Source organism: Ranitomeya imitator, chromosome 5, assembly GCF_032444005.1.
Source record: "Ranitomeya imitator isolate aRanImi1 chromosome 5, aRanImi1.pri, whole genome shotgun sequence".
Lineage (NCBI taxonomy): Eukaryota > Metazoa > Chordata > Amphibia > Anura > Dendrobatidae > Ranitomeya > Ranitomeya imitator.
The window spans coordinates 229,822,145-229,894,233 of record NC_091286.1 but is presented as its reverse complement, the minus strand read 5'-3'; the positions used below and the strand labels follow the sequence as shown (position 1 = coordinate 229,894,233).

Below are 72,089 nucleotides of genomic sequence, written 5' to 3'. Positions count from 1 at the left end.
CAAAGACCTTTCTGATGATCTTTTTAATCATAGACCTGAGACAGGGACAAGGGGGCATCCTCTACGTCTGGAGGAAAGAAGGTTTAGGCATAATAACAGACGCGGATTCTTTACTGTAAGAGCAGTGAGACTATGGAACTCTCTGCCGTATGATGTTGTAATGAGTGATTCCCTACTAAAATTTAAGAGGGGATTGGATGCCTTTCTTGAAAAGTATAATATTACAGGGTATATACACTAGATTCCTTGGTCCAGGGAACTAGTCTGATTGCCGTATGTGGAGTCGGGAAGGAATTTTTTTTCCCCAAGGTGGAGCTTACTCTTTGCCACATGGGGTTTTTTTTTTGCCTTTCTCTGGATCAACATGTTAGGGCATGTTAGGTTAGGCTATGGGTTGAACTAGATGGACTTAAAGTCTTCCTTCAACCTTAATAACTATGTTACTATGTAAGTCGTTCAATTATTCATACTAACCACAAAAACAATTAGCAGAATACTTAGTTGCCCGAGAAGAAAATCAACACAATTGTGGGATAACCAGCAGACCCCAACATATATACACACTGTATACATGGTGTTGTCACCTAGGAGCCCACTTCAGTCTGGAACTAGCTCTGGAGATATATATATATATATATATATATATATATATATATATATATATATATATATATATAATCAAATAAAAGGTATAGTTCAAGAATCTGTATCCAAATGAGACCCACAGTCATATATAACTCTTGCTAATGATTATGGGATAAATAAGGTAACAATTTACGTTGCTTCAATATTATATTAATTTTATAAATAGTCTTATAAAAATGCCACATTCTTAGGTGTCAAAGTGGGGTTTGCATTTTACATGACACAGTGAATTGTATAATTTGTTAATTATACATTTCTTATCCTTTACATGTGGTTGTATGTGCGGAACCGGTTTTTCCTGAGTTTCCTAATGAGGTGGAGCAACCTGAGCCTTCTTACAAGGAGTTGTCACAACAATAGTAATACACAAGTCATCACTGCTCATAGACACAAAATAATCACAATACTTGTACAATATAGTAACTTTTTTTTTGCAACACGATGATATAAAAAGACCATGTAATAAAGCTCTTAGAGGGCAAAATAAATGCTGTTTCAATAGGCTAAAATTATTGTTTTTTACAAATTTGATTTGGTCTTTATGTATTAGAGAATGTAGCCGTACCACTAGATACATGATAAATAAGAAATTCTGCCAAAAATATACATAGACGCGACAGCGCCTTCCAATAGATACCATGTGTATGAAATGTAATTCTAAGTAAGTATTGGTGATGTGATTTTTTGTTTTAAATTAAAGAAGTGGTCTAGGAAGAACATTTTATTCTCAAATTTTGGAAATGAGTTACAGGGCAAAGAAAAGGCTATCCTCACCTCACCGATTCCTCTTCGCTCCCGTGCTGACACTATCCAGTCCCCCACTACCCTTCTCTTCTAGCTGCAGCAATATTCATGGACGTGCATATTACAGGGACCTTTACAAAGTGAGGCCAAGTTCGCATGAAAGTATTTTTGTGTCCTGTCTGTGAAAAAAACGGACCGCACTAGGACAAATGTTATTCATTGGGGTAGTGCAGATGAGCTAAGTTTTTCACTGACCAAATTTTTTTTTAATGTTCTCGTAAATTTAGGCTTATAGGGATCGGTATCAACTGCAGTCAGTAACTTAGTAGCAGATCACCGCTGCATTTAGTGATTGGCTGCAGTGGTAGGTACTGTAGTAGATTCACTTTAAATTATTTGGCATAGCACATGACTTGTATACATAATTTTGAAAACACTCTTTCTAATTATTGAGTTTATGTCTTTCAGTCACACCCATTTTATACAGATAAAATCAAGCACACAGCCAGGAAATCTCTAGAAATAAAAATTGGTGGCAGGTTGTACTGAAAAGCTAAGTCACTTTAAAGCGCCACTCCAGTGGATTTTTTTTTATGCCATCTCTAAAGTGGTGCCAATAATCTAAACTCAGTGCCCCCAGTGTTATACTCATTAGCCACCATCTTTAGCTGTTCTTGGTGCCGCTCCTGTCGTCTTCTGCAAGTTGTGATCTGAAGGATCTCTACAGCGTTTGTTCGGCAGACTGGAAGTCACAACTCAATGTAGGTGTATGAGTGCCAGAACAAAACCAGAGCAAGGTTCCCATAGAGTTACATTAAGAGCTTGTGATCGTTAGCTCTGAGCTCTGGTCAGTCAGAAGTTGCAGTCATGTGTAAAGCTCACCATTCTCAATGGCATGTGTAAAGCTCACCATGCTTAAAGTCACATATAAAGCTCACCATGTTTGATGTCAAGTGTAAAGATCACCATGCCCAATATCATGTGTAAAGCTCACCATGCCGGATATCACGTGTAAAGCTTACCATGCCCGATGTCATGTGTAAACCTCATCATGCCCAATGTCAGTTGTAAAACTCACCATGTTCTATGTCATGGGTAAAGCTCACCATGCCCGATGTCACATCTAAAGCTCACCATGCCTGATGTCACGTGTAAAGCTCACCATTCTCGATGTCATGCGTAAAGCTCACCATGTCCGATGTCATGTGTAAAGCTCACTATGTCCGATGCCACGTGTAAGGCTCAACATGCCCGATGTCACGTGTAAAGCTCACCATGCTCTATGTCATGTGTAAAGCTCACCACGCTCGATGTTACGTGTAAAGCTCACCATGCCCGATGCCACGTGTAAGACTCACCATGCTCGATGTCATGTGTAAAGCTCACCATGCCCGTTGCCGCATGTAAGGCTCACCATGCCCGATGTCACGTGTAAAGCTCACCACGCTCGATGTCATGTGTAAAGCTCACCATGTCCGATGTCATTTGTAAAGCTCACCATGCCCGATGCCGCATGTAAGGCTCACCATGCCCGATGTCACGTGTAAAGCTCACCACGCTCGATGTCATGTGTAAAGCTCACCATGTCCAATGTCATTTGTAAAGCTCACCTTGCCCGATGGCACATGTAAAGCTCACCATTCTCGATGTCACATGTAAAGCTCAGCATGCCCAATGCCATGTGTAAGGCTCACCATGCTCTATGTCATGTGTAAAGCTCACCATGCTCGATGTCACGTGTAAAGCTCACCATGCCCGATGCCACGTGTAAGGCTCACCATGCTCTATGTCATGTGTAAAGCTCACCATGCTCGCTGTCACGTATCAAGCTCACCATGCTTGATGTCACGAATAAATCTCACCACGCTCGATGTCATGTGTAAAGCACACCATGCTCTATGTCATGTGTAAAGCTCACCATGCCCGATGCGACGTGTAAAGCTCACAACGCTCGATGTCATGTGTAAAGCTCACCATGTCCGATGTCATTTGTAAAGCTCACCTTGCCCAATGCCACGTGTAAGGCTCACCATGCCCGATGGCATGTGTAAAGCTCACCATGCTTGGTGTAATGTGTAAAGCTCACCATGTCCGATGTCACGTGTAAAGCTCACCTTGCCCGATTCCACGTGTAAGGCTCACCATGCTCGATGGCACGTGTAAGGCTCACCATGCCCGATGGCACGTGTAAGGCTCACCATGCCCGATGGCACGTGTAAGGCTCACCATGCTCGATGTCATGTGTAAAGCTCACCATCCTCGATGTCATGTGTGAAGCTCATCATCCCGATGTTATGTGTAAAGCTCATCATCACCACTAGACTGTAGTGCTCAGTATCTAGCAATTTAATGGCAAATCTTGGTTTGGCAGTTTATCCCAATTTCCCTTTTTGGGGGCTCTAATTCCTCACCATTTCTAATGTCTAAATTGACATCTCATTTAACAACCTAACACAAGAAATACAAATGTCAGTTGAAAATTGAGATTAGATTTACCGTAAAGACATGTGAAATGTAGTTGTAACGCTCTGAGCACCCAGTTAGTCACTGCATGCCTCACCCTGCTACTAATGACAAGTGCGGATTTAAGTCAATACTGAAACCTGCCACCACGCCCTGTAACAAGTGAGCGATTCTCCCAAATATTGCTGCTCTTCTGTCTTGGACACACCTTGCTACAAACCTAAATCTGAGCTTCTCATATTGGGCGCACAATGCTAGCATACATGAAGTTGGTACAGACAGTTGTTCTTACAAATGTGCATCCATAGACGTTACAGAGAAAAGATTAGTAAACTATATATAAAAAACTATTCTGACAATGTAAGTATTGTGTCACAGTTGGGGAGATGTATCAGTGGGTCATAGGAGGGTCCTAAATATTTTTGTTGATGTCTTGCCCAATGTCATAAACAGCGCCGGTTTTAGACAAAGTGGGGCCCTAGGCAAAAGTTTAAAGTGGGACCCAAATGCCAACATTGTAAAAACACGCAAACATATAGGTTACAATACATGAGCAGGATGCGGATACAGTTGGTGGAGGGGCCTGGAGCCAGTGCTTGCACTGTGGCCCCCATATTTAGGGGCCTTATATCGGCTAACGAATATGCCACTATTAGCTATGCACCGATGCGTTGCTAGGGTCAGAAAAGATGGGGGGCCCAAGCCCCAAGAAAGAGTTGCCCCTCAACCCCCTCTTAATTTTTTTTTTTTTAGCACTGCAGATAACACAGTGATAACTCTCTGAGAACAGATAATGTAGTAGATGTCACCTGCAGTCCTATGTAACACAACAGATAGACATAGCGTTTCAGAGTAAGACTATGTTCACATGCAGCATTTTTTTCAGTAGCCAAAACCTGTTCTATTGGCAGTGAAAACGTTGCGTTCAAAACACCTGTTTGTCAGCTTGTTGAGTATTTGGTCAGTATTTCACATCAGTATGTGTAAGCCAAAACCAGGAGGGTGAGAAATCCAGAAGTGGTGATGACGTGTTTCTCATTGTCCCACTGCTGTTTCTGCATTACAAATACTGACCAAATACTGAACATGTGAACGAGACCTAAAGTTTAATTCACCAAAACCACTTAAAAAATTGCAGCAAAAAATGCCGTTGCAATATCTGCAGCTTTTTTTTAATTCTTTCATTGTTTTCTACGGGTGAAAACACACTGAAAAAAGTGACACGCTAGAGATTTAAAAAGCGCTACAGTTCTGAAATTCAGTCAGAAAAAAAACAAGCACATGCAGGCGATTTCGGAAATCTCATGCTTTGCCAACACTTTAAAAAGCAGCTTTTCGCCATTTTCATATGAAGAATTTTTGCAGCTTTTTCTTCTGCAAATAAGAAGTTTACAGCATTTTACAGCACAAGCAAAAACTGAGATTTTCAGAAACCTTCTGCACACCCTTTTATTTTCTCCTGACTGAATTTCACAACCGCAGCGTTTTATAAATCTGCAGCGTGTCACTTCTTTCTGCAATTTTTTTCACCCGTAGAAAGCAATGAAAAAGTTTTAGGCTATGTGCATACGTTGTGGATTTTGCTTCGGATCCACAGCGGATCTGCAGCTGCGGGTCCGCAGCAGTTTTCCATGAGTTTACAGTACCATGTAAACCTATGGAAAACAGAAACCGCTGTGCACATGCTGCGGAAAAAACAGCGCGGAAACGCAGCGATTTACGTTCCACAGCATGTCAATTCTTTGTGCGGATTCCGCAGCGGTTTACACCTGCTCCATAATAGGAATCCACTGGTGTAAAACCGCAGGTGAAATCCGCACAAAATCCGCATATAATCTGCGGTAAATCCGCAGGTAAAACGCAGTGCCTTTTACCTGCAGATTTCTCAAATCCGCTGCGAAAAAATCCGCAGACCTCAAGAATACGTGTGCACATAGCCTTAAAAAAGCTGAAAATGTCGCAACATTGCTTTTCGCTGTGTTTTTGGTGAATAAAACTAACTTTATTAAACATGTACTGTAGACAAAATGCAAACTGTAAAAAAAAAAACAAAAAACAAACAGCAGAAGCTCTAAAGGTATGTGTCCACAATCAGTAAAACGCTGCGGGTCGGCTGCTGTGTACTTGTGCAGCATCCAACCCGCAGCGGCCAGATGCTACAGCATAGTGGATGGGATTTCAAGAAATTCCATCAATACCAGTAGCGTAGCTACCGGGGAGGCAGAGGGTGCGGGCGCCCCGGTCCGGGTGCTCTGAGGGGGCCCACCTGGAGCTACGCTACTGTAACTGTATCAGCGTGCACAGGACTTAGTATACTTCGCTACTTTTCTGCTTGGGTGTTTCTATGCGGACATTTTTTGTACTAATAGGGCTCTGTTACCTCAAGTTTGTTATAGTACATTTTGACATCATTATTATATACTTGTGAGAGGGGTAGAGCTGTCTATGTAGGCATGGTGGTATTAGCCACCTTTGTCCATGAGAGTATTTAGGATTAATTGTTTAGTCCTGTGTGTGGGTTGTAGCCTTATTATGGGCCTTTTGTATAAAGTATATGTTTTTAAATGTTTTTAACTGTCTGTATTTTTGCTACTTGTATATTGTGTCTTAATAAAGTTGTGTCTTTACTAGTGCCTTATCCATATGTGTGGTGATCCCCTTTTATGAGACCGTTTCTGTTTTTCTTGCTTTATATGATTGGCTCGCATGTAGGTCTCGGTGTGATCCCACTGACCGTGGTGCCCCCTCATAGCTTTTTTCAACAATGATGAGGGAAGGAGCGCAGCGCTCCTTCTCTCATCATTCCCTGTCAGCGTCTGACGCCGCAGACGCCGACACTGACAGCGGGCGCAGTGACGTCACCGCCCGCCGCCCGCTGTCAGGACAAGAGAGGGAGCAGGGAGCACCCCTGGAACAAGGAGGAAAAGAGGAGAGAATTTATTTATTGTGTTTTTTAATGGGGGTGCCTTATACATTACAGGATCTGTCTGGGGGGGGAGTGCTGCCTTATACATTACAGGATCTGCCTGGGGGGAGTGCTTCCATATACATTACAGTATCTGCCTATGGGGGGTGCTGCCTTATACTACAGAATATGCCTATGGAGGGTGCTGCCTTATAGATTACGGGATCTGCCTGGGGGGGAGTGCTGCCTTATACATTACAGGATCTGCCTGGGGGGAGTGCTTCCTTATACATTACAGCATCTGCCTATGGGGAGGTGCTGCCTTATACTACAGGATCTGCCTATGGAGGGTGCTGCCTTATAGATTACGGGATCTGCCTGGGGGGAGTGCTGCCTTATAGATTACGGGATCTGCCTGGGGGGGAGTGGTGCCTTATCGATTACGGGATCTGTCTGGGGGCGAGTGCTGCCTTATGCACTACAGGATCTGCCTGGGGGGGAGTGCTGCCTTATGCATTACAGGATCTTTCTGGGGGGAGTGCTGCCTTATACATTAGAGTATCTGCCTATGGGGGTGGTGCCTTATACTACAGGATCTGCGTATGGGGAGGTGGTGCCTTATACTACAGGATCTGCCTATGGCGGGGTGCCTCCTTATACTACAGGATCTGCCTATGGGGGGTGCTGCCTTATCCTACAGGATCTGTCTATGGGGAGTGTGCTGCCTTATACTACAGGATCTGTCTATGGGGGGTGCTGCCTTATACTACAGGGTCTACATATAGGGGAACTGTCTTGTACTATATGGAGGACTATCTGGCACATTATACTATTTAGAGGTTATCTATGGAGGCCATTGTACAGTGTGGGGATTACAGTGAAAGGGCCATCATACAGTGTTGGAACCATCAAACAGTTTGAAGTCTACTAAGGGGTCAGTATACCGTGTGGGTTGTACTATACAGTGAGGGGGCATCATACTGTGTAGAGAGGAGCTGTACAGCGGGAGACTCGGGACATTATTAAATGTAAAGTGGGCACTTATTTTTATAGGGGAACTCTGGTTACTGTGACTATCAAAGGGGCACACAGGGCATTATTACTTTCTAGGGAGCAAAATATGGGCACTGTTTTCTAGGGCACTTGCACCCGGAATTACTATATTATAGAGGGGTGCTTTAGAATTTACACAGCAGGTGCAGTAATAGGGACACATACGGCAGCAGCGGCTCAGTAATAGGGACACATATGGCAGCAGCGGCTCAGTATTGGGGCATCAGGGGCAGTAATAGGGACACATGCAGCAGCAGCGGCTCAGTATTGGGGTATCAGGTGCAGTAATAGGGTCACATACGGCAGCAGCGGCTCAGTATTTTAGTATATAAAGCCAATTACAAAAGTATATAAAGCTTAAAAATACATATTTATAAAAGGAATAAATGTGCCCTTAACTATTATACCTAGTGCAAGCTACAGTTGAAACCAGAAGTTTACATACAGTACAGACCGAAAGTTTGGACACACTTTCTCACTTAAAGATTTTTCTGTATTTTCATGACTGTAAAAATTGTACATTCACACTGAAGGCATCAAAACTATGAATTAAGGAAAGGAAGACCAAGAGTCACCTCTGCTTCTGAGGATAAGTTTATCCGAGTCACCAGCCTCAGAAATCGCAGGTTAACAGCAGCTCAGATTAGAGACCAGGTCAAGTTCTAGCAGCAGACACATCTCTACAACAACTGTTAAGAGGAGACTTTGTTTGGGGTGAGCTGGACCGCAGAGTGAAGGCAAAAGGGTCAACAAGTGCTAAGCATCTCTGGGAACTCCTTCAAGATTGTTCGAAGACCATTCCCAGTGACTACCTCTTGAAGCTCATCAAGAGAATGCCAAGAGTGTGCAAAGCAGTCATCATTGCGAAAGGTGGCTACTTTGAAGAACCTAGAATAAAAGACATAATTTCAGTTGTTTCACACTTTTTTGTTAAGTATATAATTCCACATGTGTTAAGTCATAGTTTTGATGCCTTCAGTGTGAATGTACAATTTTCATAGTCATGAAAATACAGAAAAATATTTAAATGAGAAGGTGTATCCAAACTTTTGGTCTGTACTGTACACAAGTGTATCTCACTTAATTAGAATATAATCAAAAAGTTAATTTATTTCAGTTCTTCAATACAAAAAGTGAAACTCATATATTACCTATGTAAAGTCATTACAAACAGAGTGATCTATTTCAAGTGTTTATTTCTATTAATGTTGATGATTATGGCTTACAGCCCATGAAAACCCAAAAGTCATTTATCTCAGTAAATTAGAATAATTAACAAAAACACCAGCAAGACTTCCTAAGCATTTAAAAAGGTCCCTTAGTCTGTTTCAGTAGGCTCCACAATCACAGGGAAGATTGCTGACTTGACAGAGCTCCAGAAGGCAGTCATTGACACACTCCACAAGGAGTGTAAGCCACAAAAGGTCATTGCTAAAGATGCTGGCTGTTCACAGAGTGCTGTATCCAAGCATATAATGGGAAGTTCAATGGAAGGAAAAAATGTGGTAGAAAAAGGTGCACAAGCAACCGGGATAACAGCAGTCTTGAAAGGATTAAGAAAAGGACATTCAAAATTTTTGGGGAGATTCACAAGGAGTGGACTGCTGCTGGAGTCATTGCTTCAAGAGCCACCACACTCAGACTTATCCATAGGGCCTGACTGGGACTAAAATTCAGCCCTGACATTTGAAGTTACACAGGCCCACATGTCACATGGTGACTGTATAATATCTTTGTACACTTGCAGGTTACAAGAAGTTAGGGGAGTGTAACACGACTGTATAACATATAATCACAGCGGTATCCAGCATTACAGCTCAGTCCTATTTATGGCTTTTAGTTGCAGTACCAAGAAACGCCGCTACTTTACTTACATAACTGGATCTTGTAGATAATGAAGGGATTGAGATGACCAAAGGCTATGGAACCTCATTCTGATGCTCCATAAACGTTGCCTACAGCCACTTTTGGTTCCTCTGCGCAGCACGAGACCCGGTGACTCTGAAGAGCGGTGACATCAGTAACGTCACCGCTCTTCAGATATTCCGGGTCTTGCGCTGAGCTCGGCGACTGTGAAGAGCGGTATTGTTACAACCGACACCGCTCTTCAGAGTCACTGGATCTCACCAGGTCTTGGCTAGTAGTGGGGGTGTCTGATTGACACCTCTCCATTACTTACATCAGGGATTGATAGCAGCTGACATTACGCAGCTGACATCAACCCTAAAAATCATTACACATACCAGAATTAAATGCTTTGGTGGCTGGGAAAAGCAGTAGAATTAGCGCTATTCCCAGGCGCCGGGTGCTAACTGCAACTGTCATCCTTGCCTGGTCTCCCTGCGAAGCATTTCTGTTGCATTTACATGCGCTGATCTCAGGCCACTAAACGAATGTGATGACAATACTGAAGTTGTTCGCTTGTTTCCCGGCCTCTTTACACCAACTGAGAAAGAATGAAGGGAACAGAACAATCACAATTAGATCAATCTGTCCCCATACAGCATCATGTTATCAGCAGCACATCTACAGCTTACACCGGCGATGTGCTTCTGAGAACAAGGATTTCTGTTCCCACATAAACAATCCAATCACTCGATGAATAGGCAGCATTTTGCTTGTTTAGTATAATACACCCCATAGTCCTCCATATATTATAATGTGCACCTCAGTCCTCCATATAGTATAATACACTCCTCAGTCCTCCATATAGTATAATACACTCCCCATAGTCCTCCATATAGTATAATACACTCCTCATAGTCCCTCATACATAAAAATACACTCTAATTCCTCCATATAGTATAATACACTCCTCAGTCCTCCATATAGTATAATGTACTGCCACGGTCCTCCATATAGTATAATACATTCCTCATAGTGCTCCATATAGTATAATGCCCCGCCATTGTCATCCATGTAGTACAATTCACTTCCCATACTATAATGCACCCGATAGTTCTTCATATAGTATAATGTATTCCCCATAGTTCTCGATACAGTATAATGCAGCCCACATATAGTATAATGATGCCATCCCAGAGTATAATGCAGCCACCCCACAGAATATATTGTAGCCCTCTGAGTATAATGTAACCCCCCAGAGAATATAATGCAGTCCCCTCATATAATATAATGCAGCCTCTGCATATATAATATATGGTAGCCCCTCATAGAGCATAATGCAGCCCCCCATAGAATATAATGTAGCCCCTCCATAGAATATAATACAGCACCCCATAGAATGTAATACAGCCCACCTCCCCATAAAATATAATACAGCCCCCATAGAATATAAGGTAGCCCCCATAGAATGTAATACAGCCCCCCATAGAATGTAACAAAGAAAGTAAGGCCCGCACCTAATACCAAAGTAAAGGCTGGTGCAGAAAGTACAAGGTAAGTGCCAAAACCAACAGAAACTCATATAATGAAAGAAGCACTAATCAACACCCAATAAAAAATACCAAATTTTATTAAATCCATTAAAAGTAGTTGAACAGAAAAGTAAACACAAAGGGATGTGACAAGGTAAGCCAGACAAGAGTGGCACCGCAGACAGAAACAGGTGCATCCAGGTATATGGATACAGTGAGACACTAATGCTCTAAGTAACTATCACATAATATAATCAAGTGAGGCACAGTTGTGCCAAATGTATAAGGAAAGCAATGTGCCACCCTTAAAAGTAGAGCAAGAGAAGGTCCAAAGGTACGACCTAATAAAATGAATAAGTTACCTGGATGCACACTGGGACTCTGAGGTGCCACCGTCCCCAACGCGCGTTTCGGCGCTAAAAGAAGGCTAAAAGAAGGCCGAAACGCGCGTTGGGGACGGTGGCACCTCAGAGTCCCAGTGTGCATCCAGGTAACTTATTCATTTTATTAGGTCGTACCTTTGGACCTTCTCTTGCTCTACTTTTAAGGGTAGCACATTGCTTTCCTTATACATTTGGCACAACTGTGCCTCACTTGATTATATTATGTGATAGTTACTTAGAGCATTAGTGTCTCACTGTATCCATATACCTGGATGCACCTGTTTCTGTCTGCGGTGCCACTCTTGTCTGGCTTACCTTGTCACATCCCTTTGTGTTTACTTTTCTGTTCAACTACTTTTAATGGATTTAATAAAATTTGGTATTTTTTATTGGGTGTTGATTAGTGCTTCTTTCTTTATATGAGTTTCTCCCCATAGAATGTAATACAGTCCTTCCCCATAGAATGCAATACAGCCCTCCCCCATAGAATGTAATGCAGCCAGCCCCCCAAAGAATGTAATGCAGCCAGCCACCCATAGAATATAATGCAGCCAGCCATCCATAGAATGTAATGCAGCCAGCCCCCCAAAGAATGTTATGCAGCCAGCCCCCATAGAATGTAATACAGCACAGCCCCCTTAGAATGTAATAAAGCACAGCACCCCATAGAATGTAATAAATCCCCCCATAGAATGTAATACAGCCCCCCAATCCAGTTATCATTCATTGATATATTTAAAAAACAAAGCAAAAAAAAACACTCTCCTCCTCACCTCTCCTCGTGCCCTGTGCTGCTCCAGGCTCCGGACTCGGCAGCTGCAGTCTGCCCCCCCGACACACAGCAGGTGCGCGATGATATGACGTCATCGTGAACCCGCAGTGTCAGAGGCAGAGTGGGGAATGATGGGAGAGGGAGCGACAGCAGACGCTCTCTCCTCCATCATTGCATTCAACTGTATCGGCGTATGACCCGGTATAGTTGAATGCGGCGGTGCTGGCAGGGGGGTGAGTCGGCGGCGGGGAGTCGGTGCTGGCGAGCGGCCCACAACTGCCACTGGCCCTTCTGGCATTTGCCAGAAATGCCCAATGGCCAGTCCGGCCCTGCCTATCCAGGACATGGGCTACAAGTGTTGCATTCCTTCTGTCAAGCCACTCATGACCAATAGACAATACCAGAAGCATCTTACCTGGGCTAAGGAGAAAAAGAACTGGACTGTTGCTCGGTAGTCCAAGGTGTAGTTTTCAGATGAAAGTAAATTTTGCATTTCATTTGGAAATCAAGGTCCCAGAGTCTGGAGGAACAGTGGAGAGGCAGACAATCCAAGCTGCTTGAGGCCTAATGTGAAGTTTCCACAATCAGTGATGGTTTGGGAAGCCATATCATCTGCTGGTGTAGGTCCACTGTGTTTTATCAAGACCAAAGTCAGCACAGCCGTCTACCAGAAAATTTTAGAGCACTTCATGCTTCCCTCTGCCGACAAGCGTTTTCGAGATGGAAATTTCTTTCTACAGCAGGACTTGGCACCTGTCCACACTGCCAAAAGTACCAATACCTGGTTTAAAAACAGTATCACTGTGCTTGATTGGCCAGCAAACTCGCAACTTGCCTGACCGTAACCCCATAGAGGATTTATGGGTTATTGTCAAGAGGAAGATGAGAGACACCAAACCCAACAATGCAGATGAGCTGAAGGCTGCTATCAAAGTAACCTGGTTTTCCATAACACCTCAGCAGTGCCACAGGCTGATCGCCTCCATGCCACGCCGCGTTGATGCAAAAGGAGCCCCGACCAAGAATTGAGTGTATTTACTGAACATACATTTCAGTAGGCCAACATTGCGAATTATAAAATCATTTTCCAAGCTGGTGTGTTGTGAATTCCGCTCTTGGGCTCCCTCCGGTGGTTGTAAGTGGCACTTTTGTGAGTTCTGCTCTTGGGCTCCCTCCGGTGGTTTTAAGTGGTATGGCTGCTCCTTGGATTTAGCAGTCTGCAGCTGCTTCCACTGATTGTCTTTCTGCTCGGCTATTTATGCCTGGCTCTTTCCTTCAGCCAGTGCCACTTGTCAATGGTTCCTGGTTGGATTCACATCTCTCTTGGATTTCCCGGATATCCTGACCAGTTCAGCAAAGTTAAGTCCTTGCTTGCTCTTTTCTGTCCACGGGTTGTGGACTTATTCGTTCTGTGCTTTCTATGTTTTGTCCAGCTTGTCAGTATGGATTAATTCAGTTAAGCTGGAAGCTCTGGGAAGCAGATTTACTATCCACACCTTTAGTCAGGTGTGGAGACTTTTGTAAACTCTGTGTGGATTTTTGTAGTTTTTTATACTGACCGCACAGTATTCTATCCTGTCCTATCTATCTAGCTAGACTGGCCTCCTGTGCTGCATCCTGGTTTCATTCTGTGTATGTCTTTTCCCTCTCCACTCACAGTCATTACTTGTGGGGGGCTATCTATCCTTTGGGGATTTTCTCTGAGGCAAGATAGTTTTCCTGTTTCTATCTTTAGGGGTAGTTAGTTCTCAGGCTGTGACGAGGTGCCTAGGGAGTGACAGGAGCATCCCACGGCTACTTCTAGTGTTGTGTTGAGCTTAGGGACTGCGGTCAGTACAGGTACCACCTCCTTCAGAGCTCGTCCCATGTTGCTCCTAAACCACAAGTTCATAACACTGGTGTATTCTAATTTACTGAGATAATGACTTTTGGGTTTTCATTGGCTGTAAACCATAATCATCAACATTAAAGGGAACCTGTCCCCAACCCCCCCCCCCGGCATTTTTAACTGAAAGGGACACCTTGTGCAGCACTAATGCTGCATTTTTTGGGGTCCCTTCCAACGCTGCAATATTCATTTCTTTAATTTGCCCGCCATACCTTTAGTCTGTCCGAGGGGCATGTCTTTCCCTCCGGACACAAACACCTCCCACCCATCACTCGTCAGGCACCGCCTCTGTCTTCATTAACGTCCCCGGCACCTGCACCTGCACTGTAAGTTCCCATCATGTGATGTGAGTCAAAGGACAGCGCAAACTGCACATGCCCGAAAAAGGAACTTACAGTGATCTGACAGGCACAGCAGGGAGGCTTCCCTGCGCCTGCTCTGAGCAGGCGCTTGGAAGCCTTCTCCCTGCAGGACCCGGAAGGTCCCCCACGGCCATTTTGGATCTGGGCCTGCAGGGAGGAGGAGGTAGGAGACCCTCGGAGCAAGTGCGATGCTTCCCTACGCCGCCGGAACGCTGCGATCATGTTTGATTGCAGTGTGCCGGGAGTTAATGTGCCAGGAGCGGTCTGTGACATAGTGCCGCATGTCAGCTGCGATAGTCCCATGAGCGCGGCTGATCGGTGATGACGTACTATCCCGTCTGTGGTCATACGGGCTCATACCACCTCGACGGGATAGTATGTCCTATGTCAGAAAGGGGCTAATGAAGGCACAGGAGGAGGCGCCCGGCGCACGGAGGGGCAAAGTGATGGCTAGGAGGCTACAGGTATGGCGGGCAAATTAAAAAAAACTGATATTGCAGCGTTGGAAGGGACTTCAAATAAAAGAGCCACCTTGACAGAATGCAGCATTAGTGCTGCACAAGGTGGCTCTTTTAGTTACAAACGCTGGGGTGGGGGGTGACAGTTTCCCTTTTACAGAAATTAACACTTGAAATACATCACTCTGCTTGTAATGACTGTCAGTTCTTATCTATGCTCTACTCCTAGCACTTTGTAATAACACGACTCTGCAGTGAGATCAAGGCGATCTACCATTGCATGTCTCACACAGGAGAAAGGCTGCTCTAAGCTATCATGGAGGTGTCTTGTTTTTCTCCCCTGTATGTCGCTACCTGCTTATGATTGCTCAACATCACATACTGGGAGAAGTACACGCCCCCCAGAGAAAATCTCTGGTATCACTCCTTTTTAGTTTGTAATTTAAGTTAATATCTACGCAATGGAGAGGTGAAACTAAAAAAATAAAACTATTGTAAGGTGGCTGTCAGACCCCTAGTGATTGGGAGATAAATTTGAAGTAATGCTTTAGTACATATAGGAAAATGCTCCAGCACACAAGTGCTGAGAGGGGTTAATTAGCCATGACAGATTGATTGTGAGCAGCTGAGTAGTTGAGAGAGACTGCTACTCACCATATCTCCACCTCTGGGTGTGGTTCACTTCGTAAAATTGAGAGCTGTTTGTCTCACAGGGTCTGTATATATGGAGGTTGCAGATGTCCTGGATTGAATGCCTTTGCTAAAAGGACTAACGAGCTGGTTGGACTATAAGCCAGGTGGGCTAACCAGCACTATTGTATGGCCTTGTTACTTTGTTTTACCTTGTGCCTGACAAAGGGCTGTATTTACCTTTTCTGGTGATGTGGTTCCTTTGGACTGCAATAAAGCAGGTGGGCTTTAAATAGGAACGGTTCCTGTGTCTACCTTTTAAGAAGCCGAGTGATTCGACCTACCACACCATATTTTATTGACCGCTGCAGCCACTATTCTATGATGTGGCTGGTTTAACCAGCTCAAACTGCCGAAAGGTCCTCTTTAGAGCTCAGGCAGAGAACTTTAGGCAGAGTTGAGTCTAATCTGGCTGCCACCCATGGCCAGCTGACAAGTCTCTTCCATAGGTCTCTTCTGGAGGCTGCAATCAAGGACAGGTTCCCTTTAATACTCCCACACTCTTCAATATTTAATCAATATTTTGGTATCCGTTTCTATTAGAGAACATTGGAAAGTTTGGGTGAGCTCTTCCTACATATTTGAAGTAGAGAGCGATAGCTGTCAGCCAAAAGATAGTATGATCGATAACTCTTTAATACATATCGCCCACTTTACTTGGTTGACAGGTTTAGCTATGGGGTGAAAAAATATATTTTTAGACTTCTCAAGCACTACTCATCCAGATGGGTGGGGGTTGTACAAGTCTTTATATAGATCAGCAGGATCTTTTAATTGCATCTGCAGTCTATGGATGGACCCCTTCTTAACAACAGGTTCTCAATGTTATAGTCCAAAGAACATTTCTAATATTCCCAGAACTTTTGCTTTAAAGGGAACCTGTCACCTCCCAAAATGGAAATTGAGCTAAGCCCACCGGCATCAAGGGCTTATCTACAGCATTCTGGAATGCAGCACCAATAGTAAAAACTTGGTCACACAGGGTTAATAGCCGCGTAACCGGAGTGCGTAACACCGCGCTCCGGTAACGCTGGCATTAACCCTGTGTGAGGGCTGACTGGATGACTGGAGGGGAGTATGGAGCGGGCACTGACCGCGGGGAGGAAAGAGCGGCCATATTGCCGCCGGACTGTGGCCGTCGCTGATTGGTCGTAGACATTTTGCCACGACCAATCAGCGACTTGGATTCCATGACAGACAGAGGCCGCGACCAATGAATATCCATGACAGAAAGACAGACGGAAGTGACCCTTAGACAATTATATAGCAAGATAGCCACGTAACAAGCAGGGTAGGGTCTCTCGCATGACGTTCAAGCATCCACGATATTCGACTGAGTAACGAGCACGTTCACTCATCACTATTTCTAATCCATAGAGCGGCTAGGTGCAGAGCACAACTGGTGGAGTCATGCAGTCATGGCATCATTGTTATAATAACCCGGAGGAGAGACCAAGCTTTAGATTCATGTTCATGAATAATTTACAGGCTTGGGGTGGACAGACGTGACTAATATGAATAGAGTCCTTCTGATGGGTGGCTCAGTTTTGACATTCAGTGCAGTATACTCAGCATATGTCTCAGTTTATTGCATTGATGAAAACTCATCAGCCTCGCCCTTACATACAGTCACGGGCAAGTGAAGCTTGTCAAAGGGATTCTCACCGTCTTCATCACATGAAAACCCTTAATAACTTTATAAACAAAAAAAAAAACATTTTTTAGGGTATTGCATTTTCATGTGTTTTTGCCTACCAGAAAAGTTAATGAGATTTCTGAAATCTCATCGACATGCTTATTATTCCCTGCAGATTTGAAGCCGTTTCAAATCTTATTAAACATTGTCTGAGTCAGTAGTAAAAAAAATGTATGTGAAAAAAAATGCTCATCTATTAAAAAAATAAATGTATTTAACAAACCCTGATTTAAACAATAGGTAATTTTCTTTTGGCACATTCCCTTTAATAATAAACTGTATTTTGTTCCATTAAATACACATTAAAATATGATAAGGACATATTACCTTGCACTGAGTAAGGTACCTTCACACTCAGCGACGCTGCAGCAATACCGACGATGTCGATCGCTGCAGCGTCGCTGTTTGGTCGCTGGAGAGCTGTCACGCAGACAGCTCTCCAGCGACCAACGATCCCGAGGTCCCCGGGTAACCAGGGTAAACATCGGGTTACTAAGCGCAGGGCCGCGCTTAGTAACCCGATGTTTACCCTGGTTACCAGCGTAAAAGTGAAAAAAACAAACAGTACATACTTACCTACCGCTGTCTGTCCCCGGCGCTCTGCTTCTCTGCACTCCTCCTGCACTGGCTGAGCACAGCGGCCGGAAAGCAGAGCGGTGACGTCACCGCTCTGCTTTCCGGCTGACCGACGCTCACAGCCAGTACAGGAGGAGTGCAGAGCACAGCACCGGGGACAGACAGCGGTAGGTAAGTATGTAGTGTTTGTTTTTTTTACTTTTACGCTGGTAACCAGGGTAAACATCGGGTTACTAAGCGCGGCCCTGCGCTTAGTAACCCGATGTTTACCCTGGTTACCAGTGAAGACATCGCTGGATCGGTGTCACACACGCCGATCCAGCGATGTCTGCAGGGAGTCCAGCGACGAAATAAAGTTCTGGACTTTCCTCAGCGACCAACGATCTCCCAGCAGGGGCCTGATCGTTGGTCGCTGTCACACAGAACGATTTCGGTAACGATATCGTTGCTACGTCACAAAAAGCAACGATATCGTTAACGATATCGTTAACGATATCGTTATGTGTGAAGGTACCTTAAGTCTTGAGTGATGAACAGCCCCACTTACTCAATCTCTAGGTGTAAATATCAAGCACAAGTAATCTGTTGAATTCCTCCCGGTAATCAAGAACTAATAATAGGGAAATACAATACCATATTATATATGAATTTTATCGGTCAACCATTTTGTTTGCAGGTGTCTGGCAGCGGCTTACCCCACTTTCCCCACTGTAAACACATACAGGCTTGCAGGGATAACTGTGTTTTTGTATAATAATATATTCAATTGTGAGATCTCAAGACAGATCTGATGACCAGGGCTAGACTGGCTATCTGGAAAGGTTGGCAAATGCCAGGTGGGCCCCTTTGGCAATGTACAGGATAGCTCGCAACATTTTTAACCATATAAGTATTCTTGAGATGCAGATGTTATTAAATACTTTGGCAGAACAGAGATCCATCAGCTCCCTGCCCCGCTACCGACTCCATCATACCACAAGAGGCTGCACACGGAGAAGTCACTGCACGTTTCGAGGGTAATACTGCACGTGTCGAAGGTAATACTGCAGTGAGGATAAGCGCATCACTCAGAGGGCATTTGTATTTTTATAAGGCACTGCAAGGAGGCACACGGGTTCACTATTAATATTATTAGGCAGCACTTTTCTGGTCTAGGACACTATGTATTTTGTGTAGAGGTAGGGAAAATGCGAGGAAAGTGTTGGAAGTGATATGGCCTTTTAGCACCAGTACAGAGCTAATATCTACCATCAAACAGTATTTATAGAATTGTATTATCAGTCTTAGCACAATAGGTTGGGGTAATAACTTTGGTGGCATTTTCACTACCCCGGAAGAAGCGAGAGGCAAAACGGCATCGGGGTGGTGACACAGATCCTGGGACCTTTCAGGTGGCACATTAATTTAGGTAATATACCCTTTATGGGTTGCTTTTATGTATGCTACCTTAAGACAACGCTATATATGAGACCATTGTTCAATTAGCCTTCCGGGTGCGATAATTCTACCCTTCTAATAATATAGCACTTGCACTTTGGCAATCAATACCCTTGGCTCCTTTAGGTCTATGATCTATATATTGCACCTTATAGGATATTCTGTGTGTCTCTATGGGGGTTTATTTTCCCTGTCTTCATATACTGCGACAGATATTTATTTTGCCGCAGGTTATTTTGTTGTTTGTTAATGAAGTGTCTACCATTGTATTTAATTATTGGGACTATTGTGATTGAGTACGCGGTTATGGTCTGACGGTACTGATGACACATTATTTGTCTGGCCCTGGTGATGACATGTTGAGAGTAGTCTGATGGTATACATTCGCCCAGGTTCAGATGGGGGCGTATTTCTTGGTCCATATACAATGCCTAGAGTGACAGAGTCTCCCAACCTGGAGTGGTCAGTCAGACCATTACAGTCTGCATGTGGACTGTGAAATATGCCCGTCTTACTTTAGTAAGTGGGAAGTAAATACAAAAAGTGTCACTTTAATATTGGAGTTAAAAACAATAAAAAACATTATTCTGGACACCTGCTTTAAATTTTGAGGGCTTACAGTGGCCTTTCTACATTTACTGTAACTAACTTTAGGCTATTCGGGGGGGAAAACAAGCACTTCTGAGGACAAGGTGGGGCTGAAATACCAGTACTTAGTGCTTGTTAACATGGTAAAATATACCGCTGTCTTATGCCGAGGTGTCTCTCTTCAAATTATTGTCTTGCCAGACTTCTGGAATTCTTTAAACTCTTAGCCATTGTAGTGTTTGAACTCACGGATAAACTAAAGCCATATAAAAACCCTTGTAGCGCGATCTTAGAAGGTTCAAACGCATCCAACATTAAAAAGGGAATCGTAGTTGTGAACAGACTTCAAACAAAGCCTGCTCTTCGGTCGTGCTTTTTTTCCATCATCCATAATTTGTACTCCAGTACATTTGGTTTGCCAGTATAAACTGATAAGACTGAAGATAGGCAATATTGCTGCAGGATTAGAATGCACGAGGTCCGTTTGTAGTGTTACCATGTAGACAAAAGTATCTGCATAGGAGCTGTGGACATAAATCAAGTTTTGTTTGTTTTTTTAATCAGTATTATTTTCAAAGTTGCTTCATCTTTCATTTTAGATGCAGCTGGGAAAAAAAGGGTATGAAGATGCACATAGCCTTTAAAAGGAATCTGTCAGGAGGAACAACCCTCCTAAGCCATCTATATGGGCACACAAGTCTTAGGAAGCTGAAAAATGGATACCTCGATATCTGTCATTTGATGTCTTAGTCCGGAAAAATCCACATTTTTTTAATATGTAAATGAGTTGTTCAGGAGTATGGACCGGACACTGATCTGCATGAGAATCTGCCTCCAGAGATTATTTTATACGAAGGGGCAGTTACCAGTGTGAGACATGTACCTAACACAGAACAGGAAAACTTAGATTTGTCTTCTTTCAAAACACATTTGCTGCAGCTCTCACAGATCTGCTGTATTGCAACAATATTACAACCCTGTCTGCCTGTGAGAGGAACCTGCAGATGTGTCAAGTTATAATCACATACTTAAGGGAGATCATGAGCGGCCATTACATGTCTCACACTGGTAACTCCGCAGCTTTATGTAAAATAATCTCTGGAGGCAGAATCTCATACAGATCAGTGTCTGGCCCACAGTCCCGAACAGCTCATTTACATGAGAAAAACATGGCTATCTCTGAAACAAGATATCAGATCACAAATATCAAGGTATCATTTTATTCAGCTTACTATGACCTACATGCCCATTAGGCTTGATCCTACTCAGATTCCCTTATATAACAGAGCTTTAAAAGGCAGAGACCCCATCTATCTACATAATTGTCTAAGGGGTACTTCCGTCTGTTTGTCTGTAACAGAAATCCCGCGTTGCTGATTGGTCGCGGCCGGCTGCGACCAATCAGCGACAGGCTTAGTCCGGCTGCGAATTGGCCCCTCCCTACTCCCCTCCAGTCAGTGCCAGTGTGCCGCCCCATCCCGGACCAACTTTTTACTATTGATGCTGACTATGCAGCATCAATAGTAAAAAGATATGTTAAAAATAATTTTAAAAAATTGTGCTATTCTCACCTTCCGCTGTCCACCGATGCGCGCGATGCTGCCACCAGCTTCCGTTCCCAGTGATGCATTGCGAAATTACCCAGATGACTTACCGGTCCACTAAGTCATCTGGGTAATTTCGTAATGCATCACTGGGAACGGAAGCTGGAGGCAGCATCGCGCGCATCGGGACAGCTTCGGTGGATGCCGGAGGGTGAGTATATAACAATTTTTTATTGTTATTTTTAACAGGGATATGGTGCCCACATTGCTATATACTACATGGGCTGTTATATACTGCATGGCCTGTGTTATATACTACGTGGGCTGTGCTATATGTTATGAGGGCTGTTATATACTGCCTGGCTGCTATATACTACGTGGCCTGTGTTATATACTGCGTGGCCTGTGTTATATACTACGTGGGCTGTGCTATATGTTATGAGGGCTGCTATATACTGCCTGTCAGATATATATTACATGGCCTGTTATATACTACGTGGGCTGTGTTACATACTGCGTGGCCTGTGTTATATACTACGTGGGCTGTGCTATATGTTATGAGGGCTGTTATATACTGCCTGGCTGCTATATACTACGTGGCCTGTGTTATATACTATGTGGCTGTCTGTTATATACTATGTGGCTGCTATATACTATGTGGCCTGTGTTATATACTACGTGGGCTGTGTTACATACTACGTGGCCTGTGTTATATACTGCGTGGGTTGTGCAACATATTATGTGGGCTGTGTTATATACTACGTGGCTGCTATATACTACGTGGGCAGTGTTATATACTGCGTGGGCTGTTATATACTGCGTGGGCTGTTATATACTATGTGGCCTGTGCTATATATTACGTGGGCTGTGCTATATACTACGTGGCTGTCTGTGTTACGTGGGCTGTGCTATATACTATGTGGCTGCAATATACTATGTGGCTGCTACATACTACGTGGCTGTGATATATACTACATGGCTGTCTGTTATATACTATGTGGCTGCATATAGTACGTGGCCTGTGGTATATACTACGTGGGCAGTGTTATATACTGCGTGGGCTGTTATATACTACGTGGCCTGTGTTATATACTGCCTGGGCTGTGCTATATATTACGTGGGCTGTGTTATATAGTACGTGCGCTGTGCTATATACTATGTGGCTGCTATATACTACGTGGCTGTGCTATAAACTACGTGGTTGTGCTAAGCGCGACGTACATACATACATATTCTAGAATACCCGATGCGTTAGAATCGGGCCACCATCTAGTACTATTATAACTGAAGAAGACATTGTTCAATTTTATATTTTCACTTTATTAAAAATGCAAGCCAGAAAAATAGGGCATGGAAACCAAATGTTACATACAAATAATTTGGGACTTTTCATATGTTATACACTTTGAATGTAAATACTATTTACAGAGAAATAATATGCTAAAAAGGTACAATAACAGTGCCAACCTGACGCCAATAGATTAGTCTTTCATCACATTCCTTCTGGGTTGTTTACTCTCTCCTTTAGGCCGGATTGATAGGAGCATATCAAAAATTGTCCAATTTTCAACAAGAAAAAGACTATTTTCTATCTGTACGCAAAACACAAGTCAAGGTGCTATCTGATTTCATCAAGAATGGCATACCTACTGTAAGAACAATGCTCTCAACTGAACAAGCCCTAAGGCTGTGTTCAGACGTTACTGATTTTTCGTGTTTTTTTTTCGCTATAAAAATGCAAAAAAACAGCATACATTATGCATCCCATCATTTAGAATGAATTCTGCAATTTTTGTGCACATGATGCGTTTTTTTTCCGCGAAAAAAAAACGCATTGCGGTAAAAAACGCAGCATGTTCATTAATTTTGCGGATTTTTTGCGGATTTCCCACTATATAATGCATTGGGAAATGTCCGGTAAAATCCGCAAAAAAACGCGCAAAAAACGCATGCAAATTTCTTGCAGAAAATTTAATTTTTTTCTCAGGAAATTTCTGCAAGAAATCCTGAACGTGTGCACATAGCCTCAAACATAGAAAGCACTATTGGCGGTGTACAGCATTTGTAGATAAACACCAAACAATTGAATTACTACCTTGTATATATATGTACACTACGTAAGATTCAGTGAAGGCATATGGTAAGGCTTCAATTCCCTGAAATTTTAAGAGATATCTTCTGTTAAGAAACAATATCCCCCTATTATTGCTGTGCACCTATAATTATTGGTCAATGCTCTATAATCATACAGCTGTGGGGTAATACAAAACATCTATTAAAATATTGAATATTTGACATTTTTCCTTATGCACTTTTTACTTAACTTAATAAAACTACAGTAAAGCTATTTTTTTATGCTTATCTTGCTTTAATCCCGATCACCCTAGAAACAAACATAGCACAAACAAAAACAAGCAACTAATAAACTAGCAGTACACTATGAAACCTCAGTAGCAGTATATTCTAAAGTGGATTTCTGGGTAAAATTTGTAGATTTACGCTGAAAAGTAGGGATATGCAACCTGAACCAGCGCCTTTCCACCTACTTTGCGGCATTCACTAGCTTTCATTAGATTAATTCCAGCAGCATAAGCCGAGTGCTTTGCCCCCCCCCCCCCCATCCATCTACTCTACTAATAATTATCAGCTTTCTCCCTATGTTATGTATAGGGCAGAAACTGTCAATTAAAGGGAATCTGTCTAAAGGGTTTTTGCTATGTAATCTGGCAGCAATTAGGGACCGAGACCCTGATTCCAGCGATGTCTCACTTATTTTACTTACGATATAAGCAGTATTCTCTGCAGATCTGACATGCTGAGCCGTGTATAATCCCACCCACATCACAGCTTTCAGTGCTGCCAATAAGTTCTGGGGGTGTGGTTGGACTAGGAGGCACGAGGCCAGTTGTCCTGTGGTGATAATCTCCTGATGATAAAACACTGACTGTAATTAAACAGCAAAACATAGCCCAATAAGTGACTCATCCCTAGAATCGGGGTCTCTACTTCCACATCATGGTGCTCTCAAATTACATAGCAAAAACCTGGGGACAGATTCCCTTCAAAGAACTGGGAAATGAGGTGGTTCATGCTAGAATCAGTCTGTAACTACTAGGATAGATCAACATCTAAATGGTGACATTTCTTTTAAGCTTGTGGAAACACCTGGAAGAACGAAGTTGCCCCCTACACCAGTGCTGTAAACCTCTATATGTTAATGTAGCATGACAAGGGGATATGATAAGAAGGCCATTAATGGAAATATTTACTCCCAAATACCTTAAGTAATGCAGAGAAGAGAATCCATTAAAGAGTAACTACACATTTTGTTTGGAGTTTTTTTTAAATAATTTTTTCCTGCATGAAAAAAAAACAAAAAACAAAAAAAAAAACATGAAACTTTGCAAGTCTTCATTCCTGTACAAAAATTACTTTTACGTGGTTTCCAAAACCCTAGTTTTCCCCAGTGTACCTGTCTAACTGTATTGATATCAGAGCGTACTCATTTGGAGAACAGAAGATGGCAGTGAAAGGGTGAGTTCAACAGCTGTGTCTCACTAAGGGTACCGTCACACTATAACATTTCGATCGCTACGACGGTACGATTCGTGACGTTCCAGCGATATCGTTACGATATCGCTGTGTCTGACACGCATCAGGGATCCTGCTGAGAATCGTACGTCATAGCAGATCGTATGGAACTTTCTTTCAACGCTGGATCTCCCGCTGTCATCGCTAGATCGGTGTGTGTGACACCGATCTAGCGATGCGATCCAGCGATGCGTTCGCTTGTAACCAGGGTAAACATCGGGTAACTAAGTGCAGGACCGCGCTTAGTTACCCGATGTTTACCCTGGTTACAAGCGTAAAACTAAAAAAAAACAAACAGCACATACTTACATTCTGGTGTCCGTCAGGTCCCTTGCCGTCTGCTTCCAGCACTGTGACTGCCGGCCGTAAAGTGAAAGCAGAGCACAGCGGCTGTGCTTTCACTTTCACTTTACGGCCGGCAGTCACTGAGTGCGGGAAGCAGACTGCAAGGGACCTGACGGACACCAGAATGTAAGTATGTGCTGTTTGTTTTTTTTTAGTTTAACGCTTGTAACCAGGGTAAACATCGGGTAACTAAGCGCGGTCCTGCGCTTAGTTACCCGATGTTTACCCTGGTTACCCAGGGACCTCGGCATCGTTGGTCGCTGGAGAGCTGTCTGTGTGACAGCTCCCCAGCGACCACACTACGATTTACCTACGATCACGGCCAGGTCATATCGCTGGTCGTGATCGTAGGTAAATCGTATAGTGTGACGGTACCCTAACTCTGGGGATAATGTGCTGCAGGAGATTGTTCTGATAAGCAGAACACAGAAGTCAGGTGATGACACTTTCACTGCCATCATCTGTACTCAAATGACTAAGTTCTGATATCAATACAGCTGATGGCAGGCACAAATCTAGGGAAAAGTTGGGTTTATATAGACACTCACATGGCATTTTGTTACTGGAATGAAGACATCCCCTAACAAATTGATTGATTTGAATGTCTTAATTTTCCACTGTGGATAAAATTCTATGAACAAAAATAGTTTTGAAACTTTTATTTTAAAAATATTACTCTTTAAGAAATCCCTGCTGTATTTGCTGTCTTCAATGATACAGATCAACTATAGAATGCATTAGGATGGTACCTTTTATATGTCACGCTCTTGTTAAAGCACCCACCAATGTCATACCCGATACTGATAGTTGGCACTAGATGCTGACAGTAACAGCACCAATGTAAACTAAGTATCAGATCATTACACCATAATAGAGCCATCTGCTGGGACAAGAGGATTTTCTGTCATACACAAAGATCAGTTGTAGAAAAAAAATATATAATCTAATTGTGTCAAATGTACAAAGAGAAGTAGCAAATGGAATTTTTAATCCCAATAGACTGAGATCACTCAAAAAAAGACAGTCTCTTTCCAAAGGACAAAAAATACAAAGTTGCAGTCTTAAGTTTAGGAGGATGTATAGAAGTATTTGGTCTTGACGTTCCCCAGTAGTTCATCCTCAAAATTGGGAAGACAACAGAAGAAGACTCCGCAGCCGAACATGATGATTGTACTGCCCCAACCAAAGCCATAAGTCCAGCTGTACAGGTAGTTCTCCAAATTCACGGCAACGTCGGATGTGTATCTCACGGGGTAAATGACCAGGGCGCATATCTGCAAGATAACTGAAATGGCAGAGATGTTAATGTGTGGCCAATCACAATTCCTTTATATCACTTTTTCTGTAAATTACAGTAGTATTTTTCTTTATGACATTTCGATAGATTTCTCTAAACATCATGGCTCTCCTGTATGTGATGCCAAACCTGTGCCATGTTTCCAGTGCAAGTTACAAAACAATATTTAATACTGGTTAATAGGAACATCTCATCGGTCTCAATAGAGACTATTTCCATTGGACTGGTTAAAATCCCATTGTGTGCAGCCCGCTTTCCTTAGATGTCCTTTACCCCCAACAGATCAATATTTTAGGACATGATGTGTCTCCTTATACACCGTAGATAAAATTAGACTTTTAATGTGTATGGGATTCTCTTCACTCACTACTCCCCTACAGATGATGTTGGAGAACATAAGGCAGACAAGCCCCTGCCAGGTGAGTCCGACATCCCTCTACTCCACACTCCCCACAGAGATCACATGGATGCTCAGCCGCCAGGTGAGTCCGACATCCCTCTACTCCACACTCCCCACAGAGATCACAAGAATGCTCATCCGCCAGGTGATTCCGACATCCCTCTACTCCACTCCCCCCACAGAGATCACATGGATGCTCAGCCGCCAGGTGAGTCCGACATCCCTCTACTTCACACTCCCCACAGAGATCACAAGAATGCTCAGCCGCCAGGTGATTCCGACATCCCTCTACTCCACTCCCCCCACAGAGATCACATGGATGCTCAGCCGCCAGGTGAGTCCGACATCCCTCTACTTCACACTCCCCACAGAGATCACAAGAATGCTCAGCCGCCAGGTGATTCCGACATCTCTCTACTCCACTCCCCCCACAGAGATCACATCAATGCTTAGCCGCCAGGTGATTCCGACATCCCTCTACTCCACTCTCCCCACAGAGATCACATGAATGCTCATCCGCCAGGTGATTCCGACATCCCTCTACTCCACTCTCCCCACAGAGATCACATGAATGCTCATCCGCCAGGTGATTCCGACATCCCTCTACTCCACTCCCCCTACAGAGATCACATGAATGCTCATCCGCCAGGTGATTCCGACATCCCTCTACTCCACTCCCCCCACAGAGATCACATGAATGCTCATCCGCCAGGTGATTCCGACATCCCTCTACTCCACTCCCCCCCACATAGATCACATGAATGCTCAGCCGCCAGGTGATTCCGACATCCCTCTACTCCACTCTCCCCACAGAGATCACATGAATGCTCAGCCGCCAGGTGATTCTGACATCCCTCTACTCCACTCTCCCCACAGAGATCACATGAATGCTCAGCCGCCAGGTGATTCCGACATCCCTCTACTCCACTCCCCCCACAGAGATCACATGAATGCTCAGCCGCCAGGTGATTCCGACATCCCTCTACTCCAGGGGTGTCAAACTGCATTCCTCGAGGGCTGCAAACAGGTCATGTTTTCAGGATTTCCTTGTACTGCACAGGTGATAATTTAATCACCAACTCATTATTTGTGTAGGTGATTAAATTATCACCTGTGCAGTACAAGGAAATCCTGAAAACATGACCTGTTTGCAGCCCTCCAGGAATGCAGTTTGACACCCCTGCTCTACTCCACACTCCTCATAGAGATCACATGAATGCTTAGCCACCAGGTGATTCCGACATCCCTCTACTCCACTCTCCCCATAGAGATCACATGAATGCTCAGCCGCCAGGTGATTCCGACATCCCTCTACTCCACACTCCCCACAGAGATCACATGAATGCTCAGCCGCCAGGTGATTCCGACATCCCTCTCCTCCACTCTCCTTATAGACATCACATGAATGCTCAGCCGCCAGGTGATTCCGACATCCCTCTCCTCCACTCTCCTTATAGACATCACATGAATGCTCAGCCACCAGGTGATTCCGACATCCCTCTACTCCACTCTCCCCATAGAGATCACATGAATGCTCAGCCACCAAGTGATTCCGACATCCCTCTACTCCACACTCCCCACAGAAATCACATGAATGCTCAGCCACCAGGTGATTCCGACATCCCTCTCCTCCACTCTCCTTATAGACATCACATGAATGCTCAGCCGCCAGGTGATTCCGACATCCCTCTACTCCACACTCCCCACAGAAATCACATGAATGCTCAGCCACCAGGTGATTCCGACATCCCTCTACTCCACTCTCCTTATAGACATCACATGAATGCTCAGCCGCCAGGTGATTCCGACATCCCTCTCCTCCACTCTCCTTATAGACATCACATGAATGCTCAGCCACCAGGTGATTCCGACATCCCTCTACTCCACTCTCCCCATAGAGATCACATGAATGCTCAGCCACCAAGTGATTCCGACATCCCTCTACTCCACACTCCCCACAGAAATCACATGAATGCTCAGCCACCAGGTGATTCCGACATCCCTCTCCTCCACTCTCCTTATAGAGATCACATGAATGCTCAGCCGCCAGGTGATTACGACATCCCTCTACTCCACTCTCCCCATAGAGATCACATGAATGCTCAGCCACCAAGTGATTCCGACATCCCTCTACTCCACACTCCCCACAGAGATCACATGAATGCTCAGCCGCCAGGTGATTCCGACATCCCTCTACTCCACTCTCCCCATAGAGATCACATGAATGCTCAGCCACCAAGTGATTCCGACATCCCTCTACTCCACACTCCCCACAGAAATCACATGAATGCTCAGCCGCCAGGTGATTCCGACATCCCTCTCCTCCACTCTCCCCATAGAGATCACATGAATGCTCAGCCACCAAGTGATTCCGACATCCCTCTACTCCACTCTCCCCATAGAGATCACATGAATGCTCAGCCGCCAGGTGATTCCGACATCCCTCTCCTCCACTCTCCTTATAGACATCACATGAATGCTCAGCCGCCAGGTGATTCCAACATCCCTCTACTCCACACTCCCCAGAGATCACATGAATGCTCAGCCGCCAGGTGATTCCGACATCCCTCTACTCCACACTCCCCACAGAGATCACATGAATGCTCAGCCGCCAGGTGATTCCGACATCCCTCTACTCCACACTCCCCACAGAGATCACATGAATGCTCAGCCGCCAGGTGATTCCGGCATCCCTCTACTCCACACTCCCCAGAGATCACATGAATGCTCAGCCGCCAGGTGATTTCGACATCCCTCTACTCCACACTCCCCACAGAGATCACATGAATGCTCAGCCGAGCGGAGTACGGGGAGACTCACCTTTTGCCCTCAGGGTGATCAGCCACCAGTTATCACCCATTAAAAGGCACATTCAGCTCAGCTAAAGACTGCTTGTTATGTCAGAAGAAGGTGGAGGAATGAGTCCTGTTTGGACACCCTCAGGGATGATTAAAAAGAAATCCAACACTGCAACTCTACATTTTGATTCTAATAAAGACCAGTCCCTGCTAGCTGTATATCTCCCCATTAATGACACTAGCCTTGTGCTATGTTCTAGATGCGGCACGGTGGCGGCACGGTGGCTCAGTGGTTAGCACAGCAGCCTTGCAGCGCTGGAGTCCGGGGTTCAAACCCCATCAAGGACAACATCTGCAAAGAGTTTGTATGTTCTCCCCGTGTTTGCGTGGGTTTCCTCCGGGTTCTCCAGTTTCCTCCCACATTCCAAAGACATACTGATAGGGAATTTAGATTGTGAGCCCCATCGGGGACAGCGATGATAATGTGTGCAAAATGTAAAGCGCTGCGGAATATGTTAGCGCTACATAAAAATAAAGATTATTATTAGATGCCCTTAAAGGGGGCCTCACTAAGACAATGCGAGCTTGTTCTGAAGCCCCCCTGCCAAGTAGCCGATTGTCACCACCTTTACTGTAAAGGTACTGTCACACTTAGCGACGCTGCAGCGATACCGACAACGATCCGGATTGCTGCAGCGTCGCTGTTTGGTCGCTGGAGAGCTGTCACACAGACCGCTCTCCAGCGACCAACGATGCCGGTAAACATCGGGTAACTAAGCGCAGGGCCGCGCTTAGTAACCCGATGTTTACCCTGGTTACCATCCTAAAAGTAAAAAAAAACAACCACTACATACTTACCTACAGCCGTCTGTCCTCCAGCGCTGTGCTCTGCTCTCCTCCTGTACTGGCTGTGAGCACAGCGGCCGGAAAGCAGAGCGGTGACGTCACCGCTCTGCTTTCCGGCTGACCGACGCTCACAGCCAGTACAGGAGGAGTGCAGAGCACAGCGCTGGAGGACAGACGGCTGTAGGTAAGTATGTAGTGGTTGTTTTTTTACTTTTAGGATGGTAACCAGGGTAAACATCGGGTTACTAAGCGCGGCCCTGCGCTTAGTTACCCGATGTTTACCCTGGTTACCAGCGAAGACATCGCTGAATCGGTGTCACACACGCCGATTCAGCGATGTCTACGGGGAGTCCAGCGACGAAATAAAGTTCTGGACTTTCTTCCCCGACCAGCGACAGCACAGCAGGGGCCTGATCGCTGCTGCCTGTCACACTGGACGATATCGCTAGCGAGGACGCTGCAACGTCACGGATCGCTAGCGATATCGTCTAGTGTGACGGTACCTTAACATTCACTCATTACCCCTAGGGCCAGAGATGTTATCTATGTGCAAGCCAATGCACAGTCTGATGGCCTGAAAACATCTGTATTAACAAAGCAAATGCAAAAATCCAAATGCAGATATTGTGTGTGCCACACAACACGTCAGATATAGCATCTACTAAGTGTATAATCAAAAGAAGTCATTCTTACCGGCCAAAAAGAGTAGAGCCCCGATTACTCTGAGCAGAGAGATGCGTGGTACACACAGTCCAACAAAGGAGAGAATGAAGCAGATGATGAGGATGATGATGCCAATGATCATTAGTGCAGCGGTTGCTCTGCCCCAGGCTGGAAGAGAAGAACATGCAAATTATAGGCGGTATAGGAAATCGGGGAAAAACAAACATTTATAGAACAGCATTCGTGGTAATAAAATAAAAAACTATGGGGGGATGGAAATAACCCACGATCCACCTATTCTCTTACATATGGGCCCCTGACAACAGCCGCTAATCTCAGATCCACCACAGAGGGCTGAGATCGTTCTGAGCCTAGAGGTCTCACCAAGCGGAATAGAAGATTGGCGCATATAACAGGCCAAAAGGAACATGTGGCTACAAGAGATGTGTGAACCAGAAGATCACAGCCAAGGCGACAAGCAGGATTTATAGTTCCAATGAACTGGAATATGGTTTGTTCTTTTCTGCCTAGATATAGAGCCTAATACCACCTGAAAGCAGTTTTCAGATGTTTCCTAACATCGTACAATTTCTGACATGTAGTGGATTGGAATAATAACATAATAAACTCTTACTCTCAGCCCATCCTTTCATGGCCGAGACAGGAATAACTCCATCCAGACTCTTGACCACTGGAGGTAGAGCCATCTCCTGCTTTCTAAACAAAATTTTACAATTGTTGGTTTCAAAAGAGTTCTCCGGGAATAGAAAAAAATTAAATGCTAAAGTAAATGTCATTATAAATTCCTAAATACCTTCAATTAGCAAATAACACTCATTTTGTCTATGGCGGTAATCATTATAAAAGTTAAAATGTCCTCGTCCTGTTACACTGACAGAAATGTGCTTGTGAGCATGGTTAGTAGGAAGATCCGTCTTTCCCTTCAGGTGTAGGAAGATGTGTGCTCAGTAGATATTCTGACCTAATACTGGAGATACCAGGGGTGCTGAGATAGAGAAGTGTGAACATCATCCTATCTGATGCTGGAGATAGTGGTGGTGCTGAGGTGAGAAGAGGCTGCTCACACTGCTGTCCACCCTGTGTATGTGATCTAATACTGGATATAATGGGTGTTCTAAGGTAACACCTCACACTGCTGTCCAGCACGTCTGTCTGATCTAATAGAGATAACAAGGGTGATGAGGTAAGAAGAGACTGCTCACACTGCTGTCCACCCTGTGTATGTGATCTAATACTGGAGATAGCAGGGGTGATGAGGTGAGAAGAGACTTCTCACCCTGCTGTCCACCCTGTGTATGTGATCTAATACTGGAGATAGCAGGGGTGATGAGGTAAGAAGAGGCTGCTCACACTGCTGTCCAGCCTGCCTAACTGATCTAATACTGGAGATAGTGGTGGTGCGGAGGTGAGAAGAGGCTACTTACACTGCTGTCCACCCTGTGTGTGTGATCTAATACTGGAGATAGCAGGGGTGATGAGGTGAGAAGAGGCTGCTCACACTGCTGTCCTCCCTGTGTATGTGATCTAACACTGGATATAATGGGTGTTCTAAGGTAACACCTCACACTGCTGTCCAGCACGTCTGTCTGATCTAATAGAGATAACAAGGGTGATGAGGTAAGAAGAGACTGCTCACACTGCTGTCCACCCTGTGTATGTGATCTAATACTGGAGATAGCAGGGGTGATGAGGTGAGAAGAGACTTCTCACCCTGCTGTCCACCCTGTGTATGTGATCTAATACTGGAGATAGCAGGGGTGATGAGGTAAGAAGAGGCTGCTCACACTGCTGTCCAGCCTGCCTAACTGATCTAATACTGGAGATAGTGGTGGTGCGGAGGTGAGAAGAGGCTACTTACACTGCTGTCCACCCTGTGTGTGATCTAATACTGGAGATGGCAGGGGTGATGAGGTAAGAAGAGGCTGCTCCCACTGCTGTCCACCCTGTGTATGTGATCTAATCATATCTCATCACCCTTGCTAAGACGAGGTAGCTGACACTGTTGTCCACCCTGTGTATGGAGATAGCAGGGGTGATGAGGTAAGAAGAGGCTGCTGACACTGCTGTCCACCCTGTGTATGTGATCTAATACTGGAGATAGCAGGGGTGATGAGGTAAGAAGAGGCTGCTGACACTGCTATCCACCCTGTCTCTCTGATAATACTGGAGATAGCAGGGGTGATGAGGTAAGAAGAGGCTGCTGACACTGCTGTCCACCCTGTGTGTGTGATCTAATACTGGAGATAGATGTCTGTAAAGTGCTGCGTAATATGTTAGCGCTATATAAAAATAAAAAAATAAAGATTATTATTACTATATTATGATAGCAGGGGTGATGAGGTAAGAAGAGGCTGCTCACACTGCTGTCTACCCTGCCTAACTGATCTAATACTGGAGATAGTAGTGGTACTGAGGTGAGAAGAGCTTAAGGTGAGCTTACACTACTGTTGTCCCGGTGTATGTGATCTAATACTGGATATAACGGGTGTTCTAAGGTAACACCTCACACTGCTGTCCACCCTGTCTCTCTGATCGAATACTGGAGATAACAGGGGTGATGAGGTAATAAGAGGCTGCTCACACTGCTTTCCACCCTGTGTATGTGATCTAATACTGGAGATAACAAGGGTGATGAGGTGAGAAGAGGCTGCTTAGGGTGGTTTCACATTTGCGTCTCTGTGTGCAGTGTATCATCCGCACAGATCCACATGCGTCATGCGTACCTATCTTTAACATGGCGTACGCAGGGACATGTGTTTGCATCAGTTCGCATGTGTCTGCGTACGCATGTGTCATTTCTCGGTGTGCGGTGGGGTCTGGCGAATGCAACATGTTGCATTTTTGGAAGCATCAAAAATCCATCAAATATGCATGAGCATGCGGATGAGTGCGTTAAAAAAACGCATTACTCTCTATGGGAACGCATGCGTATGCATGTCCCTGAGTACGCATGCGTTCGGTGAGCTTGCGTACTTCGGACTGCGTATGTCCAGGAACTGATTGAGACGCCCAATGAGACATGCCCTCCTGGAAATATCAAACGCATGCGCATAAAAAAGCGCAAACGCAGGCAAAAAACGCATACAAACGCATGCACATGCAGCGGATAAAAAATGCTATGTAAACATGCGTTTGCACGCGTTTTTGCATGCATTTGCGCATGCAGATGATACGCTGCGCACATATACGCAAATGTGAACTTACCCTTACACTGCTGTTCACCATGTCTATCTGATCTAATACTGAAGATAACGGGTGATAAGGTAAGGAGAGGCTGCTCACACTGCTGTCCACCCTGTGTATGTGATCTAATACTGGAGATAACAGGGGAGCTGAGGTAAGAAGAGGCTGCCCACACTGCTGTCCACCCTATGTATGTGATACTGGAGATAACAAGGGCAATGAAGTAAGAAGAGACTGCTCACACTGCTGTCCACCCTGTTTATGTGATTTAATCCTGGAGATATCAGGGGAGCGGAGGTAAGAAGAGGCTGCTCACACTGCTGTCCACCATGCCTATCTGATCTAATACTGAAGATAACAGGGATGATGAGGAAAGAAGAGGCTGCTCACACTGCTGTCCACCCTGTTAGGGTATGTGCACATGTTGCGGATTTTGCTGTGGATCTGCAGCGAATTGGCCGCTGCGGATTCGCAGCAGTTTTCCCTGAATTTACAGTACCATGTAAACCTATGGAAAACAAAATCCGCAGTGCATATGCTACAGAAAAAACGCACGGAAATGTAGCGTTGTGTATTCCGCACAAAGAATTGACATGCTGCGGATTCCGCAGCGGTTTACCCCTGTTCCATAATAGGAATCCGCAGGTGTAAAACCGTAGGTGGAATCCGCACAAAATCCGCAAAAAAGAAAAATGCGGTAAATCCGCGGCAATTCCACAGGTAATCTGCAGTGCTGTTTATCTGCGGACTTACCAAAATCAGTCCAGAAAAATCCGCACCATTTTCCGCAACGTGTGCACGTGGCCTAAATCTAATCCAATACTGAGATAACAGGGGTGATGAGGTAAGAAGGGGCTATTGACACTGCTGTCCACCGTGTATGTGATCTAATACTGGAGATAGCAGGGGTGATGAGGTGAGAAGAGGCTGCTGACACTGCTGTCCACCCTGTGTGTGTGATCTAATACTGGAGGTAGCAGGGGTGATGAGGTAAGAAGAGGCTGCTGACACTGCTGTCCACCCTGTGTATGTGATCTAATACTGGAGATCACAAGGTTGCTAAGGTAAGATGATGCTCACACTGCTGTCTACCCTGCCTAACTGATCTAAAACTGGAGATAGTAGTGGTACTGAGGTGAGAAGAGCTTAAGGTGAGCTTACACTGCTGTTCTCCCTGTGTATATGATCCAGTACTGGATATAACGGGTGTTCTAAGGTAACACCTCACACTGCTGTCCAGCACGTCTGTCTGATCTAATACTGGAGATAAGGGTGATGAGGTGAGAAGAGACTGCTCACACTGTTGTCCACCCTGTCTATGTGATCTAATACTGGAGATAGCAGGGGTGATGAGGTAAGATGATGCTCACACTGCTGTCTACCCTGCCTAACTGATCCAATACTGGATACACTGCTGTTCTCCATGTGTATGTGATCTAATACTGGATATAACGGGTGTTCTAAGGTAACATCTCACACTGCTGTCCAACACGTCTGTCTGCTCTAATACTGGAGATATCAAGGGTGATCAGGTAAGAAGAGGTTGCTCACACTGCTGTCCACCCTGCCCAACTGACCTAATCATGGAGCAGGGGAGCGGAGACAAGAAAAGGCCACCTGCTGTCCACACTGCCTAACTGATCTATTACTGGAGATACCAGGGTATCTTTAGGTCACTGCAGAGGAGCTTGCTACCGCACATGCTCACATGCTAATATTCTAGCACAAGTTTCTGTCAGTGTATTAGGATGGGGAACATATTAATTCTATATCGATAACAATTTGCTAATAAGATGTACTAAGGAATTTATAATGACATTTCCTTTAGTTACTTATTTTATTTCTATCCCCTGAGAACCTCTTATAAGGGTTATCCCCTTTAAGGAAAGTGGACCCAAAACACTGTAAAATACCTAAAATAAACACAGCACGTACTCGCCCTCCCTCGGTCCAGCAACAGCTGTCTGCAGATGATCTCTGACTTCCTGTTCATGTTCAATACATATGAAGGTGGGGGCAGTGATGCCAAGGCTGATTAGGTGCCAGGCTCACTTATCATAACCACACAAAAGCCCCAGGGTCACAAGTGCCAACACCGCTGCAACAGCGCCGCACAGAAGAAGAGTATAGCCTTTTTTATTTTATCGGGGCCAAATATTTAGATCTTTACATCAAGGGGTTGTCCTAATAGTGGATAACCCCTTCTTAAGCCTCAGACTGTTTTTTTTTTTTAACATACAAGAAAAAAAGGACCAAGTTTCATCAGTGATTTTCATAAACTGACAAAGTCATCAGCTTTGTTCACAAGGAAAATAAAAATTGGACATGCTAATGGAGTCGGAAGTCAGGGAAATTGAGGAGTCGGAGTCAGAGTCGGAGATGGCTTACCGATTCCACAGCCCTGCTAAGAACAACCATGCCTACCGATTATACCACTAATCACCTACCGAACAAGGAAAACACTTCTTTCCTCGGGTGATGAGACCTTTCATGCCGGCACAACAATCACTGCACATACTCCAAGTCTGCATGGGATACACCTTGTTTTGGCATAAAAATCACTTAGCAGTACATCACAGAGATGGAAACAGGATGTGCTGCCGATAGCACAATATTGTATCGTGACAGAACGGTTGTAGGCGCAGATAAAAAGGCCAGAAAATGAGCACCAATCTACGTGTGTAACAGAGGGATCGTAGGCCCATATAAACAGGCCAGAAATGAGCACCAATCTATGTGTATCTACCGTAGTTATAATCTCCAGGTTATGATACCCTAATGTCCTGAAATGCTCTATTAGTTTATTATTTATTGGACTTGCTTAAATAGTACAAACATACTCTGCAGCTCATTACAGATAATATCATCCCTATCAGTATGTCTTTGGAGAAAATAATGTCACTTTAGTGAAAAGCAGCATTTGAGGTGCAGATTTACACACAGGTTTCTACAAGACGAGGATGAGACTTCCATTCTACACCTAGCCCTCCAGCAAACTAAGTCTCCACCCAAATGGTGGGGCAGGGGTGTTATGTGCGTGGGTGGACAGGCATGATGCTTTGTGAATCACCTGGTAAGTGTGCTGACACAGGCTTTTTATAGCTTAGCAATATACCATTACACATGGGACCGGCTTTATATGGAACGCCAGCAATGGGAATACAGCAGGGACATACATGACATAAGTGAAATACATGCGTTCCAGAAGGGGGATTTCAATTTAGAGTGGAAATTACAATCGACCCAAAATGTTTTACTGGTATATGGTTTGTACATCTCGAATAAACAGGACTATGTCATGTAAACCGGGTTTCGACAACCATTAAAATTATCAGGCCAGTCGTATCCACAAACTGCAGACTTGACTGGCTCTGTGCACTCTCCCACATCGGGGATGGACACAAGAGCCATCTGTCATTAGATGGACCACACAACGGACAAGTATAGTGCATGATACATTTGCACCCCAACAAGATTGGACAGTGTGTCACCTGTTTCAGGTACGTACAGGGTTGATGTGACAAGTGCGTGAATGGAAGGCAGAGTGTCGTGGATAAAAACATACAGACCTACCAGACCTGTGGAGTCGGTAAGCCAAACTTCCGACTCCTCAATTTCCATGACACCGACTCCTCAGCCCTAAGACCTACCCAAACCCAGCAGCAGTGATTGCCTAATTGAGCAGCTAATTGAGAGTTAAAGTTAGAGTCCTCTATAATATATAGGCGCCTTCCTATATTGTGGGCATTCACATACCATCCCGTCATATATATTGGGCATGCATAATGGAGAGATGAGCGGCCAGCCAAGAGTCCTGCTGGAATTACTGTAACTTTCGCTAGCCCATCAAGGCGCCATGAATTTTATCTTTTAAAGTCCATAGGCAAAACTACATCAGGTCCATTACAAACCACAATGGTTCTGCTCATCACTGTTTGTCAGTCAAGGCATGTCGGCAAGGGTTAAATCTGTCCACCTCTGATATAATTTTGTGTTGACAACACAGAACACCATGGAGTACAAAGAACACCAAGAGGGTAAAATAAAACCAAAAAAATCATTTATTAAATCAGAAATACATACAAAAAATGCAAACCAAATAATAAAGGCATCAAAAAGAAGAGGGGAAGAAGTACAAGAGACATGCTGGCAAGAAGAAGCATCTACGGGAAACGCGCGTCAAGGGGTCACAGCGGGAGGACCTACATTTCATGCCAGCTATGGGTGAGCTTTAAACAATCTCCGGGATATATGGGGTTTCTGGGGGCTTACTCTATGGGGCATAGTCCACGTTACTTACTGGCAGCCCCTTGATCTATACCTATTATGGTTGTGATGGTTTCATATGTACACACCTGATTGGGGTTTGTTTCTCCCACCTTTGGCGATTTTATTATTTGTACTAGTTGTTCCTCCTGCTATGCCAGCATGTCTCTTGTACTGATTCTCCTCTTTTTGATGCCTTTATTATTTGGCTTGCATTTTTTGTATGTATTTCTGATTTAATAAATGATTTTTTGGTTTTATTTTACTCTCTTGGTGTTCTTTGTACTCCATGGTGTTCTGTGTTGTCATATTGAAGGAGTATTACCCTAGCTGATGTATCTTTTTGCATATATGTATCTATTTAGGGAGCAAGGCTTTAGCCTTTATCGGCCTTGGTACTTTTCTGTGCTTATTCTGACTTTAGTCTTATATCACTTCGTGTTGTGGCCACAGACCAAGTAAGGCCCTATAGATGTTCTAACTGGGCAACCCATTTAATGGGACAAGTTATCCCCTACCCAAAGAATAGGTTATTGATAGTGGGGGTCCCACTCCTCCGACCCGCACAGATTTGCAAATCCGGAAACTTTTATCCCCATTAAAAGTGGCACCCGACTGCCGCTCATTCATTCTCTATCAGGGTGTCAGAAGAGGCTGAGCATAGGGTTTTGGTGCCCCATACGGATGAATGAATGGAGTAAATGTTGAGAATGAGCACTACTGCTCCATTACGAGATAAAAATTCCCAGCGGTCGGACCCCCATCGATCAGTAAGTTATTACCTATCCTGTGGTGACAATGACAACATGTCTTCACCGGACAACTCCTTTATTGTCTATCCTATAAACTACAAGACCAGAAAGTGTACAGAATGGCCAGAGAAGCGTGTTGTGGTTTCTACTCTATTCCCCCCATTGTGCTGAGATTTATGCTCTCAACAATAGACCTAGACATGTTGCTTCCAGGGAGAAGATTTCACCAAGGACACGAGAAGAAAGCTTCATCTTTTAGGAATGTCAGAAATGTTACAAGCCCGTGACCTAGAGGGAGTGGAGGGCGAACATAAGGCTTCCCATCCTAAACTCACTGTCCACAGCAAGAACACCATGACACAGGCTACACCACGCACCATGGGTTCAATCAGGTATTTCAGGAATCCTGGTAACATATACAAGCTGGTCAGACCCATGTATTTATATACATGCAGGAAAATGTAGCACTAGAGTGCTGCCACTAATGTACGGTCCCAGCAACCATCTTCATCTTTGATCGGCGCCGCTCCGGTCAGTCTCCTGAGCTTGTAACTGTTACCTCTGACTTCCGAGCAGTCAAGAAGTTGCGGTCACAAGGTGGTGGCGGAGCAGACTCGGAGCGACGCAGGGAAGAGCTGAAGACGGCGGCTCGTAACTATATAACCAGCATATTACCAGGTGCAGGGAACTTATGTTAGTAGCACCACTCCAGCTCTACTGGAAAAATAACAAAACGCTGGAGTGGTGCTTTAAGTGCAGCTGGCAAAAATATATAGGAATTGCACAAACATCTCTTAATAATTAGAAAAACAACGTAATTCGTGTGTATTTGATAGTAAGTCATTGGTTGAAATCTCAGGGATTAAAAACTAGACATTTATCTCATCTTACGGGTTAATCTTCCGTCAGATGGGATCTGCCATGTGCCTGCCTGATTTTCTTCTGCTAGCCCCCACTAGTCACCATGTACACAGAGTATTCAGTATTTTTGCAGCTGCTGGCAGTAACATTCAGCCATAGTTGGCTTTCTATTTTGGGCGTTTTCCAGAAAGAATATAAAAACAAACCCTGAAAGAAGGGGCGGACAGAACCGAATGTTACATACAATCACCTATTGTTAAATTGTATATGGCGTTAAATAGCGCTCATCAGATTATTAGTGAGTTTTGTAAGCCCAAACTCGAAAAGGGAATATCACCAGGTTTATGCTGCCACATGTGACTGCAGATTATTGTAGGGACAGAGAGCCTTACTCCAGCGCTGGTCACTTACTGGGCTCCTTGCTGTAGTTTTGATAAAACACGTATCTGCAGCAGCTCTGCTAGTATCCTTGTTAATCACTGATCTGCTGTGAAATTTTCCATGTTTATGAGTTTCACTTATCACCTATCCATAATAAAAGTGATACGTTTCTGCCTGATGGGGGGGGATGTAATGGAAATGGGGGTCTCTAGTTCTCCATTGGATACGACTGCTCCATACAAGGTCTGTACCTTCCTATGCAGAATATCCATAACCTAAAAAGATCAGCCTTGGCTCCTGTCCCTATGTGCGCACAATAGGAAGAATAGGCTATCAGGTTCGGGATGTGGCCTAATTAATGCGGGAACAAGATCTACTTTCTGGGGAAGAATCGGTGCCAATATTAGGGTGGTCCATCCCATATATTGACCCCTTACGGTATGGGTGCTATAGTAACCACTAACAGTCACTCCAAACTCCCTATAAACACTGGCAGGACCTTGATCCATTGGCCGTGCTGGTAGACTATGGCAGCCATATCGGGGCCCTGTGGACCTCCACCTACGTGGCGGCATCAGCAGTGCCTATTCAAGTTAGAAGGCCCCGATACCTACGAACTAGAAGAGGCGCCCAGGATACCAGCAGGTAGGAGGGTCACGACCTTCTGCCCTGGCAACCACAGACAACCAACATGGCCAACGTCCCAGGCCTGCGAGCTATGGAGGACATATAACACCCCATCCCGGTGACGTCCCACAAGCCATCGCTTATCCATACCTCCCAACTTTTGAAGATGGGAAAGAGGGACAAAGTTTGCGGCGCGCAATGCGCCGCGGCAAATTTTAGGCCACACCCATTCATAATTAGTCACACCCATATCCACGTCCCAACCACACCCATTTAGCATTGCTGATCACACTGTTTCATATACAATAATTATAAACAAAAAAATATGGCCACACATGATGCTCCATACTGTATAATGGCCACACATGATGCTCCATACTGTATAATGGCCGCACATGATGCTCCATACTGTATAATGGCCGCACATGATGCTCCATACTGTATAATGACCTCACATGTTGCTCCATACTGTATAATGACCTCACATGACGCTCCATACTGTATAATGGCCGCACATGATGCTCTATACTGTATAATGACCTCACATGTTGCTCCATACTGTATAATGACCTCACATGACGCTCCATACTGTATAATGGCCGCACATGATGCTCCATACTGTATAATGACCTCACATGTTGCTCCATACTGTATAATGACCTCACATGACGCTCCATACTGTATAATGGCCGCACATGATGCTCCATACTGTATAATGACCCCACATGATGCTCCATACTGTATAATGACCACAGATGATGCTCCATACTGTATAATGGCCGCACATGATGTTCCATACTGTATAATGGCCGCACATGATGCTCCATACTGTATAATGGTCACACATGATGCTCCATACTGTATAATGGTCACACATGATGCTCCATACTGTATAATGCCCGCACATGATGCTCTATACTGTATAATGGCCACACATGATGCTCTATACTGTATAATGACCGCACATGATGCTCCATACTGTATAATGACCGCACATGATACTTCGTACCGTATAATGGCGACACATAGCTACTCGCACACACGCGGCTCCGCTCCGTACACCTCGCACACACGCGGCTCTGCTACATCCACACTGTACACCTCCTGACCCCACACAAGGCAGCATACTTAGGCTACGTTCACACTAGCGTTGTGCGCCGCTGCGTCGGCGACGCGACGCACAACGCACCGAAAAACGCTGCGTTTTTCGACGCGTGCTTCGTTTTTGACGAAAATCGGACGCAAGAAAAATGCAACTTGTTGCGTTTTCTTGGTCCGACGCTAGCGTCAAAAAAGACGCACGTGTCGGAAAACGCAACAAGCAAAAACGCATGCGTCCCCCATGTTAAACATAGGGGCGCATGACGCGTGCGTTGCCGCTGCGTCGCCCGACGCTAGCGCGACGCACACTAGCCGAACGCTAGTGTGAACGTAGCCTTACCTCATCCTGCGGCTGCAGCACCATGTTGGCAATCAGCACAGGCAGCCGAGTCCTGCAATCGATCATGTGACCGCTCCTGTGACTTCATCACAGGTCCTGTGCACAGAAAGCAGGCAGCCATAGGGAAGGGTAAGGGCCCGGGGCATCTATGGATATCACCCTCCCCGCGTCCCCGGCTTCAGCCTGCGAACATGGTGACACCAGACATTGACCTTTGCTCTCTAGAAGTCCCACCCCAGAGAATGTAAGCCAGGCCTGCAGTCAGGAGGGCGATGTAGCAGAGCCGAACCTGTCATTAGGGTTGGATCACAGGGCACAATGCCACGCTGGGCTCTGCTACAGATGAGCTGAAGGCTCTGACAGTGGTGGGCATCTATAGGGGGATGTGGTGATCTGTGGCCATGTCATTAGTGCCAGCTGTGCCCCCCGGGCCTGCACTCACCATAGTCCATGAGAGAGGTGCACGTCCCGCTGTTAACCAGGCAGCGCTCCCACAGAGACGCGTACTCCCGGCCAGACTCGGTCTCCACCCAGCCATTCCCGGCCAGGGCGATGATATCGAAGATAATGGCGCACAGCAGGAGCAGAGGCAGGATCCATTTGCACCGGGGATAGGCGATGCCGCACTTGAACATGCTGCGGGCGTTGGGGTCAGAGACGACACAGGCGGGCGATGGCGGGTGAGCTCCGTGCAGCCTTTCTGGTCACAAGTGAGGGCTCGGGACGGGCACAGCCGCTTACAAGAGAGAAGCCGCACCTTGCTGCCGGGCACTGACTCACTCGGCGCTGTACAGACCTGTTGTGTCGGAGGTGGAGCTGAGGTGGGGCCGGTCCTGGCTCTGACTTCACCCTGCCAGTGTCTGGGACTGCTGGTAAACAAACCTCAGCTTCATACTGGGAGGACTGGGAGAGAGAAGGCGTTCCTCAGCCGTATAGTCACACAGGAGATGATGGGCGGACTGGAGACTGGCCGAATGTCCGAAATACCTGGCTGACCGACCAACTGTCCGTCCGATATACCTGACTGACCAACTGACATACCTGACTGACAAACTGACATACCTGACTGACTGACCGACCAACTGTCCGTCCCATATACCTGACTGACCAACCAACTGTCCGTCCCATATACCTGACTGACCAACCAACTGTCCGTCCCATATACCTGACTGGCCAACCAACTGTCCGTCCGATATACCTGACTGGCCAACTGACATACCTGACTGACCAACTGACATACCTGACTGACCAACCAACTGTCCGTCCCATATACCTGACTGGCCAACCAACTGTCCGTCCCATATACCTGACTGGCCAACTGACATACCTGGCTGACCGACCAACTGTCCGTCCGATATACCTGACTGACCAACCAACTGTCCGTCCCATATACCTGACTGGCCAACTGACATACCTGACTGACCAACTGACATACCTGACTGACCAACCAACTGTCCGTCCCATATACCTGACTGGCCAACCAACTGTCCGTCCGATATACCTGACTGGCCAACTGACATACCTGACTGACAAACTGACATACCTGACTGACCGACCAACTGTCCGTCCCATATACCTGACTGGCCAACCAACTGTCCGTCCGATATACCTGACTGGCCAACTGACATACCTGACTGACCAACCAACTGTCCGTCCCATATACCTGACTGGCCAACTGACATACCTGACTGGCCAACTGACATACCTGACTGACCAACTGACATACCTGACTGACAAACTGACATACCTGACTGACCGACCAACTGTCCGTCCCATATACCTGACTGACCAACCAACTGTCCGTCCCATATACCTGACTGGCCAACCAACTGTCCGTCCCATATACCTGACTGGCCAACTGACATACCTGGCTGACCGACCAACTGTCCGTCCGATATACCTGACTGACCAACCAACTGTCCGTCCCATATACCTGACTGGCCAACTGACATACCTGACTGACCGACCAATTGTCCGTCCCATATACCTGACTGATCAGCTACCAACCTGACATAACTGACCATCTGAGGTACCTGACTGACCATCGGATGTACACAACTAACCAAACGACGTGTCCGACTGACAATCTGACGTACCTGACTGACTATCTGATGTACCTGACTGACCACCTGAGGTGCCGGACTGACTATCTGATGTACCTGACTGACCAACTGAGGTGCCCAACTGACCAACTGAGGTGCCCAACTTACCAACTGAGGTGCCCAACTGACCATCTGAGGTGCCCAACTGACCATCTGATATACCTGACTGAACGACCAACCATCAGTTTAAGATACCCGACTGATTGACTATCGACCTGCCTACCTAACTGGCCAACTGACATATCTGACTGACCATCTGAATTCTGAAATACCTGCCTGACCAACCGACCGGACATAACCAACCTGCCTGACCGAGAACTGCACTCTGAGGGGCCAGTGTGTTACCTCCAGCAGGTTCCTCAGCTGTAGCCCTGCTCCTGGGTCGTGTTTGAAAATGAGTTTTTCAGAAAGGCACCTGTTCGTGGGAGTTTTTCTTTTCCTAGGGCCAGGTTCACATTGTCTTTCCGCAGTGTATATCGGAGTTTCATCTATATCCGTCAGACAATCCCCCTTCTGGGCCATAGAATGCAATGACGTGAACTGAGTTCGCGTTAGGCTACTTTCACACTAGCGTTAACTGCAATCCGTCACAATGCGTCGTTTTGCAGAAAAAACGCATCCTGCAAAAGTGCTTGCAGGATGCGTTTTTTCCCCATAGACTTGTATTTGCGACGGATTGCCACACGTCGCATCCGTCATGCGACGGATGCGTCGTGCTTTGGCGGACCGTCGGGAGCAAAAAACGCTACATGTAATGTTTTTTGCTCCTGACGGACCGCTTTTTCCGACCGCGCATGTGCGGCCGGAACTCCGCCCCCACCTCCCCGCATCTCACAATGGGGCAGCGGATGCGCCGGAGAAATGCATCCGCTGCCTCCGTTGTGCAGTGCGTTAAACGCTAGCGTCGGAATCTCTGCCCGACGCATTGCGACGGGGAGATTCCGACGCTAGTGTGAAAGTAGCCTTAACTGTGTACTTTTTAATGAAAAAGTGCATCTTTTCCGATGGTAACCAGAAACGCTGCAGACGTGCACAAATAAAAAGACAGGAAATGAACACTGCGTTCATTTCAATGCCATTCATGTGATTGCAGTCTATGACCCAACAGGGGATTGTCTAAATCCCGCTTTTAGGAAAATCAGGCAGAACCCTCAAGGGCACTGTAGAAATGAAGTGTGAATAAGGACTAAAGTGGGTTTTTTTAATGATTTTTTTTTCTGCTTGGTCTGACGCAGGGAAAGCTGTGATTCTGTCGCAACTACTGCACCCAGTAAACTGAGTGATACATTGCTGGAATCAGGGTCTCCGTCCCTACCTCATACATAGGAAAAACCTGCTGTCAGATTCCCTTCAAGTAATATGAACTTTTTTTTTTCCTACCATGCAATTTTTTAAATCGGAAGAGTTTTTTTTTACTGTTATGTTGTCATGTTCTAGGAGCCATAATATTTTTCATGATTTTGATGACTGTCTTTTTTTTTTTAAGGATCAGTTATTTTTGTCAGTGGTATCATTTTGGGGTACATATAAGGTATTCATACACTTTAACTCTTTTTGGGAATGAATATGAAAAAATCAATTTTAAAATGATTTTTGGCGTTTTCACCGTGCAACACAGATGAGATCTCACTACTTAGTGAGGAGAGAGAGAGCAAGAAGTGTTATCATTCATGTGGCTCCTGGAAAAATCGCTGTATTGTGTGAGAAGATTGAACACTCGCACTCCTTCCGGCCTGTCGGCAGCTTCATTATCTATCACTATCCCACTGGTCTTTCCTCTGATCAGATCATCCTAGTGCCCTGCGCATGTACGGAGGCAGAGGAAAAGCCTGACATTTAAAGAACAGAGCTTACAGAGATGTGTTTCGGCAAGTTAGTGACTGATCTTCGGCTCCTCCGTGGATGTCAGGATTTTTTCTTTTCTTCAGGACAAGCATAGTGCGCTTCTGAAGCCAGATTCAGAGACGCACTGATGTGTTAGAAAGAAAGACAAACAGATGCGCCAGATTTGCAGAAACATGGGGATGAAGCCGGCTCTTGCAGATCATGTTAGTACGTCCACAGGGGCGTGATAATATCGTGAGTGGGATGACTAGTCGAGGGAAACCAACAGACCATCGACTGGACAGTAAGTTATTTGCATATTGAAATCAGAATTTTAAAATATTTTCCCTTCACCTATGACAGCACACCTGACACCTGAGAGAGGAATCTGCTCACCAAGGACAGGAAACCTACTGAAATAAAAGGCCAGTACCTCTCCCTCGCATCAGTTGGTTTCCTGTTATGATCTGGTGGTTTAGGAGCAACATGGGACGAGCTCTGAAGGAAGTGGTACCTGTACTGACCGCAGTCCCTAAGCTCAACACAACACTAGAAGTAGTCGTGGAATGCTCCTAACACTCCCTAGGCACCTCATCACAGCCTGAGAACTAACTACCCCTAAAGATAGAAACAGGAAAACTATCTTGCCTCAGAGAAAATCCCCAAAGGATAGATAGCCCCCCACAAGTAATGACTGTGAGTGGAGAGGGAAAAGACATACACAGAATGAAACCAGGATGAGCACAGGAGGCCAGTCTAGCTAGATAGATAGGACAGGATGGAATACTGTGCAGTCAGTATAAAACACTACAAAAAATCCACACAGAGTTTACAAAAATCTCCACACCTGACTAATAGGTGTGGAGGGTAAATCTGCTTCCCAGAGCTTACAGCACCACTGAATTAATTCATACTGACAAGCTGGACAAACATAGAAAGCACAGAAAGGATAAGTCCACAACCTGTGGACAGAAAAGAGCAAGCAAGGACTTAGCTTTGCTGAACTGGTCAGGATAACAGGGAAATCCAAAGAGATGTGAATCCAACCAGGAACCATTGACAAGTGGCACAAGCTGAAGGAAAGAGCCGGGCTAAATAGCCGAGCAGAATAGACAATCAGTGGAAGCAGTTGCTGACAGCTAAATCCAAGGAGCAGCCACTCCACTTAAAACCACCGGAGGGAGCCCAAGAGCAGAACTCACAAAAGTGCCACTTACAACCACCGGAGGGAGCCCAAGAGCGGAATTCACAACAGTTTCCTGTCCTTTATGGTAATCTAATACTGAAGCAAGGCGGTGAAAAAGAAAAGTTATCATTTACCCAGGCCTGTCCCAGCATCTGGAAGAGTAAGCTGCGTACTTGTAATGTCGGCATTCGGGTCCTGGAAGCACCGTCTGCTGCATGATAACACATGCTTTGCATGAATCCAGCTGCCACGCCGCCCCATTCTGGCGTGTTGGGAAATGGTGCACCTGGTGATGTCAGAGGGGCGTGCATGAAGACATGGTGGTGCTTTCCACTGATGTCACTGGCTAGGCACGCTGGGAATAGGTGTGCCAAAGTGATGTCCGGTTTGGGCGTTCCCGAAAAAATGACGCTCTACGCTGGTTTAGCTGGATCGGGGCGGGCTGAGGATAGTGCGTCCTGATGTGGGACATGTAGCTAAGAAACGGGACCAGAGGAAACGGTCCAGCAAGGAGAGGCTGTGGTTATCCCTCATTTAAAATGAGTTCTGATTAACCCTTGTCAGGCTGCATAATTTTACAACCTTAACAGGCTGCATAGGTACAATTGTACCTTCACATATACCTCCACTGTGGGAAGACTTTACTTGGTTTCAGAAACTAAAGTTCATTCAGCTACAAATGTTATGCTGATATCTATTGTTCAGTGTTGTTACTGGTCACTTATGTTGCTGTCAATTAAGTTAATTCAAACTGGGAGTGGCTTCTACTTGTCTTCCTGCCTCCCTCCTCTCATTAGCCATTTTGCTGTTCATCTCATTGCTGTGAGCACACATTTCTAGGCTTGTGAAGTCTTCAATTTCTTGGAAACGAAGGTAGGAAAGTCTCACAGCATCTAACAGCCAGTTATACCTTTATTCTCATTATGTGGGGACAGAACAGTCAAATTGTCTTTCAGCCTGGACTTGGCTTACATATATTTTGTATGAAACTTATCACTATAGGTATAATTTTTATACGAAAAATGGATAATAATTAGTATCTACATATTGTTTTACGATGTTTTATTTATATTCAGCACAAAATACGAAGCCAAAATTCATCTAGCAAGTCATCATGAGTGATAGTAATGCTGGATCTAGTTTCCGCCATAATCCAAGAAAACGTGTTTGCAGGTTAGTATAATTTTGTGAAAAGCCAATAATGTAGTATTTCGGAAAATTATTTATTTTACATTTTTTCATATTTACAGATTTACGTCTGACGAAATAATGCGAATGCTAGAAGAATCTGATTCTGAGCATGAGGATGAACCATATGTTCCATATGATGATGAAAACTATGTACCACAAGTGGATGTTACTGAAGAAGATTCAGACATTGAACAAGAAATGGTCATAGAGCATGAAAATGAATACGAATCAGACGAAAGTGTTGAGGATGATTCTGTGCCTCAAAGTGCAGGCGACATTTGGACTGCTAAGGATGAAACTCAATGGTGCAGTAATCCACTGCCAAATGCACAAACAAAATCTCGTAATGTCCTACGACAAAGAGGTGGCCCTGCAGCAATCAGCAACCTATATACAGCAAAAGAGCTATTCAAGTCCATCATGACTCCCGAGATGTGTGACATCATATTACGGGAAACGAATCGAAAGGCCAAGAGAGTTTGTGATGCTTACAACAACGAACTGGTACAACGTTTTCCTGATTCTTCCAAACGGCCACCACAAAAAACATTCAAGCAATTTACTGAAACTGAACTTCATGCATTTTTGGGCATACTGATTGCTGCTGGTGTGCACAGAGCCAACAAAGAGAATCTGGAGGAAATGTGGAATGTTGCTGCTCTGCCTCTTATACGTGCAGCCATGTCTCGTGACCGCTTCAAGATGATACTCAGATTTATCAGGTTTGACAACGAAAATACACGTGCAGAACGTGTGCAAACAGATAAAGCTGCACCAATACGGGACATCTGGACAATGCTGAACAGTAATCTGGAGAGAGCCTACAAGCCATATCATTGTATCACCGTCGACGAGCAATTATTTCCATTTAGAGGTCATACTAAATTTACCCAGTATATACCTTCAAAACCAGCTAAATATGGCATAAAGATTTTCTGGGCTTGTGACTCATCAAATGCCTACCCTTTACAAGGTCAGCTCTACACTGGGAAACCAACTGATGGTCCTCGACAAGTAAACATTGGAGAACGAACAGTATTGGACCTAGTGAGCTCGTATAAAGGCTCTGGAAGAAATGTCACCACCGATAACTTCTTTACAACCATGGAACTAGCTAAGGTATTGAACTCCTGGAACATGACACTAGTTGGTACAGTGAGAAAAAACAAAAGGTTCCTACCTAACAACATGCAGCCTGCCAAAGAAAGGCCTGTATACTCGACAAATTTTGCCTACAATCATGATGCAACAGTCTGTTCATATGTACCAAAGAAGAACAATTCAGTCGTGCTTCTATCATCTATGCACATGACGGGAGAAGTTGAAGAGACACTAGCAGCCAAGCCAGAGATAATAAAATACTACAACATAACAAAAGGTGGCGTTGATGTTATGGATAAAATGTTGGGAGAGTACACTGTGAAACGACGAACATCACGTTGGACTTTGGCATTTTTCTACAATATGATTGATGTCAGTGGGTTAGCATCCTACATCATCTACAGAGAACACAATCCAAGCTTCAGGGCAAAGGATCAACGAAGAAAGTTCCTGAAAGATCTCGCAAATCAGCTGTGTATGATTGCAATTGAAGATCGTAGTACAAACAAAATGATAATGAGAAACCATTTTCTTCGAGGTGCAGTAGAAATGGTGCTTGGACGATGCATTGTGGTAGCATCGCAGCCAGCAGCTGGCCCCAAAATACCTCATGGTAGTCGTGGACCCTCCCCTGTTGTTGGTAGTTGCTATGTCTGCAGAGACCTGAGGCGAAAACAACGCAAGACTAGAAAGTCTTGTGTGGTTTGTGTGAAACCCATTTGCGATGAACACTCTGTAGCAAAGCCAACATGCATTACTTGCAAAGAAAATCAATAAAAAAAAGTTTCTTACATTTTCTTTTATAATGTAAATGAACAGTTTTTTACTTGTTTATAATAGTTAAATAGCATTATCATTAAAAAAAAATTTATGCTTTTTCCCTTGCATTATCTTCATTCAAAATATATGAGGTACATTTGTACCTATGCAGCTTGTTATGGATGCAAAAAGATCTCGACCCCTTATCTCGGAAGCGGGTGGAGATATTTTATTGAAATTTGGCCAATATATTCTGGACCAAAAATGTAGAGATGTCACGAAATTTCAGCCCTCTACGTCTTTTCAAAAAAAAGTTATTGCAATTTTAAAACGGAATAGTTACAATTGTACCTATTCAGCCGGATAAGGGTTAAAAACAGAGCGCTCGTAATCTGGCTCTCCTTCCTGATATCGTCGTGGATGATCAGCAGCCTCATCAGTGTGGACACAACAGGGACAGCCGTGCAAGTGACAGGAGCCCTAGCCAGCCTAGCCAGAGGAACAGAGTGACTCTGAACTCGGTGTCCAAAGAGGATATTTAGTGTGTCCCAGAACAGACTACGAATCCGAGAAGACCTAAGAAAGCCAGCGCCAAAAGGAACAACGAGGAATGTGCGCTGTGTAAAATCCGTCCCTTGATCCATGAGTTCGCCTCAAACCTAAAGTCTGTCATTGGAGCAGAGGTGGAGGACTCCGTGAAATCCCAATTGAGGAAAGGGAAAAAAAATCTACTGTAAGTAAGTCTCTTCTGAATCCAATATTTCCCTGGTATCCGATGGAAAATATTTCTTCACACAGTGACATAGGTGGAAGACCATGTTTCCCGGTAGATGACATGGATAAATTAGTTAAGACTATTAGAACAAGTATAGACGTTAAAGAGTAGAAGATTCCTAGATCCCTAGAAGATGTAATGTTTGGAGGTCTGGAGAAAAGAAAGAAATGTTCCTTTCCTGTTAATGGCAAAATATAAATGCTTATTAACAAAGAATGGAAGAAGCCTGAAAAATCTGGGGCTACCCTCATCTTCCAAAAGGACATATCCTTCTGAAGAGAACGATACAGAAATGTGGGACAAGGTTACACGAATAGGCGTTATTATTTTTGCAAGGAGAAATAAAGCATTATCAGTTCACAGCCCTTCCATTCGACTTGATGGTGGCACCAAAGGTCTCCTCCAAAGTGATAGCCGAGGTGACTGCCTATCTTCCAGTTCAGAACACTCTCATTATTGCATACCTAAATGACTTCCTGATTGTAGGAAAATCAGAAGAGCATTGTGCAGCACAACTGAGAAAAATCTGGGTCATCTTAAAAGAGCTCGGCTGGATTATAAATACACACAATTCAAAACTACGTTTGGTGAAAATGCAGTCCATTATGGCTCTCATTTTAAACTTGAGTTACAAACTTGCCTTTTTACTTTTCTACACAGATTCTGTTAAAATGGCATTTAGAAGGAAAAGTAGAACTTTCATCAGCATCCAGAAATTCCCTCTTATAGTGGATAGACAGAACAAACCTGTCAACTGGGGTCCCATGGATGAGCCCCGTGAGCGACATTATTACGACAATTGCAAGCAATTGAGATTTGGGGGCACATCGGACAGATCAGGAAATACAGGATTCTTGGTCGCTTTAAGAGAGGGGTCAAACGTTAAACCTGAAGGAGTTGTGGGTAGTGGAAAGACCACTAAAGGGTTTTCTTACTTCCCTTCTCTGTCGCAACGTTTGCGTCGTCAGACAATCGCACTACAGTGGTGTATATCAATCACCAGAGGAAAATAAGGTCCCACTCCCTAATGGAAGCAGCAAACAATCTTTTCCATCTAGCAGAACAACACCTCCTATCACTTATTATTACAGAACCAAAACACATGTTTGAAAAGAGGGGCTGTCAACACTAAATAGTGAGGAGAGACCCAAAAGCCTGGAACGAAGGCAACCCACTCCATATTTAAGAATTATACAAGGAGAAAAAGGAGTAAATTGGGTTAAAAAGATAATATTTTATTCAAGTACACAAAGCATTAATACATAATATAAATAAATACAAAGGTTCAAGAAGTGTAAGGTGCATAAGGATGATTAAAAAAGACAGGTATCCAGGTGTGCACAAGCCCTATCTATAAGCCGATCAGAGAACGTGAAGCTGCTAGTGCAAAATAGTTCATAGTGGCAGCTGCTGCAAATAGTCAGCGGTCCTAAATAGGCTGTTAAAAAACATTAAGCAGTGCTTACCACTTAAAGGACGGGCAGAGACACACACTGGGCTGGAACCGTGGAAAAGAGAGACCCCTGACGCGCGTTTCGCTTCTGGTGTATGTGCTTTCTCTTTCACTATAGAGTTGGGTGAATTAATGTTTTGGTGTTGGTTATGTATATAATTATTGGAGATTTTCTCATGCTCTGTAACCCAACTGATGCAGAGGAGAGATATTGCCCTTTTATTTCAACAGGTTTTCTGTCCTTGGTGAGTGGATCACTCTCTCAGGTGTTAGGTGTGCTGTCATGAGTTTTGGAAAAGCTAGCTTCTGGTAACTAACCTTGATGGGTTGTTTTACATACATGGTAATGTATACACTAGAAATGGCCTGCTAAGTAAGGTATTTATGTATATGTGAAGTGTAGGGTTTTACTCACTCAGCTGCAGTTGAGGTAGGTACAGGGAGCTTTCATTAAAATGTCCAGGCTGGTTAATTAAATCTTCATAAACCACTCGGGAAACCAAACAAAAAGACAGCCTTTTCCGGCACAAAGTGAAAACACAAAGTAAACAGTCCTTACAGGATTTGCAGGTTTGCCCTCTCAGGTTAGTGTTGAGTTCTGAAAGCCTTAGCACAGAGCACCACACAGGAGATCCATACATATCCAGATACTGAATGAGACACTCTGTCTCCATTTTATCTGCCAAACCACACCCTCGGGGTGGGGTTATCTGAGCATCCACACCCACCCATCTAATGACTGCTGGTAAAACCCAGCCCTGATACGCCCTATTAACTTTCTCAGCACTAAATGTGGTAGAGGATACTTTACCAGGCTTACATCACTGAAGCTACCAACCTCGATGATACATATCTTCCCTCAAGATCCTGTCTTATATATCCCTTCCCCTCTGCCCAAAGCCGGGTGGCTTGGCACCTTCTGCCATTAAACAGTGGACTTTTGACAGAGGGCAAGCATTACCATGCAGTTTCCCTGGCCTATGCTCTACATGAAAGCTAAAATGCTAGGAACCACCTAGTCACTCGGGCATTGTTCCCCTTCTCCTCTCTCATTGACTTTAGTGGTGAATGGTCTGACACTAGCCTGAATTTCCTGCCCAAGAGGTAGTACCTTAGAGTGTCCAATGTACACTTCTCGCAGGATGACAATTTCTGACTTAGATACAAAATGGGTTGCTCTTCCCCCTTTACCTCTTGTGATAAGACAGCACCCAGTCTGACATCTGACGCCTCCGTCTGAACCACAGACTCTTTGTAGAAATCCAGTGTCACCAGAACTGGCTATTTACACAATGCTAGTGTCACAACTCTATTGTTGGGTGTCCCAGGACTAGGGGCATCTTCCCTGTCCCTAACGCTAGGGGGTGCCCTAGCTCACCGTGTTCCCTAGGTTCTGAAGGTGAAGATGTCGGGGCCATGTTCCTTGCTGTAGCTCCTGAATCCGCTCTGTCTGTACCCTTCCCTCACCCAGTAGTCGTGCACTGTAGTACAGCAATCAGACTAACAAGGTAATACGAACAGGGGTAACGGAAAATACCAAACATACAAATATACATATAATAGAAGTATGTACCGGGAAGTGGAAGATAGGATTAAACCAAAATAGGAGAAGAAAGAGAATTATCACATTCACAAAACCAAGCAAAAGTCACAGATAAATCCACCAAACGCTTTCTCAAATAATCACCAACAACTATCCTCCAAGCCATTCAGCATAAGCCAACTCTGATGATGTGTGTAAGTCAGGAACCAGATTATATAGCGTATAGCAGTGGCTAACCGTGTACATCTGAGAGCCTTAGCTCCAAGAGCTCTCAACAGAGCAGATAATCCCCTGCACTGCCCAAAGAAATTTACACCATTTAACAAGAAGGTGAAGTGCTTCTATTCAGGGCAGGAGTAAGAGAACTCAGACGCTGCGGTCTTCTGGCTCCTCTGTGTTGAGTCAAACCCTTGACAGCTAGTTTCAGTTCCTGGAAGGCCGTATCAGTTTCTGGAGATTTTAATTACCGACTGACCAGGGCATGAAGAACAGTTGAGTGTGCCTTTGGTATGCTTGTCTCGAAATGGCGCATTTTAGGGACAGCCATTAATCTAAAAATTGAGACAGTCGATGAGGTGGTCAAGGCATGTGTGGTTCTGCACAACTACATAATGGCTAAAGAACGACCAAATGTTGAACTTGTTGAACCTGTTTGTAACCGATTCACAGATTACCATCATCACCCTCTCAGGACAACAGTTGAAGTTGCCTAAATGAGGGATACATTTGCGTCCTACTTTGTTTCTAAGAGTGGATGTGTGTCCTGGCAAGATGAAATGGTATAGTAAAATGTTCTTGTAATGTTATGTACCTGGAATTATTAAAATGTACTTTAATGTTTGCTGACAATAAAATACCTCTATTGAAACACCAGTTCCAAGTGCCCTCTATATTACAATATTTTTTTTTAAAGTTTAATAAGGTGATCACCGGTTCACAACTACAGTCTTTATAAAATCGACTCCCTTTCTCATGCAGATTGCAAAAAAAAATTATTTTTGATGAGACAATGAGGGGGAAATTATATGAACATGGGGGGTGTGGAGCTGGGAGGATTGGCTAGGTGTGGATGATGAAGGGGTTCCAGGAGAAGGGCTTACTAAACTTGTGAGGCCTGGGAGGTCAAGGATGGAAGTAGACACATTAGGAGTGGAAGCATGGGACGGGAGAGACACATTGGAAGGGAGAGATAAGCTGGATAACACCGACACATTGGGAAGTGAGGTTGGAGGTAGTTGGACAGTTCTTTTTTTATTTCTGTCCCGTCTTAGGCGGCTGCATTCATTTTTTGTGTCTCCTTGGGAGGGCGGCAGTGGTGGGGTACAGGGTGTGCAGGATCTGGACCCAGCCTTGTGATGGTGGTGGACAGCCGTGCAGGATCTGGACCTGGCCTGGTGGTGGTGGACAGCCATGCAGGATCTGGAGGTGGCCTAGTGGTGGTGGTGGTGGTGGTGGTGGACAGCCGTGCAGGATCTGGACACGGCCTGGTGGTGGCAGTGGACAGCTGTACAGGACCTGGAGCCGGCCTAGTGGTGGTGGCAGTGGACAGTCATGCAGGATCTGGACCTGGCATGGTGGTGGTGGTGGACGGCAGTGCAGGAGCAGGACTCGGCATGGTGGTGGTGGTGGAGTGGCTTTCAGCCGCACCTTGCATGGTGGTGGGGGTGTAGTGGTGTGCGGCAGGACTGGGCATAGTGGTGGCCATACAGTGGTATGCAGCAGAACTCGGTATTGAGGTAAATTGGTAATTGGTGGCACAGGTAGAAAGACCACCTGTGGCTGCTGTAAGTACCGAGTCTGCTGCATAGCCTGAACGTAAGCAGCATTGCAGGCCTGCATCACATTGAGCTGGAGTTCAGGTGTAAGGTGTTCCGACATGCCCTGCTCTATCTGATTAAAAAAATTGTGTGCTGGTCTCTGGAGGTCGGCTTCCAAACGGTTAAGGCGTTGGTTGACATCCTGGAAAAGTGTTTTAGACCGGAAAGTGGTCTGACCCAAATTATCTCCCATCGCCTTCAGGCCATTCTGGAAGACTGATCTCAAGTGAAGAAACTCGGGCATGAGTGACCTGTCCGAGGCCATCTGCCGCTGGCAGGAAGAGCCCCCCCCCAAAAAAAAAAAGAGGCAGGGGACTGGGACAGGCGAACACCTGAAGGACCAGCTGCCTGTTCTCCAGACTGTGACCCCGGCCCACTTGCTGCTTCGCTGGTGGATGGCTGGGACTGGTCCGTGGCTGTTAGATGAGAGACCGCTCCAGAGGACGATCCAGGATCGAGGGTGCTGCTCCAGGTTGTGTGAAAAGAAAAGTAAAACATTACTACCAAAAAATAACAATTGTAAAAGCGCCAACTCCTGTGGAATAGAAAAATTCAGATTAGGAAATACAACATAATGGAATACAACACAAAAATACTTACATTCTCTGACCAAGACAGGCCTCAGGAAATCCAGCACCCGGTGGATATTATACCCGGTTATATTTCCCAATCCTTGCTGCAGCACCACTGTGAACTTGGATTTCCTGTCTCAGCTCCTTGTTGAAGCGCTCCTTCATCGAACGCCAACGGGTTTTGACTTTGTTCACTGTGAATAGGGAAAAAAAATTGTTAAACAATGCACTTTCGGCAGGGATCACACAACCATGTGTGATGTGAGAAACTCGTAGAAGTTTATCACATCACACACGGTTGTGTGATCCCGGCCTTCAGGTTCACTGCCGCAACAGACAACATTGCAATGCTTACAAAATTCCTTTCTGACTTGTGGCGTGGCATTGTCCCAGTCATCCATCAGCGCTTGGGAAACCTCATTCCACAGCCGCCGAATCACCACAGTGTCCAAGTGTCCAAGTGCTGCTTCTCCCGGGTGTCCCACAACGGAACTATCTCTTGCACCAACGGTATGAGAAGTTCAATGTCGATGACATCTTCATCCCGTTGTGGAACCTAGAAATGGAAGAAAGACATTAATGTTGGAAAAATAGAACAGTTTAAAAAAAAACAAAAAAGAGAAACAAGAGACAGTCGAGAAAAAAAAATAGTCAAGAATAAATACAAACAGTCAAGAATACTTACACGCCGTCTTGCCACCGCTACTTGGGCCAAATTCTGCTGCTCCTGCTCCTCTGCACTTTTGAAGTGTTCTGTAAAAGAAAATACATGATTTTGCCATATATAGTGAATACTTACCAATCACTACCAAATGTACTCACTCTGTACTTGAGTCCATGGTGATATGATGAATGCTGCAAGAAAGAGAAATGAGTACAGACTGCATGGAGAAACAAAAAAAGGCAGACATTAGCTTGTATACTCACGTTTTGTTAAGAATAGCAGAGTCTTCCCTCAGAATCAGCTTCCTTCCATTTGCAGACAGTCTGGAGAGTACCCTCTTTTAAAAGCTTTGTTTGGGGGGGTGGCTTAAAACCAGTTCCTGGACATGTTTACTCATAAAAACGCATGCATACGCAAATGCAATTGTACGCGTGTCCTTGCGTACGCATGCGTTCCCATAGACAGTAATGCGTTTTTTAACACACTCATCCGCAGGCGCATGCCTGCGCATATTTGACGGAAGATTGCCGCCTCAAAAATTGCAACATGGTGCGCTAGCTACGCCCCACCACACACCTCGAAACGACGCATGTGTAAGCAAAAGCAAGCGAACGCATGCAAACGCATGTACCTGCGTCCACAATGTAAAAGATATGAAAACAAGACGCATGCAGATGAAACGCTGTGGACACAACCCCAATTGTGAAACCGGCCATACAGATTTCATTTAAAAAGGACCTGTCACCAGATCAAAAGAGACTGGATTTTGCCCTTGTTTAATTCCCACTGCTCCACTGAGAAATTCACTTGTTTTTGTTTTTAAATACATATTATGGTTCAAGGGACATGGGTCTATATATGCAGTGCTTATTTTTATGGTCATTACCAAGGGGGCATTGTTCTCTGGTCTGCATTACTCTCCTGTGAGCAGTTTCTAAGTAAAAAAATAAACAAATTGGAACATTTTAGACCTGTTGAAATGTCCTCTTTAAGGTTCACAAAGGCTAAGTGCACATGTCCTTGCTGCGGGAAAAACACATGCGGAATTGGCATGCGTTTTCCCGCTAAACACTAGCGTTTTACAAGCATAATTAGCTTGCAGAATGCTAGTGTTTTCCAACTGATCTGTAGCATCGCTTGGAAAACTGATTGACAGGTTGGTCACACTTGTGAAGCATAGTGTTTGACAAGTGTGACCAACTTTTTACTATTGATGCTGCCTATGCAGCATCAAATAGTAAAAAGATCTAATGTTAAAAATAATAAAAAAAATTAAAAATCATGATATTCTCTCCTTCCGGCGTCCCCCGCAGGCTTCCAACTCCTCGTGATGCTCCTGTTCCTAGTAATGCCTCGCTGCAGTGACCGGTGATGATGTAGCAGTCTCGTGACACTGTTGGGGATTTATTAAAAATTGAAGGCATACTGAACCAGCATGGCTACCACAGCATCTTGCAGCCGCATGCTATTCCATCCGCTTTGCGTTTAGTTGGACCATCATTTATTTTTCAACAGGACATTGACCCCAAACACACCTCCAGGCTGTGTAAGGGGTATTTGACCAAGAAGGAGAGTGATGGGGTGCTACGCCAGATGACCTGGCCTCCACAGTCACCAGACCTGAACTCAATTGAGATGGTTTGGGGGGAGCTGGACCGCAGAGTGAAGGCAAAAGGGCCAACCATTGCTAAGCATCTCTGGGAACTCCTTCAAGATTGTTCGAAGACCATTCCCGGTGACTACCCCTTGAAGCTCATCAAGAGAATGCCAAGAGTGTGCAAAGCAGTCATCAAAGCAAAGGGTGGCTACTTTGAAGAACCTAGAACAGGGGTGTCAAACTGCATTCCTCGAGGGCTGCAAACAGGTCATGTTTTCAGGATTTCCTTGTACTGCACAGGTGATAATTTAATCACCAACTCATTATTTGTGTAAGTGATTAAATTATCACCTGTGCAGTACAAGGAAATCCTGAAAACATGACCTGTTTGCAGCCCTCGAGGAATGCAGTTTGACACCCCTGACCTAGAATATAAGACATAATTTCAGTTGTTTCACACTTTTTTGTTAAATATATAATTCTACATGTGTTAATTCACAGTTTTGATGCCTTCAGTGTGAATGTACAATTTTCATAGTCATGAAAATACAGAAAAATCTTTACTTGAGAAGGTGTGTCCAAACTTTTGGTCTGTACTGTGTGTGTGTATATATATATATATATAATAATAATAATAATAATTTTTATTTATATAGCGCCAACATATTCCGCAGCGCTTTACAAATTATAGAGGGGACTTGTACAGACAATAGACATTACAGCATAACAGAAATACAGTTCAAAACAGATACCAGGAGGAATGAGGGCCCTGCTCGCAAGCTTACAGACTATGAGGAAAAGGGGAGACACGAGAGGTGGATGGTAACAATATATATATATATATATATATATATATATATATATACTGTATATATATATACTGTATATATGCATTTATATTGCACAGAAAGATAGAAGTAAAGCCAGTAATTAATTTGTCGGCTTCTGTAAAATCACTGCAGGAGCCTACAGGATATAAGACATGGTTTACATACAGTAAATAGAATAGGTAGATATATAGATGTCAGTGTCTAATCCAATTAGTATTGTGTGTGTGCAAATTAGGGGACATGTATCTACAGTTAGGGCCAGAAATATTTGGACAGTGACACAATTTTCGCGATTTGGGCTCTGCATGCCACCACATTGGATTTGAAATGAAACCTCTACAACAGAATTCAAGTGCAGATTGTAACGTTTAATTTGAAGGGTTGAACAAAAATATCTGATAGAAAATGTAGGAATTGTACACATTTCTTTACAAACACTCCACATTTTAGGAGGTCAAAAGTAATTGGACAAATAAACATAACCCAAACAAAATATTTTTATTTTCAATATTTTGTTGCAAATCCTTTGGAGGCAATCACTGCCTTAAGTCTGGAACCCATGGACATCACCAAACGCTGGGTTTCCTCCTTCTAAATGCTTTGCCAGGCCTTTACAGCCGCAGCCTTCAGGTCTTGCTTGTTTGTGGGTCTTTCCGTCTTAAGTCTGGATTTGAGCAAGTGAAATGCATGCTCAATTGGGTTTAGATCTGGAGATTGACTTGGCCATTGCAGAATGTTCCACTTTTTGGCACTCATGAACTCCTGGGTAGCTTTGGCTGTATGCTTGGGGTCATTGTCCATCTGTACTATGAAGCGCCGTCCAATCAACTTTGCAGCATTTGGCTGAATCTGGGCTGAAAGTATATCCCGGTACACTTCAGAATTCATCCGGCTACTCTTGTCTGCTCTTATGTCATCAATAAACACAAGTGACCCAGTGCCATTGAAAGCCATGCATGCCCATGCCATCACGTTGCCTCCACCATGTTTTACAGAGGATGTGGTGTGCCTTGGATCATGTGCCGTTCCCTTTCTTCTCCAAACCTTTTTCTTCCCATCATTCTGGTACAGGTTGATCTTTGTCTCATCTGTCCATAGAATACTTTTCCAGAACTGAGCTGGCTTCTTGAGGTGTTTTTCTGCAAATTTAACTCTGGCCTGTCTATTTTTGGTATTGATGAATGGTTTGCATCTAGATGTGAACCCTTTGTATTTACTGTCATGGAGTCTTCTCTTTACTGTTGACTTAGAGACAGATACACCTACTTCACTGAGAGTGTTCTGGACTTCAGTTGAAGTTGTGAATGGGTTCTTCTTCACCAAATTAAGTATGCGGCGATCATCCACCACTATTGTCATCCGTGGACGCCCAGGCCTTTTTGAGTTCCCAAGCTCACCAGTCAATTCCTTTTTTCTCAGAATGTACCCAACTGTTGATTTTGCTACTCCAAGCATGTCTGCTATCTCTCTGATGGATTTTTTCTTTTTTTTCAGCCTCAGGATGTTCTGCTTCACCTCAATTGAGAGTTCCTTTGACCGCATGTTGTCTGCTCAAAGCAACAGCTTCCAAATGCAAAACCACACACCTGGAATCCACCCCTGACCTTTTAACTACTTCATTGATTACAGGTTAACGAGGGAGACGCCTTCAGAGTTAATTGCAGCCCTTAGAGTCCATTGTCCAATTACTTTTGGTCCCTTGAAAAAGAGGACGCTATGCATTACAGAGCTATGATTCCTAAACCCTTTCTCCGATTTGGATGTGGAAACTATCATATTGCAGCTGGGAGTGTGCACTTTCAGCCCATATTATATATATAATTGTATTTCTGAACATGTTTTTGTAAACAGCTAAAATAACAAAACTTGTGTCACTGTCCAAATATTTCTGGCCCTAACTGTATATACATAATTGTCTAAGGGGTACTTCCGTCTGTCTGTCTGTCCTTCTGTCATGGTTTTTTTTTATTTAAATAGGTTTTGATTGAAAATAAACATGAACATTACATTTTATGCATTTTCCAATATATTACAATGTTTCTTCATTTTCCAAACCCCCAACAATCCCAACAAACCCCAAACCTCCCCCTCCCATGACAGCTCCTTCCCAATTATACTTTTGTTACCAGTATTGATGGCTCTTTGAGCCGCTTGACTCACTTATGACCGCTTATTCCTCTAGCAATCTCCCCCCTTCACAGGTCTTCATTCGCCCATTTCCCATTCCCACTCATCCCAGCTCGAGCCACGGAGACCACATTTTGTCAAACATTTCTGTTTTCCCACGTCTTTTGTAGACCCCCTTTTCCAGATTGAGACCATGTTTAACATATTTCAGGAATTCACCCCTTGTAGGCGGCTCCTCCTTGATCCAGTTCCTTGCTATCACCTTCCTAGCCATATATAATAGCCTAGCTATTGCTATCTTCCAGGTGTTATCCACTCTAATTTCCTCCACATATCCCAGTAGGCACACCATCGGATCTCTCGGCACTCTGCATTTATACGCCCCTTCCACACGGCTCAGTACCACCAGCCAAAAAGCAACCAGTCTTGGACATGTCCACATCATGTGGTATATTCCTGCATTCTCAGTCCTACATCTCGGGCATTCAGAGTCAGCACGTAACCCCGCTCTGTGGAACACTTCCGGTGATTTATAGACTCTGTGCAAGATGTACAGCTGCGATAGTCTATACGGCTCACTCAGTGACACTCGTGGAACCCACTCCAACACCGACTCCCAGGTTTCATTCTCCATTGGGCCTAAATCTCTTTCCCATTTAGCTCTCGCTTTTAGAGGGAAATCCAGCAAATATGCATGCAGTAGGTCCTTATAAAGGGTGGAAATGACTCCCCTTGTGGACCCTTCCCCACACACGTATTCCAGGACTATGTCCTCTTGGATCTCAATACCATCGCCCTTGTTTTGAGCTTTAAAAGCGTGCTTCATCTGGGCATATTGATACTCTCCAGTCGGTCTCAATCCAAACTCCCCCTGCAGCTGCAAAAAGGACTTTAACACCCGTTGTTGAATTATCTGAGCAACCAAATGAATTCCTTTGGCCTGCCACTCTGTCAGCACTCCAAGAGTCGCAAACTCAACCAAATTATTATTAAGCCATATCGGTGTAAATTTAGTCAGTCCCGTAACCCCCCGAATCTGTCGCAGTCTGGTCCATAATTTATGTATCAAAAACATAGTTGGATACAATTTCCCCAATACGCCCAAGGAGCCATCCTCCAGACACTGCGCCACCGGTCGTCGGTTTGTCACCCCCTCCATCAAGTGTTGTACCGCACTGGAAGACACCTCCTGCACCCAGCCCTTCAAATGCTGACTCTGGGCTGCAAGAAAATATAACTCAGGGTTGGGCAAAGCCAACCCTCCATCTTCCTTGGGTCGCTGAAGCGTCTCCAGGCCAATACGTGGGTACTGCCTCCCCCATATCAGGCTTCTAAAAAGAGCATTAATCTGCCGGAACTTCCCACGTGGAATCCAAACTGGCGCGTTATGTAGGACGTAGAGTATTTTGGGCATCAGAACCATTTTAATAAGATTAACCCTACCCACCACCGATAGGTGTAATTTATTCCACGCATCTACTTTTGCCTTAAGGACGCCCATGAGAGGAGTCAAATTCCTATACAAAAACTCTGTAACTGTCATCGAGATCCATATTCCCAGGTATTTAAAAAGAGATGCTACCTTAAGCCGCCCCTCTCCCAATGGCTCACTTCCACTCTCCTCCACCCCATCCACCTCAAAGAGGACCGATTTATCCTCAGTCCCGACAAGGCTCCAAATTTTTCAATGATCTCGATGGCCCCTTTCAAGGCGTCGTCCGGGTCCGCCAGGAACAGTAAGATGTCGTCTGCATATAACGCAATCTTCTCCTCAACACTCCCATATCTGAACCCAGGGACCCCATCCGACTGTCGGATCTTGGCAGCCAGTGGCTCCACAGCTAGGGCAAACAGAAGGGGCGACAGTGGGCAACCCTGCCTCGTACCTCTGGCCAACTTTATAGGCTGAGAAAGTTCCCCATTCACTCTGATTCTAGCTGTTGGTAATGAATATAACAGTTGAATCCACGACACAAATTGCGGTCCAATATCCATACACTTCAACACCCGCCAGAGATATCCCCACTCCACACTGTCAAACGCCTTATGGGCATCCAAGGATGCAATGACCCTTCGGCCACAGTTGTCAGACTTCAGCTGCAGATTCATATACAGCCTCCGCAGATTAACTGCTGTAGACCTGTCAGGCATAAAGCCGGACTCATCCGGATGTACAAGGTTAGTAATGACACTGGACAGACGGGAAGCCAACACCCTGGCCAAGAGCTTGACATCGATGGTTAACAGAGAGATTGGGCGATATGACTCAGGTTTCCCCAGATCCTTGTCCTCCTTCGGAATAACCACTATAATAGCCTCCCTCATAGATGCTGGGAGATACCCTTGGCATCCAGCCTCCTCCAGTACTAACTTTAATCTGGGAATCAACACTTCCCCCAAGCTTTTATAGATTTCGGCTGGTAACCCATCAACTCCAGGTGCCTTCCCATTGGCCATAGACTTCAGCGCCCGACTCAGTTCCTCCTCGGTGATAGGGGCATCGAGGCTCACCCTATCCTCCTCACTCAATTTCGGGAGACCCAGACTCTCCAGGAAAGTCTCCGTATCTCCGACTGACTCATTGACCCTGGAGGAATATAAGTCCGCGTAAAAGTCCGCAAAGACCTTTATAATTTCAGGTGTTTCAGATATCCTGCTCCCCCCATCTGAAACCAACGAATGTACATACGAGGTACTACGCTGAGCAGAAGCTACCACCGATAGCATGTGTCCCACTGTTTCTCCCTCCTGAAAATAAGTCACCCTTTGAAACTCCCGCTTCCTTTCAGCTTTTCCCAGCAGAATCTTTTCCATATGAGTTTGCGCTGTTCTCAACCTTTTCTCTGCCTCGGAGGTCCCCAACACTACCATCTCGTCCTCTGCAGCCTTCAGCTCCTCCACCGCCACTCTCTCTGCCTCCCTTGTCTTCCGCTTACACCTACTAATGTCTCTAAATAGTAGCCCTCTCAGGTACGCTTTCATTGCATCCCAAACAGTTAGAGCATCTGTACTCCCATCATTTAAAGCAAAGAATTCCGTCACCTCCTTCCCTATACCCTCCAAGTCAATACTCTGTAACCAGTTAGGGTGGATCTTCCATTCTCTCCCGCTTGCGGTCCGTGTCCCCAACAACCTGACCTCCACCTCAATTGGACTGTGATCCGAAAGGGCCCTCGGCAGATAACGCACCTCCCCCACCATTGTGTCTTAACAGGCGGTTACCCAGCGCCATATCAATTCTGGATAGCGTAGCATGAGCCGGCGAGTAGCACGAGTACCCTCTCTCCCCAACATGTCTAACTCTCCATAGATCAATCATGCCTATTTCACGCACATAGGTACCAAATGTTGTAGTGTGCCCCTCCGACCTGTTCTGGGTGTTCTTATTTTTATCCCAAAAGTCGTCACAAATATTGTTTAAATCCCCAATAATTAAAAGTGGTAGCGGTCCCCATCGTTCCACCTTCTCCAACACCTCCCTAATCTTCTTACTTGAATATGGAGGTGGAATATACATTGCCGCAACACACACTCTCACTCCATACAATATACATTGTATCGCCACATACTGACCCTCAGCATCCACGCATACCTTCACCTCTTCATACTGCACTCCCACCGGCATCAACACTGACACACCCCTTGAGTACGTCGAAAAGGTAGAATGATACCCTTTCTGAATCCAACGTCTATTCAGTACGTCCAATCTCTCCCGTATCAAGTGCGTCTCTAGCAAACATATCATAGAGGCCCGTTGATCCTTCGCATACTGCAAGCTCGCAGCTCGCCTAGACTTATCCGCCAGACCTCTCACATTCCAACTCAATATCTTAAAGCGGTCCCCTATTATGTGACTCATCATCTTCAGTTATGTCATTACTCCCAGTTCTGAGCTGTCTAACTTCCCTCCCATCCCTTACCCCTACCCCCCCTCACCCCTCCCCCCAATACTATACATTCTGCCTCTTATCAAGAGTGGGGCACCATCACCCATTGCGAACACTCTTGTTAACGTAACCTTCTCCTTCCGCCTCCCGCTACCGTTTATAATAGAATTCGGCGCAGTTCTTAGAAGAAGAAAATATTTCAACATGTATTAACTTACAACTGCAAGAAACTAAATAAACTTTTAGTACGCTGCACACCCTTCCTCCCTCGTACTTCTCCGCCGCATCAGCACTCCCAGTGCGTTCCCTGAGTAATGCCCAGCTCCACCCTCAAACCTTCACATCTCAATTACCAATGTACTATCAGTCAATCTCTTTTTCCCCTTTTTAATGAAAGTAAAATACCTCCCGACCAACCCACCCCGCATTTTCAATCTCCTTTCCCTTTAAGCCTTTTAGCGTTAAGATCTATCCACTGGGTAGCGTCCTCCGGCGTCTGGAAAAAATGAATCTTATCCAACGCCATGATGACACCAGTGCAAAAACGTCTCTAAGGGTGGGCTCTGCTCCTGGCTCCTTATCTTCAGATCCCCCTACTACCACCGCCATGTCACCATCCCTGCTCCCCTGTTGTACCTCCTGTTCCTCTGCTGGGCTTTCCTCCTCTCCTTCTGTGTCTGTGTCTGCTCCGGCGTCCTCCTCTGCTTTTCCTGCGCTCCCTGCGGCCTCCACTCTAGCAAACTGCTGGAGCTTTGCCGCCGCCGCCATTCTCTTCTGGCATGCCGCGTTGTCCTTCTCCGCCTTCTCCCTGGCGTCGGCGCCATCTTGGCCGGTCCCAGCCTCGCCGGCTCCTGCGTCTCTTTGCCTCCTCCTGGTCATATTTGCTGACCTCGGGGCCGCCCTTCATTCATGGTTATTCGTTCGCTGATTGGTCTCGGCAGCTGCCTGTCATGGCTGCCGCGACCAATCAGCGACAGGCACAGTCCGATTAGTCCCTCCCCTACTCCCCTGCACTCACTGCCCGGCGCCAGCTCCGTAATCCCCTCCACTCACCGCTCACACAGGGTTAATGGCAGCGGTAACGGCCTGCGGTGTAACGCACTCCGTTACCGCTGCTATTAACCCTGTGTGTCCCCAACTATTTACTATTGATGCTGCCTATGCAGCATCAATAGTAAAAATATGTCATGTTAAAAATATTTTAAAAACCTGCTATACTCACCCTCCGCCGCCTTTCTCGCTCCTGGCCACGCTCCCGGGACCGCTTCATTGCAAGTGGCAGCTTCCGGTCCCGTCCCAGGGCTGGTGTGCGACAAGGACTTGCCGTGACATCACGGTCATGTGACCACAACGTCATCATAGGTCCTGCTCACACCAGCCCTGGAACCGCAAGCTGCCACTTGCAATGGAGCGATCCCGGGAGCGTGGCAGGAGCGAGAAAGGCGGCGGATGGTGAGTATAGCAGGACTTCAACGGGCTATAGGTGAGTATATGTTTATTTATTTTTTAAGTCTCTATACTACGTGGCTCTGTGCTGGCCAATATACTACGTGACTGGGCAATATACTACGTCGCTGGGCAATACACTACGTCGCTGGGCAATATACTACGTGGCTGGGCAATATACTACGTGACTGGGCAATATACTACGTGGCTGGGCAATATACTACGTGGCTGGGCAATATGCTACGTGGCTGGGCAATATGCTACGTGACTGGGCAATATACTACGTGACTGGGCAATATACTACGTGGCTGGGCAATATACTACGTGGCTGGGCAATATACTACGTGGCTGGGCAATATACTAAGTGGCTGGGCAATATACTACGTGACTGGGCAATATACTACGTGGCTGGGCAATATACTACGTGGCTGGGCAATATACTACGTCGCTGGGCAATATACTACGTGGACATGCATATTCTAGAACACCCGATGCATTAGAATCGGGCCACCATCTAGTGTAATTAATAAAAGATTATTTTACAGAAAAAAATGTTGTGGTCTCCAGCGTAATTTTTGGAACCAGCAGAGGGAAAGCAAACGACTGGGGGAAGATGTTTATAGCCTGGGAAGGGAGAAAAAACCTATGGAGCTTCCCAGGCTATTAATATCAGCTCACAACGGTATACTTAGCCTTTACTGGCTATTAAAATGACGGACCCCCCAAAAAATGACGTGGGCCCCCCTATAATTAATAACCAGCAAAGGCTATGCAGACAGCTGCAGGCTGATATTAATAACCTCGGAAGGGCCCATAGATATTGCCCCCCCCCCCCCCTCCGGCTAAAAGCATCAGCACTCAGCAGCCCAAGAAAAGGCGCATCTCTAAGATGCGCCAATTCCAGCACTTAGCCTTGCTCTTCCCACTTGCTCTGTAGCGGTGGCAAGTGGGGTAATAGTAGTGGGGTTGATGTCACCTTTGTATTGTAAAGGTAACATCAAGCCCACGGCTTAGTAACGGAGCAGTGTCAATAAGACACTTATCCATTACTAATTAAATAGTTGTTACATGTTAAATAAAGACACAGCCAGAATAAAGTCTTTTAATGAAATAATACACAACACAATTTTCCCATTTTATTGTTACTCCTAATCCATGCGACGCCTGTTATGGACCTGGTGGTTAGGAGCACCCGGAACGACCTGATAGTTAAACTCACACAGGACAAGCTCTGGGAAGTGGAAGCTCTGCTGACCGCAACCCCTAATCCTATCACAACAACTAGAAATAGCCGTGGAGCGTACCTGACCAGGCCTAGACGCCTCTTCACAGCCTAAGAGCTAACTAGCCCTAAAGATAGAAAATAAAGCCTACCTTGCCTCAGAGAAATTCCCCAAAGGAAAAGGCAGCCCCCCACATATATTGACTGTGAGTTAAGATGAAAGTCACAAACGCAGAAAGGAAACAGGTTTCAGCAAAGGGAGGCCAGACTTACTAAACAGACAGAGGATAGGAAAGGTATCTTTGCGGTCAGCACAAAAAATTACAAAAAGACCACGCAGAGTGTGCAAAAAGACCTCCGCACCGACTCACGGTGCGGAGGTGCCACTCTGCATCCCAGAGCTTCCAGCTAGCAATGCAAAATCATGATGGCAAGCTGGACAAGGAAACAATGAACAAATAATAAACCAGCAGGGACTTAGCTTCTGCTGGAGTAGACAGGTCACCAGAAAGATCCAAGAGCGAACTGAACCAGTACAAGAACATTGACAGCTGGCATGGAGTAACGATCTGAGTGGAGTTAAATAGAGCAGCCAACCAACGAACAAACTACGTCACCTGTGGAAGGAACCTCAGAAGCAGCAGCTCCACTCACAGCCACCAGAGAGAGTCCATGGACAGAACTCGCCGAAGTACCATTCATAACCACAGGAGGGAGTTCGATAACAGAATTCACAACAGTACCCCCCCTTCCTTGAGGAGGGGTCACCGAACACTCACCAGAGCCCCCAGGCCGATCAGGACGAGCCAAATGAAAGGCACGAACTAGATCGGCAGCATGAACATCAGAGGCAAAAACCCAGGAATTATCTTCCTGACCATAACCCTTCCACTTGACCAGGTACTAGAGTTTCCGTCTCGAAATACGAGAATCCAAAATCTTCTCCACCACATACTCCAACTCCCCCTCGACCAACACCGGGGCAGGAGGATCAACGGAGGGAACCATAGGCGCCACGTATCTCCGCAATAACGACCTATGGAACACATTATGGATGGCAAAAGAAGCTGGAAAGGCCAAACGAAATGGCACAGGATTGAGAACTTCAAAAATCTTATACGGACCAATGAAACGAGGCTTAAACTTAGGAGAGGAAACCTTCATAGGAACATAACGAGACGACAACCAAACCAAATCCCCAACACGAAGTCGGGGACCAACACAGCGCCGGCGGTTAGCGAAACGTTGAGCCTTCTCCTGGGACAATGTCAAATTGTCCACTACGTGAGTCCAAATCTGCTGCAACCTGTCCACCACAGTATCCACACCAGGACAGTCCGAAGACTCAACCTGTCCTGAAGAGAAACGAGGATGGAACCCAGAATTGCAGAAAAATGGCGAAACCAAGGTAGCCGAGCTGGCCCGATTATTAAGGGCGAACTCAGCCAAAGGCAAAAAGGACACCCAGTCATCCTGATCGGCAGAAACAAAGCATCTCAGATATGTTTCCAAGGTCTGATTGGTTCGTTCGGTCTGGCCATTAGTCTGAGGATGGAAAGCCGAGGAAAAAGACAAGTCAATGTACATCCTACCACAAAAGGCTCGCCAAAACCTTGAAACAAACTGGGAACCTCTGTCAGAAACGATATTCTCCGGAATGCCATGTAAACGAACCACATGCTGGAAGAACAATGGCACCAAATCAGAGGAGGAAGGCAATTTAGACAAGGGTACCAGATGGACCATCTTAGAAAAGCGATCACAGACCACCCAAATGACTGACATCTTTTGAGAAACGGGAAGATCAGAAATAAAATCCATAGAGATATGTGTCCAAGGCCTCTTCGGGACCGGCAAGGGCAAAAGCAACCCACTGGCACGAGAACAGCAGGGCTTAGCCCGAGCACAAATCCCAGAGGACTGCACAAAAACACGCACATCCCGCGACAGAGACGGCCACCAAAAGGATCTAGCCACCAACTCTCTGGTACCAAAGATTCCAGGATGACCAGCCAACACCGAACAATGAACCTCAGAGATAACTTTATTGGTCCACCTATCAGGGACAAACAGTCTCTCCGCTGGACAACGATCAGGTTTATTAGCCTGAAATTTTTGCAGCACCCGCCGCAAATCAGGGGAGATGGCAGACACAATTACTCCTTCCTTGAGGATACCCGCCGGCTCAGACAAACCCGGAGAGTCGGGCACAAAACTCCTAGACAGAGCATCCGCCTTCACATTTTTAGAGCCCGGAAGGTACGAAATCACAAAGTCAAAACGGGCAAAAAACAGCGACCAACGAGCCTGTCTAGGATTCAACCGCTTAGCAGACTCAAGATAAGTCAAGTTCTTATGATCAGTCAATACCACCGCGCGATGCTTAGCTCCTTCAAGCCAATGACGCCAATCCTCGAATGCCCACTTCATGGCCAGCAACTCTCGGTTGCCCACATCATAATTTCGCTCAGCAGGCGAAAACTTCCTGGAAAAAAAAGCGCATGGTTTCATCACTGAGCAATCAGAACCTCTCTGCGACAAAACAGCCCCTGCTCCAATCTCAGAAGCATCAACCTCGACCTGGAACGGAAGAGAAACATCTGGTTGACACAACACAGGGGCAGAAGAAAAACGATGCTTCAAGTCTTGAAAAGCTTCCACAGCAGCAGAAGACCAATTGACCAAATCAGCACCCTTCGTGGTCAAATCGGTCAATGGTTTGGCAATACTAGAAAAATTGCAGATGAAGCGACGATAAAAATAAGCAAAGCCCAGGAACTTTTGCAGACTTTTCAGAGATGTCGGCTGAGTCCAATCATGGATGGCTTGAACCTTAACAGGATCCATCTCGATAGTAGAAGGGGAAAAGATGAACCCCAAAAATGAAACCTTCTGCACACCAAAGAGACACTTTGATCCCTTCACAAACAAAGAATTAGC

General features: G+C 45.2%; 1 protein-coding gene across 1 annotated transcript; it reads right to left on the bottom strand.

The window, feature by feature from the left end:
* Nucleotides 1–22,877: 22,877 nt before the first annotated feature.
* Nucleotides 22,878–43,915, bottom strand: PERP (p53 apoptosis effector related to PMP22). Its single transcript, XM_069725954.1, has 3 exons — nucleotides 43,496–43,915; nucleotides 31,552–31,689; nucleotides 22,878–26,802 (listed from the first exon to the last, which is right to left on the bottom strand). The coding sequence occupies exons 1-3, from the start codon at nucleotides 43,686–43,688 to the stop codon at nucleotides 26,585–26,587; spliced, it is 549 nt and encodes a 182-aa protein (XP_069582055.1). The 5' UTR covers nucleotides 43,689–43,915; the 3' UTR covers nucleotides 22,878–26,584.
* Between the last annotated feature and the right edge of the window lie 28,174 nt (nucleotides 43,916–72,089).

Coding starts and splice junctions, on each gene's coding strand:
- PERP (XM_069725954.1), bottom strand. CDS start 43,688: ATGTTCAAGTGCGGCATCGCCTATCCCCGGTGCAAATGGATCCTGCCT. Junction 31,690..43,495: donor CACCTCTCTCATGGACTATG/GTGAGTGCAGGC, acceptor CTTCTCTTCCAG/CCTGGGGCAGAGCAACCGCT. Junction 26,803..31,551: donor GGCTCTACTCTTTTTGGCCG/GTAAGAATGACT, acceptor CTGCCATTTCAG/TTATCTTGCAGATATGCGCC.